Raw genomic sequence first — 72,089 nt, 5'->3', positions numbered from 1 at the left:
ATCTTGATTTTCCATCAACTGCATATCTTACTAAGTTAAAGAGCCTGTGCGTTTTCATTGCAATACTCATGGTTTTATTAATTACACTCTACATTTTGTAAACGGTGTTTTGGAGATTTTCAAATGAGAATGCTCACAACAAAAGCGAGTCTCAATATCAATGGAAATTCTAGAATTATGAAGGTGTTTTTGAACATCACTATGGATCACGAGATGAATCTAACTCAAATGGGTTTCAAAGTTTATTATTTTTTTGATGATAACGTAGTTTAGACACTGATATTCTATTTATTATTTGAGAATGTAGTTGATATTTCACACTTCATGAATGGCTATCTAGTCTATTTTCACATATTTCTCCTGTTTTTTCATTGAGGGGAGCTACAATTTCTTCCAAAACTGCCATTCTGGAAATTGGGTTTTTCCCCGAATTGGGAATTGGAAATGGCATTGAGAAGCCTAAACTTACATGCTCATTCTTCTATGTAGCGATCACTGTCTCCGCTGTGTAGAGATCATATGGAATTGTGTCAATCTCTATGGAGAATGCCACCAGTGGAGAATGGTAGTGGTGCCAATCTCATAACATGACCTGCAAACATGCACAAGGAATCCTAATCTCACATGTGCATTCTTCTATGTAGAGATCACTGTCTCCGTTGTGTAGAGATCATATGGAATTGTGTCAATCTCTGAGTTCATCAAACTCACATGTGGATTGGAATCGGACACCACTCTCCTATGATCATTGGAATACCCCTCCTAGAATAGTAGGGTGAACATTTGTACAAGTGGAGAATGGCAGTGGTGCCAATCTCTTATTAGGCCCTAAGAAATGGCATTGACAAGCCTAAACTCACATGCTCATTCTTCTATGTAGTGATCACTGTCTCCGCTGTGTAGAGATCATATGGAATTGTGTCAATCTCTTATTAGGCCTTGGAATGTCAATCTATAGGTTTAGTTTGTCTAGACAACCACTAGTGGAGAATGGCAGTGATGCCAAACTCATGGTGGCACCTACATAATTATACTGAGATCATCAGACTCACATGTGGATTGGAATCGGACACCACTCGCCTATGATCATTGGAATACCCCTCCTAGAATAGTAGGGTAAACATTTGTACAAGAGAATGGTAGTGGTTCCAATCTCTTATTAGGCCCTAAGAAATGGCATTGAGAAGCCTAAACTCACATGTGCATTCTTCTATGTAGTGGTCACTGTCTCCGCTGTGTAGAGATCATATGGAATTGTGTTAATCTCTGTGGAGAATGCCAACAGTGGAGAATGGTAGTGGTGCCAATCTCATACCATGACCTGAAAACAAGCACAAGGAATCGTAAACTCATGTGGATTGGCAGTTTTGCCATTATAGAATGCCACCAGTGGAGAATGGCAGTGGTGCACAAGGAATCCTAAACTCACATGTGCATTCTTTTATGTAGTGATCATTGTCTCTGTTGTGTAGAGATCATATGGAATTGTGTCAGTCTCTGAGATCGTCAAACTCACATGTCGATTGGAATCGGACACCACTCTCCTATGATCACTGGAATACCCCTCCTAGAATAGTAGGGTAAACATTTGTACAAGTGAAGAATGGCAGTGGTGCCAATCTCTTATTAGGCCCTAAGAAATGTCATTGAGAAGCCTAAACTCCCATGTGCCAATCTCTCTGGAGAATGCCACCAGTGGAGAATGGTAGTGGTGCCAATCTCATATCATGACCTGAAAACATGCACAAGGAATCCTAAACTCACATGTGCATTGGCACTTTTGCCATTATCCTACTGCCATTCTCCGCTAGTGGTTGAGAGTTTCTTTGGAATCATGATTTATTTCAGGGATTTCAATGGTGTATCAACAAGTTGTTATGTTTCCATCCTAAAGTGTACTTTTTTACTTTGCAATGAGTAATCAACATGACATGTAAAGTTATCATTTTACAATAATGATAGTCAGTCCAAACATTGAAAGTGCACAATAAATGATTGTCATTGCCACCTAAATTACATCAAATGCTTGTCATTGCCCATTGATTTTCCATGAACTACATATCTTGCATTCATTCTCCTCAACTACATATCTTGATTTTCCATGAACTGCATATCTTACTAAGTTAAAGAGCCTGTGCATTTTCATTGCAATACTCATGGTTTTATTAATTACACTCTACATTTTGTAAACGGTGTTTTGGAGATTTTCAAATGAGAATGCTCACAACAAAAGCGAGTCTCAATATCAATGGAAATTCCAGAATTATGAAGGTGTTTTTGAACATCACTATGGCTCACGAGATGAATCTAACTCAAATGGGTTTCAAAGTTTATTATTTTTTTGATGATAACGTAGTTTAGACACTGATATTCTATTTATTATTTGAGAAGGTAGTTGATATTTCACACTTCATGAATGGCTATCTAGTCTATTTTCACATATTTCTCCTGTTTTTTCATTGAGGGGAGCTACAATTTCTTCCAAAACTGCCATTCTGGAAATTGGGTTTTTCCCCGAATTGGGAATTGGAAATGGCATTGAGAAGCCTAAACTCACATGCTCATTCTTCTATGTAGCGATCACTGTCTCCGCTGTGTAGAGATCATATGGAATTGTGTCAATCTCTGTGGAGAATGCCACCAGTGGAGAATGGTAGTGGTGCCAATCTCATAACATGACCTGCAAACATGTACAAGGAATCCTAAACTCACATGTGCATTCTTCTATGTAGAGATCACTGTCTCCGTTGTGTAGAGATCATATGGAATTGTGTCAATATCTGAGTTCATCAAACTCACATGTGGATTGGAATCGGACACCACTCTCCTATGATCATTGGAATACCCCTCCTAGAATAGTAGGGTGAACATTTGTACAAGTGGAGAATGGCAGTGGTGCCAATCTCTTATTAGGCCCTAAGAAATGGCATTGACAAGCCTAAACTCACATGCCCATTTCTTCTATGTAGTGATCACTGTCTCCGCTGTGTAGAGATCATATGGAATTGTGTCAATCTCTTATTAGGCCTTGGAATGTCAATCTATAGGTTTAGTTTGTCTAGACAACCACTAGTGGAGAATGGCAGTGATGCCAAACTCATGGTGGCACCTACATAATTATACTGAGATCATCAGACTCACATGTGGATTGGAATCGGACACCACTCGCCTATGATCATTGGAATACCCCTCCTAGAATAGTAGGGTAAACATTTGTACAAGAGAATGGTAGTGGTTCCAATCTCTTATTAGGCCCTAAGAAATGGCATTGAGAAGCCTAAACTCACATGTGCATTCTTCTATGTAGTGGTCACTGTCTCCGCTGTGTAGAGATCATATGGAATTGTGTTAATCTCTGTGGAGAATGCCAACAGTGGAGAATGGTAGTGGTGCCAATCTCATACCATGACCTGAAAACAAGCACAAGGAATCATAAACTCATGTGGATTGGCAGTTTTGCCATTATAGAATGCCACCAGTGGAGAATGGCAGTGGTGCACAAGGAATCCTAAACTCACATGTGCATTCTTTTATGTAGTGATCATTGTCTCCGTTGTGTAGAGATCATATGGAATTGTGTCAGTCTCTGAGATCGTCAAACTCACATGTCGATTGGAATCGGACACCACTCTCCTATGATCACTGGAATACCCCTCCTAGAATAGTAGGGTAAACATTTGTACAAGTGAAGAATGGCAGTGGTGCCAATCTCTTATTAGGCCCTAAGAAATGTCATTGAGAAGCCTAAACTCCCATGTGCCAATCTCTCTGGAGAATGCCACTAGTGGAGAATGGTAGTGGTGCCAATCTCATATCATGACCTGAAAACAGGCACAAGGAATCCTAAACTCACATGTGCATTGGCACTTTTGCCATTATCCTACTACCATTCTCTGCTAGTGGTTGAGAGTTTCTTTGGAATCATGATTTATTTCAGGGATTTCAATGGTGTATCAACAAGTTGTTATGTTTCCATCCTAAAGTGTACTTTTTTACTTTGCAATGAGTAATCAACATGACATGTAAAGTTATCATTTTACAATAATGATAGTCAGCCCAAAAATTGAAAGTGCACAATAAATGATTGTCATTGCCACCTAAATTACATCAAATTCTTGTCATTGCCCATTGATTTTCCATGAACTACATATCTTGCATTCATTCTCCTCAACTACATATCTTGATTTTCCATCAACTACATATCTTACTAAGTTAAAGAGCCTGTGCGTTTTCATTGCAATACTCATGGTTATTAATTACACTCTACATTTTGTAAACGATGTTTTGGAGATTTTCAAATGAGAATGCTCACAACAAAAGCGAGTCTCAATATCAATGGAAATTCCAAAATTATGAAGGTGTTTTTGAACATCACTATGGCTCACGAGATGAATCTAACTCAAATGGGTTTCAAAGTTTATTATTTTGTTGATGATAACGTAGTTTAGACACTGATATTCTATTTATTATTTGAGAATGTAGTTGATATTTCACACTTCATGAATGGCTATCTAGTCTATTTTCACATATTTCTTCTGTTTTTTCATTGAGGGGAGCTATAATTTCTTCCAAAACTGCCATTCTGGGAATTGGGTTTTTCTCGAATTATCTAATACGGTCTTTTCCCATGATTAAAAGGAAAAAGCTTGGGTAATAGTAATTATATCCTTGTTCACATATAAGTGGATTTTGATAGGAGTATATAGGAATCATTCCTGTTTGTAATCTGTATTGCCAAAATTTTTGCGGCCACTTATTGAAAAAATATATTTTTATTTCTATTTATTACATATTCTTGGGAATTAAGTGCCACAATGTGAATTATTGCAAATCAAGTTGCGTGACATGGATAGCAACTATGTGCCAGCATGGAGGCCTATAGTCCCACATTAAAAGGTCCTTGTTCTAACTTGTCCTTGTTGTGGATGGATGCAGGTGAGTTGGCACACTTCTCAACCAGATTTGTAGATGAAGGTTTTTGAGTATTATACTGGCACACTAACTACTACTGGCGAGATGGAAAAATATATCTATGTAAACCTATAGTATTAGTTGTTCTTTTGCATACAACCTTTGGATAGCACTGGGATTTTTGAGGGAAGACCTTCCTAGGTATGGGTATACCATACACATGGATATTTTGAGAAAGCTCAGTGATCCTTGGTTATAACCGTTAGTAAATAGTTTTTTTCGGAGATCATATATATATCCTTGTTCACCTTTTTCTCCCAATTGACTGTATGAGGGACTTGGAGAAAGAGGATTAATGATGACAGATTTGGGGCAGCTTGTACCCCCTTTCCAACTTATGTATGTTTGCTTATACCACCAAATCTTCATATTCAGCAATTCTAACAGATTGATCTGTAACAAACTTTGGTTCCTTTGTGTGGAAATCGAGAAGATTGGAAAGATAAGAGATTTTGGAACGTTTCATATGAGATGGGTGTGATTATTAGATTTATGAAGGGTTGATTTGAGATGAATAAATAGTTTTGACTAAAGTAATATTTGAGGGCTTCTGAAATTAATGAAGTAATACGATTCTGAAATTTTCAATGACATTTCATTGAATTACGTGAAAGGATAGTAGAAATATAGGATGAACACACACACACACACACACACGCACGCACGCACACATGCACACATGCATAGACAGAGAGAGAGAGAGAGAGAGAGAGAGAGAGAGAGAGAGAGAGAGAGAGAGCGAGTTATTGGAGGGAGAGAACAAAATGAAAAATCCTCATTATGGAGGGGAACATTTGATAGGAGATCATAGAATCCTTGATGTGTGGGGAGGGATTCATCATTTTACACAATACTATTTTACTATATAGTACTATATGGCTTCTTAAAGCTTTGCAATTTTTTATTAAAAGGAGTACTTTTTACATACATCGCAGTGTACTTTCACCCATGAATTATGTTCATCTTTATCTCCTTCCTCATTGGGAAGTAACCAAAAAGTGTAAGCAAATTGGCATAAAGTAATGGATGTCATTGGCAAGAGATATCCCATCTAGGAGGGCTTGATGGTTGGAAAAGATTCTCCTAGAAGAAGCTTTAATGTGGTGTGGAGAGGTTCACATGAGTGAGAGGATATGAAGATATTGGTCAAGAGTTGAATAAGAAACTTAGGATTTTTTCTAGGTGGAGACGAAAGAGGGAAAATTGGAAGTGCATTATTCATGTGGGACAGAGATGCTAGGTGAGAGCGTTGAACCGAGGAGTTGGAGATATTAAGGGATGAATGGGCATGAAGAGAGAGAGAGAGAGAGAGAGAGAGAGAGAGAAAGAAGAAAGAAAGAAACTATTATTATCGTCCTCGGGGGGCCTGAAATCGACCCATGGGACCCAATGGAATATTACAAAAAGTCTTCTTCTTTGAAGAAGGGTGGAGAGAGAGAGAGAGAGAGAGAGAGAGAGAGATCACAAAAATTAACAAACTTTGTACAATGAAACTTCACGTTTACAAAGTTACATTAGAGATTTATCTTTGTAATTTGAAAATTCATTTAATTTTTCCTATTTTTTGTATTTTGGCCTTAAAACCTGAAAAGTTCAAGAAAAATTTTGCGAATTGAATTGCAGACAAGTTTTCTATTTGCAGGAACCTCAAACTTCCCACCTAGTAGGTTTTTTCCTTGAAATTTTAAGTCGTTAAGACCAAAAAGGTCCCCCTACCAAACTAGTATTCTAAAATAGACTTAATGAGTTCTCCCACTCCTAGGAAGCTATTTGATTAAGGGAAGGTTAATGCGTCCCACCTCTTCCATGTAATATTCTATGGGCAAGCATAGGGAAGAGTAGTGTCATGGAAGAAGGGTGGGGCAGCGGATGATTGACTAAAATGCATGGGAGGTAGTTTGTATGTATAAGAAGGGCCATGTAATGCCCACTTGGCTGTGAAGAGCTAGACGTTCATTATCGCCTTATCCCCCCTCGCCCGTCCTCCTCTCATCGTCGTCGTTCATCTCCTCCATCAGCTTTCATGGAGTTTCCCAACACTCCATCCTCCACCTCCCCCCTATCCTCCCCAGCTTCCTCCTCCTCCTCCCCCCGCTCTCCCCACACGCTCCGTCATTGCCTTTGCTCCCCCACCTCCCATCCCGGCTCCTTTCGTTGCCGCTTGCATCGATCTTCCTCCACCGAATGGGAGAAGCCTCCCTCCTCCCCCTCCTCCTCCTCCTCCTCCTCCTTCAAGCCCATCGAAGCTCAGTAGTGTTCGCACTGTCGATCCCTTCTCATGGTTGCTCTCGGAGCTCCATCCATTGCCTGTACTATTCGCGGTCTCCTTTCCTTGCTCCGAGATTTCAAGCTCAGCTTCGCATTTTGTGATCTACTCTCTGCGGCTTTTGTCTTAATTATTACTCCCAAGATCTCTTCTTTGTATACAATTGATTTTGGGGCCATGAATGGTCGTTGTGTTATTTGTCTCGTATAGATTTTCAAGATGATCCAAGCTTTCGATGCCGTATTTGACAATTGAATATGTGGGATCATTAGATCTAATGTCGTCCAGATTATCATTGACATGCTCAGAATCATGTCGGCATATATATCCAGTAGTTGGACAGCACCCCTTCATTATGTGTCATGATATTTCTTGAAACGTGATTATTAGAATTTCTCAGTGACCGACTTGTCTCCTCACGGCTCGAAAGTCATGCCAGGAAACCTTTATGGCGTGCTTTGATCCCTTTTTAATGTCGCCAGGTTATACTAGTAAGGTGGTTGCGCTCCATGGGTTGCCTCACAGATCCGTTCGATGCCTCCTGCAGCCTTATATATTCGTAGGGATGATTGTATTCCTCTAATGTTTTTAAGGAAATTCATCCAAGCCTCCTGAGCAATGACTATGTGTTGTGTGGAAATATCTTTTCCAAAGGCCTAGTACTAATTCACAGCTGAATCGAATAGTTCGTTCGGAGCGTGGGTTGGTGTACCCATAGAGTTACATATCTTGTTGTGTTTGAAGCAAGCTGACCTCTTATCTGAGGCTAGTCGATGGACAACATGGATTTTTGCAAGTTGTTGATTCTATCGACCTGGCGTACTCTTGAATCGTTTGCAACTCGCAAAATCCTGACTAGGTTGACGGTTCCGGAGTCTGTCCATCAATTATGTCATTGACTACAATTTTCCTTCGTGTGAAGGTTTCTCCTATTGTGCGGGACGTCAATTGTAAAAAGTTATTGATGAATCATACACCTTACGTCCAAAGTTTCAAATACACATTGAAGGCTGATAACTTAAAAGCCTTCTTGAGATGAACGTTAAGTGCTAGAATCTATCTCACCTCAATGCTGTGTGAAAAACAAGACGTGCGGCGGGGACGTGCAAGGAAAAACTAACCTAAGTACACACAAACTTGAGCTAACTTGACCATACAGCTTAACCAAACCTCTATTATTGACGAATTCCAACTAAAGTAAACACACAACATAATTCACTTTAAACACACAACAAATCCTAATTTAAACACACAACATAACCCACTTTAAACACACAAAATCACGTAATGAAATCACACATAAACACAAAAATATTAAGACAAAACATGCACACACATAAAGGCTTGCCTTGGCCACAACAAAAACTAAGTTCGAGCAAGGGAGCATCACACATAGAGAGAAAAAGAGAGATAGAGAGAGGGGGCCAATCTAAAGGGCAAAAGGAAGGTTCGTAGACCTATTCAGGGGAAACTAAAAAGGGGTTACTTAAATTATTGGGGGATGAGGGGCAAGAGAGGTTGGAAAGGGGGTTGGGTCCATGTGCAAGACATAGAGCTAGGAGGCGAAGGGCAACAACATATATGATATGTATAGAGGAGGAGCAAACTAGCATTGAGAAGTCCTTGATAGCCTTGTATAGGTTTTGTGTAACGTCTACCTCAAAGTAGTTGGGTGAAAACGTTTGCAACTAGAGTAGATCAATTCATCTACCCTAGCTGGGTAAAGCATCCCAGGCTAGAAGGGGGGAAATAGTATGATACCTTGGGGCTCGGGCATGTTGATTTGGGCCTAATCTTAGGCAGTGGCTTGAATGGTTCAAGCAGAAGTTGAAATAGAAGTTATTGGCATTTCATGGTGTACAATGACATTGAAATGCCTAGGCCCTAGTGATAAAACATGTGCTGGATGCGCCCCATGACTTAGTTAGCAACAATATGCAATTTCAAAAAATGTCGTTGGTTGGATTTTGAGAAAATGCTTAGGTCTTTTCTATGGGTAGAGGACGGAGGACGGTTCCAAATGCACTATATTCCTTGGGATGATTTAAATATCCCTAAACTAAGGGGAGGCTTGATTTTGTCAGACATTGGGCTACGAAACCCCTCACTACTAGGTAAATGGTACCTGGGCTCTTTGAATGCCAGAAAATCGTCAAACGGTTCATTATTAATGGTAAAGGTAAAGCAGTTGGTGCTTGGGTAGATATGTCATGGCATGAGTATAGAATGTGCTCTAGTTTTCCTCTAAACATTTTAAGGTTCAAATTTAGTAGGTGGGCTGGTGAATGCATCAAAAGGATTGTTGTTGATTGTTGAGATGGCGAGGTAGAAATAGATTGTGAGATGAGCTATTTGAATTAATGTATTCGGTGTAGTTGGGCGGTCATAGTAGATAAAAAACACTTGGCAATGCTAAGTGTGTCTTGTGCTCTGCTAGCTTGCAAAGGAAGGGCATTTATTGGTGGGTGTAGCTTTGGGATGCTATCAAGGCTTATTGGAAGTCATTGAAAGTAATTCATGATGAATTCGGCCTCACCGCATGTATTTGGTGGAGTTGGGAAATCATAGTAGATCAAAAAGTCTGGGCAATGGTGAGTGTATCTTGTGCTCGTAGCTTTTACAGGAAGGATGTTCTTCGTCGGCGGGTGCAGCTCTAGGATCCTAGCAAGGCTGATTGTAAGTAATTGGAAGTGATCCATGATAAGTTTTGTCGAGCTACCTTGGAAGTTTCTCTTATTGGTGATGTGTGGGATCAAAGCCCTGGTACGTCATGAAACTCAAAGACAGGAATGTTTGTTGTTGCAAAACACACATAGACTTTGACTTGGCCAGGTAAGCTATGAATGACTTGAGATCTGGTCGTGTTGGAGCATTGCTCCATGGGGATTGATGCCCATGCCTTCCCAATGAATGCGTAGTTTGTAGGCCACCTGGATCCTCATCATGTGTTACAAGGGAGGGGAGGTTTTGTAGCCTAAGGTCTCTGTGGGAGCCAGTGGTTTGTCCAAAGGGAGACTGTGAGTGGCACAAGATTGAATGCATTTGTGGCACATGCAAGCATTGCAAGTTAAAGTGAAGAAGAAGACATTCAATGTTTGTCCAAATGAAATGAGGGAAGACAACCACATTGCTCTAAAATGGAGCAGATTTGAAAATGTCAATGTTGAAGGATCTGATAAAAAGAGATGGCTACTATCATATAAGAGCACCCAGCCAAGGGAGCTTGTAGGTCACGTGGTTCAATCCATCCCAAAATATGTACTTCACAATTTCATGGCCAGCTGGCAGGATAAGCAGTTTAGGACATGCCTTGCTAATTTTCCACGTGACACTATTGTATCTATCATAGATTTTTCAAAAAATTATTCTTTTCAAGAACAAGATGAGATACAAAGTTCTCATTGGTACAACAAGCAGATAACAATTCTTGTGCATATCATATATAGTCATTTGCTTGATTCTTCCACACCTGATGCCAATCTGCTTGATGACTCACAGGAGTCCAGGTTAGTGCAATGCAAAAACCATTTCTACATTTGAGATGATAGGAAACATGACAACCTATTTGTGGAGCATGCTTTTCTACTGCATTGGGAATGGTTGAAAAAGGAAAACCCCATGCAAAAAATATAACACAACATTGGGTGTGGTCAAATGGTGCTGCCTCTCAATTTAAATCAACAAATGTGGATTCTACTTCATCTCAAGGTTCAAATCCCACCAGTCTAGACATGATGTGGAATTTCTTTAGGTCTAGCCATGGCAAGGGTGAACATGATGGATGCGGTGCTATTATTAAGCAAGCTCTGTTCCAACTAGCATGCCCTCAAGAAATCTCAATGATGCCCATGATGTTGTAACATGGCTTATAGCCAACCTCTCCACAAGAGTGCATTCAACATACAATAAACAAAGCCTTAAGAATATTGTAGTACGCAGAGTGTTCCATGAAGTAAAAGTGGATGAAGTGCAAAGGAGAAGCCGACTTGATTGCGAGAAATTTAAAGGAGTTCATGGTCTACACAGCATATGGGGATTTTTAGACAACCAATTGATTAAAACGAGAAAACTTTCTTGTTTCTGCAGTGCGTGCATCATAAGGGATCATGATGATTGTGAGAATATTGCAACTACGAAGACATGGGATTGAGTTCAAGTTTTTCCTCTATGTTTAGATGGAGTCATAAACAATGGAGAGACAAACAACTCACCATAGTTTGGGGAGAGTTTCGATGACCTCACTGACTGTCTGGAAGAGGGGGATGACTTTGGAGTTGTTGTAGATTCTGGGGAGAACGAGGAAGATGACCCATACTTTCTATTGCAGTGCACAAAACCTAAGTACAAGGTTGAGGAAACATTTAAGGATAATTGGGGAACAACCAATGAGAAGTGGGATGTAGTAGTTGGAGCTTTTTGGTACAAAGAAACATCCAAGAGAGGATGCAATTGCGAACTGCTGCATAAGAGTCCACAAACATGTGCATACTCTCATCTAGTAAGAGCTATTAGGTTCTAGATGCAACTTGTGTCACAATGAAAGAAGGGCAAGAGTGTCTTCAAATTGGATTTAGACATGCATGGGCACACCCTGGGGTGTCTTGGAGGGGTGGATGAGGACGACTGAGATAGTACTAAGAAAATGTATGTAGTCTCATTGCAGGGAAACAATATGTCCACTTGTCCTACAAAATGGAATTTGTATTGATACTACTTCTTATATCCCAAACAACCGCATTGGTGATCCTAGTGCAAACCAACGGTGCCACGCTGGCGATAACTTATCTTGCACTACTACTGTGCTATCCCTACACTACTACCATGCTATCGTAAAATTTGTTGCACAATGCTATACTAAAACAATGCCCTTTAAACTGTTTATCATTTTGTTAACCGCCAGATTTCATCCCATGCTTGCTTTTAGTATATCCCAACGACCACTATGTTGGTTTCCCATAATGAATCCATTCATCTTGTAATAATAGAAGCAAACCACCGTGCTAATGGCTGTTCATATTCTAGTGTAACCAACCACCATGCTGGGGATAACTTATCCTATGCTAATCTTGCACTACTACTGTGCTATCCTTACACTACTGCTATGCTATCCTAAAATTTTTTGCATAGTGCTAGTGCCCTTTAGACTAGGTATAGTTAACTGTCAGATTCAACCATTGGGCTACTTAAAACATTTAAGTACTAACATGGAAGCAGGTTGATACAAAATCAGGTATTACGAGCACCATGAGAATATCCACAAGTTGAAGAAATGTCTGCAAGATTTTTATTATTTCATGGAAATTCCAGACTCCCAACTATCTTATCAACCTCTCTATAGCAAGCATCTCCTAGCTTTGGAGGCCAGTCTGCTACACTATGGCAGACCTCTTCACACATTCGGATCACACACTGCTTTATTGACTCTGCCGACTTATATGCCCATAGTAACTCCTTTCGGGGGTCACTCATAAACATGTAACATAGCACTTTAGTGCATTGAGGGGTATTTTTTAGTGGGGGGACTTACATGTTGTTTGTGTGCATGAGGGGATTTTTAAAATAGCAACTTAATGTATTTTATATATGTAGATTTTTAAAAATGTAAACACATACATGGGTTCAACCATTTACATGAGAAAATGTAAAATTGCAAGAATAGGGGTAATTTTGAATACATGCTTGCTTGCACATGCTTTATGGGTTTATGAAGAGTGATCCCTAGAGTGCAATTAAAAGGTAGAGGATGTTAAATTTTATTTTTTTTTTGCCAAAATAGACAGTGTCTTCTTGCTCCCCATTATGGAAAACCTTGCTTTAAACTTGGTGCAAAAAATTGGGCAGAATTTCACAAAATTCATATTCTAATGCACACAATTTTTTAAGATGGTGCAAAAAGGCATGATAATTTGTTGCATTGGTTAGATTAGTGGGAGGTAAGAATAAATCATTAGGGAAGGATATTTTTGCAGTAACAAAGAAACATGGGTTTCATTCCAAGAGTGAATAGAGTTAAAAAAGCTAAGAATTTACATATGCATGGAATCTAGACTAATCCATGCAAGGAGTCCTTCAAAACATCCCATTTGTGTGGAAGGTTGCATTGATGATCTTAATTACTCTAGTGGAAAGAGAGAACTTGATTGCAGTTATTGTAGAAGAAAGAGAGAACTTGATTGCAGTTATTGTTTGTCTTTAATACAAAAAATGAATTGGAAATTGAACATACAAAGCACCTAGAGCATCTGCGAAAGTGCTTCCAATGATGCAGGAAGGTCTCCTTCAGCTTGAATCCTATGGAATGTGCATTCGTAGTCTGTAGCGGCCGACTCCTAGGGCATGTGATTGTAGCAAAAGGCATTGTGGTAGAACTACACCTAAGGAGTGCTTGTGCTTTTTGGGTCAAATTTGATGGCATGGTAGACATCTCTGGTTCCTGGCTCACATGGCGATTCCCTTGAGTGCACTTGCTCATGTGGAACCGAAGGCATTTGTGTGGACTGCAGAGTGTGACCAAGCATACTAGCAACTCAAGATCCAGCTTTCTAGAGCACTGGTGTTGATGTCTCCAGATTTGGAGAAGAATTTTCATGTATTTGTGCTTCCCTTTTGCTATCAAGCGATCTTTATTTTTCATATCCTCAACAAAGCATCCATGAGGATTTAATCTGACCTACAAGCCCTGCTCAACCATTTGACCAACAGAAACCAGGTTCTTGGAGATATTCGGGACATGAAATACACAAGTATTTCTTTTTCCCATCCTACATAGACAAAGGAATTTTACCAATCTGTACAATAGGATGTGCAGTATCATCACCAGTCTCCACAAATCCTGGTCTTTCCATTTTCCTTGCATCCTTTATCCATTCTGCATGACCTGTCATGTGGTTTGATGCACCTGAGTCAACATACCACACATCATTGCTTTCTTCTGCACTTGTCATAGAATTGGTCATGTGTTGCACCATAAACAAATGCTCATTTCTATCATCACCCTATCTACTAGAGGATGCATAATTGCCTTGCTGCAATTTTCCAATCATGATGTCATTCTACTTTTTATAGCAGTATTTAACCATATGACCCATTTTACCATAATAAAAAATTAGAAGAGCAATCAACTCCTTAAAATTAGGAAAATTCTCACGAACAGAAAGGGATGTACAAAATTGTGCATAATCCTTTCCTAGACCATTCAAGGTCACAGAAACTAAATCATCATCTTCCAGTGACGACCCAATAGAAGCAAGTGCATCTGTAATCTTCTTCACCTTCATGTGGTAGTCATTGATGCTCATATTTTCTCTCTGCACATTATGCAACTCCTGCTTGAACTGCATTTTCCTGGCTTGCGTATTTGTGTTACACATTTTTGTCAAAGTATCCCATGCCTCCTTCGGTGTGCTTGCATCCTCAATATGCACAATCATAGAATTTGAAATACTGATAGACAGCCAGTACATAACTTTTGTGTCTCTCTCATGCCATCCTTTAAATGCCTGCAACTCCTGTTGATTGGGAACATTAGGAATAACTGGTTCTTGTTCAGCTCTAGTAATGAATTCCCAATAGCCTTTTCCATTAAGGAAATTTGTCATTCTAAACTTCCATGCTTGGAAGTTGTTCCTGTCAAGTTTTTCAGTGACTATCTGTGAAAGAGCATCAGACGCCATTACAGAACACTGCAAAAATATTCTGTCACTGTAAAAACACAACTTCTACCTCATAAGGGCAAATCTACAAAATTGATGAAAGTGGTATTTGACCACACAGTTGCTTCCTAGTGATGATTTTGCATCAACAAGCAATAAAAATGATTCTGTCACTCCCAATATCTCTGCACACAAGCATATGATGCAATTTCTGTGGCAACTTTTCACTGACCTACAGAATAGTGGTCGCACAGCAAAAACATGGCACTTACCCGAGTGCCTGCGGAAGACTTTTGCCACCAAAACGGGCCCTGAAATGGCCTTGAATCAAAGAAATAATGTCACCTAGGGCTTTTCCCTGTCCTGTAGGATATATTGCCTCTCACCACACTACGAAGGGCATCCCAATCTGAGATAGTGCACTCTTGCACTTTTCGGCTATGCTACCTATAGAGATTTGCTCCCAAACTCGAAAAAGGAAAGCAACACTGATCCTCTTACCAAGACACTGCAAACTTGGTTTGCTTTCTTGAGCTCCTTACCATGAACCGAGTTTTGATACCATGTGAAGAGAGTGGGAGAGAAGTAAGGAGTCTCACTTGCAGCTTTCTCACATACACAACAGGGGAATACACACAAAGGTGGAGGCTGAAAATAGTTTTCCTCTTCTTAGTTGTGAAAGCCAAAAAAATTCTCTCTAGGTACAAAAGGAATAGATGAACCCTATATGTGGGTCTCAAACCAAAATCAGCTAACCTGGGTGGCATACTAACTGAGCCACTAACTAGAGTACATAAAGATAGCTGTCATCTAGCTATTATTCATGGGCGGTGTACTAACCGCATCTGCAGCTAACAAGTCGGTGACATAAATGCACAACGGTCACCTTGGCATATCACGAGTGTAGCTCGATATCTCAACACGCTTAACCCCATATTGCCTCTAGAGCCATTTCAAAAGTGGGGTCTGGAATTCATGGGTCCATTCAAGCGTACAACTACCTACATAAGGAACTATTACACTTTCGTAGCCACTGACTACTGTACCAAGTGGGTGGAAGCTTGGGTTTTGCGAGATAATACTGCAAATTTGGTTGCAAAATGCCTGTACCACGATGTGTTCACTCGGTTTGGTTGCCCAATTGAAATTGTCAGTGACAGGAGGACTCACTTTGTCAATAAGGTCATCAAGCGGATGAATTCTTTCTATATGGTGATTCACAAGAAGTCTTCCCCCTACTATCCACAGACTAATGGATTCGTTGAGTCTACAAATCATACCTTCAAGTAGAAAATAATAGACATTCGTGAAGCATCATTGCGCACTGACGGTCACCTATTGCATTGAGGCTTTAGAGAGCCTATCGTCTAAAGCAACGCCATGCCTTGTCTGCCTCTTGAACGATGCTAAGCCCAGCATCGATGACCACCGAGAAGCTCCAAGGGTCTAGCAAAGGCTCACCCACCTCAATGGAGAACAGCTCTTCTACACGGCCAGCGCACCAACGGACCTCTTAGCTCCAAACAAACGTTGCTCCAATGCAGACTCTGATGGCACGATGGACCCTTTCACAGAAGACTCCAATGAACTATGCAAGGTAGACCTCTCCAGTACAACCAGTGTAACCGGACTGCAAACACGATGACTATCTCCTGCAACAAAGACCTCACGACCCTCAACGACCCTTCACTGACCACGCACTAGGCTCAAGCCACGAGCTCCACCGTCGCCAACCCGTCTATAATGCTCAAACAACTCTCGATGCCTCCTACAAGCCTCATACTGCACTGCTACGATAGCACTCTCTAAAAGCGATGCTCAACAACAACAACAAAAAACGGCCTGCAAAAGATCTCAACATCTCCAATGCTCCAGTCTCCCACAAGCAGACCTCCCACAATCACTGACAACGATGAAGAACAATGAGGACTCAGATTGGGATTTGCCATCGCTGTGTCGATGCCACCTCAGGATGCATTTTTGCCACTCGTCCCTTCCTACAATCTTAGCCTACAAAGCTTAAATCCTAGGTTAGATTTTTTAACCAAGGTAGACTAAAATTTAACCACAGTAGATTAAAATCTACCATGATTAAATTTGTTTAGCCTTCAGTTAGCTAAGTTTGGTTAGGTAAAAATGCTATGTCATCATAAGTGCCAACTAAGCATACAGCTTCCTTCTAAGCACAGTTTGGAATGCTGCATGTGAATCCCTCTGCCACATCATCAAGGCCCCCCCTCTTCTTCACAGAACCTTCGACAAGCCATAACTTGTAATCATAGTTACACGAAACGGCCGTTTCGTGGCCGAAAATGGAAACGGCAAAACAAAAATGGCATTTCTTGAAGAAACATTGTTTCGTAAAACTTGTTTGTGCCCTAAACCACAAAAGGCGTGATTTCGCCACCTGGCTCCATCTTTCACTGCCTCCTGCCCATTCCACTCCTCCTATGCATCCTTGCTGCTCTCTCCACCTTCTCTAAGCTCTCTCCATCCCTCCATCCTTTGCTCTTGGATCAATAGTCCTGCTGCTTTTTTTTATATTATCCATGGGTGCTTTTATTTTGAGTCTTACATGACTCATGAGTCATGATCATGAAATTTGTGGATCATGAATCATGATCATCTATGGAGTTTGGACATTGGATACTTTCAAGTTTCAAGTTTCAACTTGTGTGCTAAGTTTAAAGTACTTCAAACTTCTAAATTTCAGATTCTTGTAATGCCAAACTTGTTAGTCATGACTCATGATACATGTTGATTTTAGATTATTGAAGCATCATTCAAGAATTTAGAATCATGGAGGCATGAATGATGCATTGATGCTTGAAGGCTGAAGCTTCAAGTATGGATAATTGTAATTTGTATTATGTATGATTTGCACTCTATTGATAACTATATTATGTATAAAAAATAAATTTTTATACATAAATTGTATCATATTGCCGTTTCTTCCGTTTTCATTTTGGCGGGGCTCGAAAACTCCGTTTCTTCTGTTTCTTCCATTTCCGTTTCGGTTGGTAACTATGCTTGCAATCCAGAAAGAACTTGGACACGCTCCAAAAAGAGAAAGTGATTGTCTTTTCGAGCTCTACGTGCTTGTCAAGTCAAAATCATTGTATGCAATTAGACACTGCCAATATTGAAAGAAATCAATTGGTAAGACCTTTGCAATAAATGACAGATCAAAGCATGAATGTACACATTGCTGTCATAAGCATACCAAAAGCACAAGTGCATGAGATGACCACAGCAAAAAGCATGGCATCCACACATGAAGCATCAAGGCACATATAAGAACAAAGCATCATGCATCAAGCTATGTCAAGCAAAGAGGACAGTGACAAGAACAAGATTTATTGAGCAGCAACATCCTTGCCACCTTCAGTCCATATGTTTGTAAATCAAGCCTGACCACCTGAGAGTAGCTATGAAAGCACCCAGGGGAGGTATTGACATGTAAAAGCCACACTTGACCACCTTAAGTAGCAATGCATGCACTAAGGGGAGGTGATGGAATGTAACTCACATCTAACCACCTTGCAGTAGCCAAAGGATCATGGCACCAAGGGGAGGTGTTGAGAGATATGGTGCCATGAGCACATAGATTAAAGGGCTAAGGTATGGTATAGGAAAGAATTAAAGTAGCCACCCTAGGATGTGGACTACATGATGTAGAGATGTGGATTGAGGATATCCACAAGGAGAGATGTGGATGAGAGGATCCCACATGGTTGACTATTCAAAGGGCACTCTCTATATAAGAGGCCTACCATGTATTGTTGAACACACATTGCAAGAGATATAGATTTGTTATCTCCCTCTCATGTCTTATTTAGTGTGCTTTGAGCCTCCTTAGTTCTTCCGCTAATCTTGTGTACACTAGGCTAGTACGATCCACACTTTCACAAGGTGTAGCCATTTTTTGTAAAGTTCAAGGAATATATTACATGTGGCTAACTTGCATATGCATTTCTCATAGGATTTTCACAAACTTGATGTCTATACTAATCTACACATTCTAAACTTCAATTTGAGATCAAAACAATAAACAATTAGAAAACTATTACAAATTTTATAATGCCTATGAAGCATCCATCTTGTACTGTATATGATATAACCAAAAAAAAACATGAAATAATTGTTGTAAACATATATAGTAGCAATTTTTATTTGAAGGTGCACTACTTAGGCTTCCCACAAACCAAAGGATCCCAAGATTACCATCAATGAAAGCATGATTGAAAATTCTCTAGGAATTTCTGGAGGCTGTTTGCAAGCACACTTTTTCAAGAAGCAGTTGAAGAGATAGGATATTCTAGATGTATACCCCAATGCTCAAATTAGTAATAACGATGGTGGAGTCAAGATTTTGAGCTTGCCAACAGACGTCCAAGATGTGCTAAAAAAGACCATTCAATTCTTTCTTGATACAAGAGGAATCTGCAAGTTCTAGTAGGTTCAAGCAGTAATAGAGCAACTGAAAGGATGTGATGTGTCTTTCTTAAGGGCGATCTACAAGAGCATGTTAACCAACCTGAATAATTACGTGGATAGCAAATTCTAATTGTCATCTTGGTCCACTGGAGTTGCAATGCACCTGATGGCATCTACCCTGAATGGGATTTTTAACCAATACGATAAACAGATGTCTAAGAAGGTGACTTTTCTACAAGAGAAAGCCACCAATGCAGCAAAGGCAGTGCAACTTGAGAAAAGTCTTAGGGAAGGTGCAGAAGCCAAGGTAGAGGAGGCACATGTAGAAACACATCGGATAGAATAGATGCATCTTGGAAGAGGAGTGAGAGCACAAGATGTAACCAAAAATGTTATTCACTATAGATTGTGAGAGAGGTGACTCTCTCTTATAGAAATGGGGAGAAGGTGGCCTAGATCAAAGGCACCTTCCCTACATTAGTGGCAATCAGCCCCTACATCAGTGGGACTGGCCTAAATTAAAGGAACCTTCCATGTGGGGGCCTTTGGCTTACATCATCACTTAGGTCACACATTAGACGCATCATAGCACTAGATGTGCCTCTACAACACACACACACACATGTGACTCCCCTAGGTGCACATATGCACCATAGAGCAAGCCTTTGATCACACTTATCCCAACATACCCCCCCTCAAGGGTTTGCCTCTTGCAATGTCAAGGATACATCTAGTCTCATAGTTTCTCATGCCATCTCATGGTGGCCAAGGATAAATCTATGGCTAGGATCTCATGCTAGCAAGGGCTCCCAAGGGTGTGAGGTTCACAAAAATGGGATAGACAAAACACATATCACATGGCCTACTTCATATGGTGACCAGAGGTGATTTACAAAAGACAAAACATATGACATTCTTTTTGGAGTACTACTCCAGGCAGAGAACCTCAAAATTTGACCAAGTGATGATAAACAAAAATTTAAAAGACAAAGTGCTCAAAAAGTATAGTCTTTATCTTCTACCACCAAGTTTGATTCTTCATTTGCTGATGGAGTTCTTCCTTCATCCAAATTTTCTTTGTTGTTGAAGTAGCCCTTCTTCACAAAAAATGCTTCATTCTCTTTGGAGTTGTTGTTCTTCATGGAATAACACATTCCCTTTTCCAATTGTAGCCAAAGGAACTTAATAAGCAAGATATATTTGAAGCATTTCCCTTGTGCACCAAATACTATGTGAAGATGATCCCAAGCTTCATGTGAAGTTCCAAAGCCATCAATGTGGTGAATGTATGAGTCAATCCCAAAGCAATGATAGCAAGAGCCTTCTTGTCTTTAATCAACCAATTAGCTTCTTCTTTTGTAGGTTTCTTTTCCTTTCCATTCACAACATTCCATATCCCCTTTTTCATAAGCACAAACATAGCTTTTGTTTGCCAAGTATGGAAACTAGTTCCAACAAACTTCTCTACTTGCTTGGGCTTAGTCATGTTTATAATTCATGTACTCATCAATCATGGTCAAAGAGAATCACATAGTCATCATTCTAAATGCAAAGTATAAGGAAACTCGTGAGTTCCATGACTGAGTTCTACTACTCAAGTACAAGCAAAACAATAAAAATTTGCAGTAAATAATAGAAGCCCCAAACTTATGGTGATTGCTCAACACCCTTTGACCAAAATATGAAGAATTCTGCTAGCAGAGACCAAGGTAGATTGGTGAAGATGGTAGAAGCTTGAAAAAGACTAAGAATTCCTACTAGGGAGCATCTAATGCTAGGCTAAGCTAGATCTAGAACCTAAAGCTCTGATACCAAATGTAGAAACATGTGGGATAGAATAGATGCATCTTGGAAGAGGAGTGAGGGCACAAGATGTAACCAAAAATGTTATTCACTATAGATTGTGAGAGAGGTGACTCTCTCTTATAGAAATGGGGAGAAGGTGGCCTAGATCAAAGGCACCTTCCCTACATCAGTGGCAATCAGCCCCTACATCAGTGGGACTAGCCTAAGTCAAAGGAACCTCCCATGTGGGGGCCTTTGGCTTACATCATCACTTAGGTCACACACTAGACACATCATAGCACTAGATGTGCCTCTACAACACACACACACACATGTAACTCCCCTAGATGCACACATGCACCATAGAGCAAGCCCTTGATCACATTTATCCCAACAACATAAGCAAGGGACTTACAGGCACAAGAGCAAGCTGAGGCCACTACAAAAATGGTCGACATGGAAAGGCATAGAAGAGAAGAAGCAGAGAAGTGCATGAAGGAGCTCCGAGATAGGCTCAAAGAAGTGAGAAATGATGGGGACATGGTAGACAAGGAGCTAGAAAAGATGTGAAAGGATCTTAAAGATTAGAGAGCCGAAAAGGAAGGTCTTTACAAATAGCTCTGCAACATGTAGAATGCATTGAACATTGAAAAATACCAGATGATGGAAGAGCTGAAAAGGGAGAATGCAAAAACGAGAAAGGTGATGCAGGAACTATGAGATAGCTTTAAGGCTAGGAAGGATGGGGCAAAGAGAAGTGGGGGTGGAGATGACAACGAGGCAGCTCCCCAGGCCAAGAAGGATGCAAAAGCAACAACGTTGGAGCAAGTTGCAGGCCATGGTGGAGCAATTTGCAGTAGCCACAGTGGAGCAATTTGCAGCAGCCATGGTGAGGTTGTTTTTTCGGAACACTATTGGAAGTCCAAAGAGTAAGCTACAAGACCCTACAAGAAGATCACGATAGATGTGTGCACGAGCTTGCCATGGCTTTCGACAGTTATGAAAAGTAGTCCGTCGTCCTGAGAGATTTCCAAACTAGAGTGGAAGCCTTGGAAATGGTCCATGAAGATGTTTTTCAGTAATTTATGCAACTTCAATGGATACTGAGGGATTCAGAAGAAGCTGTTACATAGAGTAAGCAAAAAGTGGAGGAGATGAAGGATAACATCCGTAGCCTTAGGATGAGGGATGAAGGAATCAAGAAGCAACTTCGTCATGTATAGAGCAAGACTATGGTATTGATGGCAACAATAGTTAAATCGGATGCCTATCCTACTATGCATCAAGGTCCAAAATGCATGGTGTGCCATACCCCCATGTTGTATCCGATGGCCTGCATGCTACCACCTTGTGCACGTTTTTTGCTTTGGGGTGTTTGTGCATACAAAATTGCCATGTAGAGAATGCCATTTGCCATTGCCCAGGTCATGGACAGATCAAATGTGCCTACTTGCTATAGCTATCTCTACGACAAGAAAGTAGATGCTGTAGCTCAATTTGCCATTTGGGCAAAAGATACAAAAGAGAACGATCTCAAATTGAAGAAGGCCAAAAGACCGAGCCTGACTGTGAGAAAAAGGAGCTTGAAGGGAGGATATAGCCCCCTTCAAGAAAGGAGCAAGAAGGGTCAAGCCTGCAACAACCACGAAGCTCAAATCAAGGAAAGAGGAAGCAGCATGAAGGGAGAGACCAGGCCCTTATGGAAGGAACCAGCCCCATTCTAGAAAGGAGCAAGGAGGGCCGAACCTACAATCAAGGATCTCAACAAGGAGTCCTTGAGATGTAATCCAAAGTAAAGGAGTCTTTGAGATGTAATCTATTTAATTTGTGTGTAATCTATTGAATTTTTAATCTTCTCCAGAGTTTACTTGGGCAATGTTTTCTCAACTATGTGACTAGATAGTGTCATTTGATCCATGCCAGCACGGTGATAATAATGAGATAAAATATTTTGATTTGACAAGTAACGTGAGACAAAAAAAATCAATTAGATCACTAATGTGAGACTAAAAGATTTCGATTAGTGAACTAATGTGAGACGAAAGATTTTGATTAGACAACTAATGTGAGATAAAAGATTTTGATTACACAACTAACATGAGACAAAACAATGAGAAGGTCAGGCTCAATGAACTCAAAGATTTTAATTACCAAACTAACATGAGATTGAAGATTGAGAAGGTCGGGCTCAATGAACTCTCTCCCTATTTAAGTGCAGTGCAGACACAACTAAGAACCATTATGAAATCTAGCCCCAAATCTATGTACACCGATCTAAACTCTGTACACCAATCCACCTACTACCGATCCACCTATAGTGAATATATGGCATACCCAAATAACTTTGGAATGCTTTTTTTCTATTTGAAAATGATGTTGGATGGCATCCTCATAGAAACAAACTCAGAGAAGGAGGAAAATAGCTGCAAAAGGAGGACATGCTTTGGTAGTGGGTGTCTTACTTGGAGTTGGCAGAGACGATAAATATTGATTTCCTTGGCTATTGTTTTTCTTGCTCCTTTAAGGTACTTGTCAAGCTCATGATGTAGGTTTCTTTTGGCAGGACATGATAGAGGCACGAAGATGTATAGAGCGTAAAGACCAATATGAAGAGGACCCCCAACAAAAGGAGTTACTATGGGCATGTAAGTCAGTAGAGTTAAGCAAGCAGTGTGTAATCAAGGTGTGTGAAGAGATCTACCATTGTGCATCAGACTAGCCTAAAGAGCTAGGAGATGCTTGCCATAGAGAGGCTAATAAGATAGTTGGGAGTCTAGAATTTCCTTGAGCTACAAAATGTCGTATTTTGAAACAATAAAAATCTTGTAGACATTTCTTGGAATTGTGGACTTTCTCATGGTGCTCATCATACCTGATTTCATATTGACCTGCTTCCATGTTAGTACTTATATGTTTTAAGTAGCCCGGTGGTTGAAATCTGGCAGTTAACAATAACCACTCTAAAGGGCATTGTTTTAGTATAGCACTGTGCAACAAATTTTAGGATAGCACAGTAGTAGTGTAGGGATAGCACAGTAGTAATGTAGGATAAGTTATCACTAGTGCGATGGTTGTTGCACTAGGATATTAACAACCACCAATGCGGTGGTTTGCTTCTATTATTACAAGATAATAGATTTGTAGAATGTGTGGATTTGTTATGGGAAACTAGGGTGATGGTTGTTGGGATATACTAAAAACAAACATGGGATGAAATCTGACAGTTAACGAAATGATAAACAGTTTAAAGGGCACTGCTTTAGTATAGCACTGTGCAACAAATTTTAGGATAGCACGGTAGTAGTGTAGGGATAGCATAGTAGTAGGTGAGTCAGCAAGCAGATTGGGATTAGGCATGGAAGAATCAAGCAAATGACTATACGTGATATGCACAAGAATTGTTATCTGCTTGTTGTACCAGTGAGCACTTTGTATCTCATCTTGTTCTTGAAAAGAATAATTTTTTGAAAAATCTATGATAGATACAATCGTGTACGGGCAAAATTGGCAAGGCATGTCTTGAACTGTTTATCCTACCAGTTGGCTGTGAAATTGTGAATTGAACCATGTGACCTAAAAGCTCGCTTGGTTGGATGCTCTTTATGAGACTGTAACCATCTCTTTTTATCGGATCCTTCAACATTGACATTTTCAAATCTCCTCCATTTTAGAGCAACATGGTTGTCTTCCCACATTTCATTTGTATAGACATTGAATGTCTTCTTCTTCAGCTTCAAATTGCAATGCTTGCATGTGCCATGAATGCATTCAATCCTATGCCACTCAGGGTCTCCCTTTGGACAAACCACTGGCTCCCACAGAGACCTTAGCCTACAAAACCTGCCCTCCCTTTTAATAGATGATGAGGATTCAGGTGGCCTACAGATTGCGCATTCATCAGGGAGGCATGGGCATCAATCCCCATGGAGCAATGCTCCAACACGACCAGAACTCAAGTCATTCATAGCTTTTCGGGCCACATCAAAATCTATGTGTGTTTTGCAACAAAAAACATTTTTGTCTTTGAGTTTGCTCACGTAACAGGGCTTATAATGCTCAAAACTCCTCTTCCCAATTGAAATGTCCGGATTATGATCCATAAACTTGAGATACAACTCCATTTGCTGATCCAACATGCGGGAACAACAGAACAATGAGCCCCCTTTTTGCTACTACTAAAGGAAAACAAAACACAGTCTAATTAAAGTATATAATGAAGCAAAATAATTTTCAACCATCGTGCTGGTTTAGGACAGTCACAATTTCAATCACCGGGTTGGTTTAGGACATGTTTAGGCAGTCAACCACCGAGCTAGTTTAGGACACATCTAGGACAATCATAATTTCAACCACCGGGATGGTTTAGGACACTGTCACAATTTCAACCACCGGGACGGTTTAGCCTGACGGTCTCAACTTTACATATTAGATAGTAACAAATATATTGCTTTTCATTTCTAAATTTCACCATTAGAAAATAACAATATATTTCTTTTCATTTCTGAATTTCACAATTTAACAGTGGTATATGACCCGAATAGTAGGAAATTAAATTTAACGAATTTAAGTACTAAGAAACACAATAATTTCAACCATCGGGCTCATCAATAACTAATGTATGTTCAACCATGTTGGTTCAAGACAATCACATAACTGGTGATTGAGTTGAAGCAACCACGGTTGCATGATGTTCCAACCACTAGGCTGGTTTAGTAATATAACAATATATTGCAAAATATATTGCTATTAATTTCTGCTCAACCATGCCACCGGGCTGGACAACAACTAATGTCTATTCAACCACGCTGATTCTGGACAATCACATAACTAGTGATTGAGCTGAACCAGCCTATGGTTGCATGATGTTCCAACCACCGAGCTGGTTTAGGACAATCACATTAAGTCCAAGCCTGATTTAAGCAATGAATAAGTAAACTATCCCAAAGCTTAATCACAAACAACCACCGACTTGGTTTAAGCACCATTGACCTATGTTGTATCTAGCATGTGTATGATGTGCTCCTTAAACAACTTGTGTCCCATCCGCTTCTTAGAGATGTCCATTCTATTTGGAGAAACTCTCATATTTTTGTGCCAAAACATTGGCACTGTAGCAATGACTTTCGCACTTAGGATATCTCTCATTTTCTTGTGTTCTATTGAAGCCCACAGACTTCTCAGTATGGGATGATCGTGCATTGCTTTTGCTCTACATTCAACCGATGCTAGAGCCAAGTTAGTGCTTCTGATTGACAACATCTTTGACATTGTGTGCCCAAGCCATTTCTCCTTTGTTTTAGGGGACACCAAAATAGCTAATATCACCCTCTTTGCAGCTAGTTGTTCTAAATTCACTTTTTGTAGGCCATTTCTCAGGCTAGAGAGTATCGCCTCTTGGACGTGCATCTCCTAAGGTATTGGTAGGGTTGTTACTCTACGAACTTTAGGGTGTAAGCTAAAGCTTGTGAAGAATCGAGACTAGTAATCACCTGAATGGATTGATGTTGTTGCCTCGAATGCTTCCACCAATTGTGACCCACAACTCATGTTCTTTGCTCCGATGGCAATTATCGAATGTGTACATCTGCAACCACTTCTTTCTGCTGCTTTGCAAGGATTCTTATTTCTTCTCATTGTTTCTCCCTTCGCAGATGTTGCAAAAGTGTCTTTCGTTGCCGATTCAATACCATGCCAGTGCTTTCCTCGACTCGCACTCTGCTCCTTGTGCGCTTTTTAGCTTTCTTGTCTTGCAACCTCTATCGTCTTCTCTTGTGTTGGCTCTTTCCCATGGCTTCCACAGGAAGAGCAAGGTATTCTCAGTATGCAGGATTCCGAGGCTTTTTGTCACCTACACATATATCGGGGTTGTCATTTGTAGTATATGTGTAGCTTAGGACCTAGAGTCATATTTTGGTGAGAGACGTAGGCTTAAGTGTGGTAACCAAACATAGTGCATGCATGTGTAAAAGGAACATGTATCATCATGGTTGAGCTAATGAAGGCTTTCATCTTCATTGGGGGTTGAGGGGTTTAGGAGGAGTTTAAGGGTTAGAGAAAAGTTCAAGGTTTAGAAGGAGGTTCCAAGGTTTAGAAGGAGGTTCCAAGGTTCAAAGAGAGGTTCCAGAGTTTAGAAGAGGTTCCAGGGTTAGAAGGAGAATCCAAGGTTCAGGGTAGAGTACATGGTGGAGAACTCGTCTCCCTCGTAGATCATGGAGGTTAAGGGTTAAGGAACTAAGAGTTTAGGGGGAGCATACGAGTGGGAGAGAAAGAAGGTATAACAGCATGGGGGAAAGAACAGACAGGAGGGAAGAGGAGGGAGGAGGAGGAGGATAAGGGAGGAGGAGGGAGGAGGAGGAGGAGAAGGGAGGAGGAGGAGGGAGGAGAAGAGGCAGAGGATGGGTTGCAAGGTTGGAGGAGAGGGGAGGAGGAGTTGCAAGGTTAGGACATGCTTTTGGACGTGGAGTGTAAGGAAGCATGGATACTTGAGACAATTGCTTAGAATACCAAAGTGGAACTCAACACAATGCCCCAAAGAGTGTGGGTTTCATTCCATTATGGGGTATTTATACAAGTTGGAGAGCTTCTCTCTCTCTCTATGTAGGAATTGTAAGACATTCTCTCTCTACATGTAGAATTTGCATATAGAAGTTGCATGTAGGAGTTGCATGTAGAACTCGCATGTTGCATGTTGCATGTTGCATGTAGGAGTTGCATGTAGAACTCGCATGTAGAACATGCATGTAGGAATCGCATGTAGGACTTGCATGTAGGAGTTGCATGTAGAAGTTGCAAGTAGAACATGCATGTAGGAATTGCATGTAGGACTTGCATGTAGGACTTGCATGTAGGAGTTGCAAGTAGAAGTTGCAAGTAGAACTTGCATGTTGAGGATTCCTAAGAGAGATTATTCCTAGCCTTATGCAAGTACAAGCGGAGCTTTGCTGCTACTCTACACACATTCTGGAGTACCTAAGTCCATGTTGGCATAGAGACAACATACTCTTGGATCCATTTTATTACCCGTCCTTAGGTTATGGCTTATTGCGAGCACGTAGCTGGATTGCCATGCATTTAGTCCAGTGGCTGTGAAACTTGTGTCGTGCCAGTCAATCCTTCTGTAAAGCCTTGGCACCATACAATTTTTGCTCAGTTTCCATGTAACCTGTATCCATCATTTGTTCAAACAGAGATATGTGGTGTGCTTCTAAAAAGATCACTCTTTGATGGAGTCAGATTATAATCTAAGCATCGACCCATTCGTTGGGATTGAAACTGAGTGGAGGCAAATGGGTATCGAGGTAACATGGGACCTCAAGAATGAATTCCAATGTTTTGTGGAGGATAGCACTTAGGTGAAGGAAGCGATTAATGTTTCTGTGCATTATTTGCTCATGTTGTTGAAGTGCTTGGATCATTGTGCCTTGGATATTACATTCTACACCAGGGTATGGTTCAATCATTGGCCAATTAATGGTGCGATCTTCATCCAAAGTGTGTATGTTGGGTTTCCATTTTTTACGTAGTGGAACTGCATAGAACTTGGGATGGGTTCTAAGACATGGAGGTGCACATAGGTACTCTTTCAAGAAGATTACATCAAAGAGCTTGGGATGGTGCCAATCAGGTTGTGGATTCAACTTGCTTATCCAACCTTCACTAATTTGACACTGACGAAGGTTGGTAGGAAAGTTCCATCCACCTCGAGTGTCCATATCAGGATATTTGCTCCAAAATTCCTTGATGGGGTTACTGGGAAGTGGTATATCATCAAAATCATACCCATCATTGGAACTTGGCATGGGAGTATGAATTGGATTATCTGAATCTTGATATTCAAAATCAAATACTATGTCATTTTCTGCTGATGGAAGCACAAGTAGTGTCGAAGGTGATGACAGGGCATGGAGAGAATATGGGGACATGGGGGAGAAATATGGAAGAGTGTGAGTTGTGGAAAGGGGAGCAGAGGGGAGGGAGGGAAGAACTAGGCAAATGGTTTGAGCAGCTTGGTAATCCTTAAGGGTAGGATTAGCAAGGGAAGGGAAGGTTAACAGGGTGGTAGCAGCAAGGGTAAGTGAGGTTATGAGGTTGGCAAAGAGAGTGGTTAGATATGGGAAGTTGGATGTGAGATAGGCCCTATCATCTTCTGATACTTCTTTTAGCTGGCTGTGATGGGATCATTAGCTGCATGGGTGGGATGTCGGTTATGTCATGCCTTGCAAATAATAGTGATGGCCTTTGTAGCAATGGAAACAAACTAGCAATAACCCTGAGGGGAGGACTACCCATGCAATGAAAGCATCCGTCGTCCTGAGTGCTATAAACCTAGCATGTGTAGATAGGGAGAAGATATTTTTCTCATCTTCGAACAAGTCTTGGAAAATTATGCGCAGAGTTTTGGTCCCTATGGAATGTTCCCATTTGATTGTTGGATGAGCAGATATGATCTTGATTTGGAGTTGCTTCCATAGGATAAGCACGTGTGCATTGAGGTGATCTTCCACTTGTAGAGCAGCCACAAGCTCTTGGTACACCACCGTTGTGCATTGTAGTGGGGCTTCATTGTGTTGTCTTCCATTGCCTCATTGTTGTGCACTAGCAATTGGAGTTCAAACTTTGAGATGATTATCTTTTCAAAGTGCATCTCATTCATTTTTTCTTTGTATTTCTGGTAGATGGTTGTATATGCCTCCTTAAGCTTTCTCATTTGCAAGGTGACTTTTGCCTGTTGAGGAATGTCTTCAGTGGTATTGGACCATTGGTCCAAGACTTGTGCTTGTGAAGTGCTGGCCTCTTTAGCGGTAGCAAGTTGGTCCTTTAAGATTTTGCATTCCCTTGTAAGCTTGTCAATGCTGAAGGCATGTACTGCCAAAGATTGTTTCATGTCTTCAAGCTTGTCTTTGCAATCCTGGAGCTCTTCTTCTTTGTAAATTAGAGTGAGTCGAGCTTGTGCCACTACCTCCATCTGTTGAGCATGTGCGGAGGTCAAGGAGTTATAGTAGGTCTGTAGGATTTTCGTTGCTTGTACTGATGCTATCAGCTGTGTTTGACTTTGGTGGAGGTTGGAGGTCCCATCCCTCACTGCCTTCTCTTGAGCTTGGAGAGCTTGGTTCATGTGCACTTCTTCTACCTCCTCATCTGTCTGCACTCGAAGTGCCTTGACCTCAATGGCAATTTCTTGGAATTGGTCTTCGATTTCTATTGCAGTCTGTCTATCCAATTCTCTTGCATATTCTTCCTTGGCCAAGCTAGTGAATAGTTTTGAAATTTGGATCATTTGGCTAGCTTGATGTTGGAGAATGACAGATGGTGATGAGGACTGGTGATACTACTGATACAAGTGGTGCCCATGTAGCCATCCTGATGATTCTATAGTACTTGTGGGAGGTTGTTCCAATGGTATTTCAGTCACTTGTGTACAATAGTCATACTGTTGATCTGGCACTAGCTCCCCTTATGGCTCATCGACTGGCATGGTGTTGATGGGCGGTTCTAGTGCTGATGTAGCCTCAGGTTCTAGTTGCTACTATTGTTGGATATATATTGGTTGCACTTGTGCACCGAGTTGTAGCATCTTGTGGGGCAATTCCTCAATTCCAACTTCCAGAATAGGTATTTCTTCTAAGGCGTCTGCACTTGCCAATGTGACAGTAGGAGAAGTTGGTGACAACTCCCATACTAGTGAGAAGGGAATGTCCAACTTCTCGATTGGTTTTGGTGACTTGGGCAGAGTCATTTCTCGTTCTTATAGCTCTTTTTTTATGATTATAGCCAATAAGTGTGGACTTTTACATTTTTGGCCTGATGAACCATCTAGTTTTTTTGTAAAGAAGATGACTAAGTGTTGGATCTAGTCTTGCTTTAGCTTCCTACTCAAAAAAACATATGTACAGAGTGGAAGGGATTGATTCTTGCTGCACTGAACCCCCAGGATTGTGGATAGGAATTGTGCTGCTTCCCTGAGGCGATGGTTAAGGATAGTGTGAAGTAATATGACGTCCCTATGGATCAGTGTGCCCTTGGTGAGGAGAGGCTATACTTTGAGAAATTTAGCATCGGTAGGCCATGTAGGGTATTTGGCATCTTGTGTTGGGAGTGAGAAAGCCCATTGAATTACTGTACTATCGAGGATAATGTTGAGTAGGCTCTGATGTACAGTAATGGTACCATACTTGCCAACCTATGCATTGCTGGAGTGGTAGGAATGGAGAAAGTCCCTGATGTATGTGGTCACTATAGGACTGCCCTCCAAGGATTTTAGGCTCTCATGCAAACTGCCTAGACCCCTTTGCTCTAAGTAAGATGTTGCTTCCTTAGAAAGAGCATAAGTCGATGTAGGTGGCCAAACAAGTTCCAGTGAGACTAGGCCCTGTCAATGGTTGTGTAGGCCGATGGTGACTGGGGTGGCATTTGTTCTTCTTGGTCATGCACTGAATCCTCCTCAGAGCTATCACTCTAGACCACAAATTCTTATGGTCGCCGTGGTTGAGAGGATGTAAATGGTTGTGAACTCTGGAGGGGATCTTGTGGTTGAGGCGGTGGGCTCTTTCTACGCATTCTCTTTAGTGGCGGCATTTTTTCTGAACCTGCATCCATGTGCATGTGGTGTACCATTGATCAGTAGATTAGTTGGCATGTAGGTATGACCTTTGTGTGTGGTTGTGAGAGATCTTATTTTTATACATGCTTTGAGAGTTTGGAATGAAATTGTGTGGCACAATTATTCATGCAATCATCTATGTGTCTAAGCGAAAGCGTGTGAGTGCACGTGACGTAGTAGCTAGGTAGGGACTAACTATATGATTTTTTTTTGTTGCTAGGATTTCATAGGGCAGCTAGAACTCAGGCATCACTTCTGAGCCCTAGGTTGAAATTGATTAATGCTACCTATATGTGTGAAGACATACATATGCAAGTGAGTGCTCATGATACAATCTAATCCTAACTAAGGAAGACTTGGGTTTCCCAAATCTTCATTTTTGTCGGGGATGGCTTGTGTGTTGAAGTAGTAGCGCTTCAATCGGCTCCCGTTTATCATTGTGTTGAATTAGACTCCATCCGATGGGCTTCATCTTTCTTACTCGGTAGGATCCTTGACCTAGATACTTCAGTCTCCCCTTGTGTACTTTGGCATTGTATAACAAGTCCAAGTCACCTTCCTTGATGTCTTTAGCTTTAAGATTTCTATCAAACCATGCCTTTCTTATGTGTTTTTCTATTGTCATGGCATGGTAGGTGACTAGTCTTGTCTCTGTATGCTTCTCCAACTGATAGAGTCTTTCTTTCAAGGATTCATGGTCTCCCCTATATTCCTATACTGCTATGCATAGGCTTGGTATTACAAATTCTAGTGGGACCACAGCTTCAAGGCCATACACCAATTGAAAAGGTGTGTTCCCTGTACTGACCTTGAGTGTGGTTTTGTATGCCCACAAGGCTGCATTCAATTTCTCTGCCCAATCAGAACACTGTGGTTCTACTACCTTGGTGAGGATAATGCATAATATTTTGTTGGTGGATTTCGCCTGTCCATTCCCTTGGGGGTAGTAGGGTGTGCTTTTTCTATGGATTACCATAAATCCAAACAAGAGTTCTTGGATAACCTCATGGACAAAATGTGTGCCTCTATCCGACACAATTTCAATGGGGCATCTGAATTGAGTGATCACATTTTTGTATAAGAATCTTGTTATGCTTCTAGCATCTACCTTTCTGACTGCTTTAGCTTCAGCCCATTTTGTAAAGTAATTAGTGGCCCCAATGATGTAGCGTGCCTATGTTCCCTTTGCTACTGGATGGATGGGACCCACATAGTCAATCCCCCATTTTTCAAATGGTTTTTGTGCAACAACTATTGTTAGGGGATGGAAGTCTTTGTGTTGTGGTTTAGTAGTCTATTGGCACACATCACAGCCTTTTACATATTCATAGGCATATGCCCAAAGTGTTAGCCACCAGTAGCCTACGAGGAGGACTTTTCTTCCTGTGGCTTCCCCTTGGAAGTGTCCTCCTGCAATGCCTTCATGGACTTCACTCATGATTGGCATGATCTCATGAGGACCATGATAAGATAAATTCCCGTATAGATGGTGTTTCATAGCCAATCCTTTAAGGGATGGTAGTAAATGATGACAAAATGGCACATATTGATGTATTATTTATATATAGAAAGTTATTTTATAAAGGAAATTACACCTTATGTGTAGATCTGAACTCTCATAATCCGCTCGATTTTGCTTTGCATGCAAATTTCCTTCACTCCGTGCTCCTAATAGTGAGGATGCAAGCACTGATAATTGTCCATCCACGAAATGAAGCTTGTAAGCTAGTGCACTACCTTCCATGATCTATGTCACAATCATACGGAGCGAGTGATGTCTCAATAGCTACTATCTAGTTTAGTCTTGTACTTAGCCAAAGAAAGAGAAAAATAGCTATGAAAGTCAGTATATAATTATGGTGTAAGGTCTTACCCTTCAAAATCCCAGTAATCAGTTGTATTCCTTGCTAGCCAAATCCCTTGTTTGTACTAGCATATGATGACTCAGTAGTCTCTAAAGGCATCTCGCCCTTCTACATGTTGCAGAATTGTTAGATACGTAAACACACAGCCTTTCTTATTGGCTCCTTGTGCCGAGGTGGTACTCGATCACACTGGCTCTACCTCATCATCTGAAAGCATGGGATCTCCAAGAAATGTAACTACTACCAATTATCATCACGATGGTGACCACAATGAAAAAAAATATGGAGCTCATATGCGACGTGTAGGATAAACGATACAACATATGTCTTACCACACGTAGTTAGTGATCTTTAATCGACAGAAAAAATGCTTGTGAGCCTGATGACAAGTGTTTAGTCTGAGAGGTATCCGTGGCTTGGAAGATGGTCGTTGGCTAGGCTACCATCTCATACAATCAGTTTTTCATCTACCAGGTTGCCCAAGCTTGAGTAGCTATGTTGGTTATATTAGCCAGTTTTGGTGATCCTTGTGTGCAACTTTAGATCACGGGCGACACCTCCACAAAACTATGAGCAGTTGTCAAGCTTAGGAAGTAGACATGAAAACCAACACATAGTCCATCTTGTAGGTAGCGAGATGAGTTTACTGCTCCGTGAAGGATGTGTTGAGATATCGAGCTCCACTCGTGATCTCCACTCGTGATATGCCAGGGTGACCGTTGTGCATTTATGTCATCGACTTGTTAGCTGCAGATGCGGTTGGTACACCGCCCATGAATAATAGCTAGATGACAGCTATCCTTATGTACTCTAGTTCGTGCCTCAATTAGTATGCCACCTTAATTAGCTGAGTTTGGTTTGAGACCCACATATAGGGTTCTTCTATTTCTTTGTACTTGAGTTCTTTTGGCTTTCACAACTAAGAAGAGAAAAACTATTATCAGCCTCCACCTTTGTGTGTATTCCCCCATTGTGTATGTGAGAAAGCTGCAAGTGAGACTCCTTCCTTCTCTCCCACTATCTTCACATGGTATCAGAGCCTGGTTCGTGGTAAGGAGCTCAAGAAAGCAAACCAAGTTCGCAGTGTCCTGTAAGAGGACCAGTGTTGCTTTCCTTTTTCGAGTTTGGGAGCAAATCTCTGCAGGTAGCACAGCCGAAAAGTGTAAGAGTGCATTGTCTCAGATTGAGACACCCTTTGCGGTGTGGCGAGATGGCAGTATATGCTATGGGACTTGGCGAAGCCCTCAGTGACTTTATTTTTTTGATTCGAGGACATTTCGGGGCCCGTTTTGGAGGCGGAAGTTCTCCACAAGCACTGAGAAAAAGGCCCTGTTTTTTGCTATGCGATAAGTGCTCTGTAGGTCGGTGAAAAGTTGCCGCAGAAATTGCATCGTATGCCTGTGCGCAGAGATATTGGGAGTTACAGAATCATCCTTATTGCCTGTTGATGCAAAATTATCACTAGGAAGTGAATGTGTGGTCAAATACCACTTTTGTCAGTTTTGCAGATTTGCCCTTGTAGGCAGAAGCTGTGTTTTTTGCAGTGACAGAATATTTTGCAGTGTTCTGTAATGGCGTCTGATTCTCTTTCACAAATTGTCACTGAAAAGCTTGACAAGAACAACTTCCAAGCATGGAAGTTTAGAATGACGAATTTCCTTATGGGAAAAGGCTATTGGGAGTTCATTACAGGAAATAAAGAAGAACCAGTTCCTCCCAATATTCCCAATCAACAGGAAATGCAGGCATTTAAAGGATGGCATGAGAGAGCCAAAAAAGTTATGTACTGGCTGTCTATCAGTATTTCAGATTCTATGATTTTGCATATTCAGGATGCAAGTACGCCAAAGGAGGCATGAGATACTTTGGCAAAAAAGTACAGCACAAATACGCAAGCCACGAAAATGTAGCTCAAGCAGGGGTTGCACAATGTGCAGAGAGAAAATATGAGCATCAATGACTACCACATGAAGATGAAGAAAATTGCAGATGCACTTGCTTCCATCGGGTCACCAGTGGAAGATGATGATTTAGTTTCTGTGACCTTGGTCTAGGAAAGGATTATGCACAGTTTCGGACATCCATTGCCGTCCGTGAAAAATTCCCTGATTTTGAGGAGTTGTTTGCTCTTTTAATTTCTGAAGAGCAGAGAAATGATGGTACATCTTCTTCAGCAGGAACTTCAAAAGAAACTATCTTCTACTCAAATGCTGGAAGAGGTAGAGGCAGAGGTAGAGCAGGCCGATCTGGAGGCCATGGTAGAAATTAGAATATGTAGCAAACTCAAGGAAACCAGTCCTATGGAGGAGGACGTGGTTACTCTAGAGGCAGCGGGAGCCAAAGAGGTCGTGGTGGATGGCAAAGAGGCCAAAATGCAAACAGCAATGTTGAAATCTACTACTGTGGTAAAATGGGTCATATGGCTAAAGACTGCTATAAAAAGCAGAATGACATCATGAATGGAAAATTGCAGCAAGGAAATTATGCATCTTCTAGTAGACAGGGTGATGACAGAAATGAGCATCTGTTTTTGATACAGCATATGACCAATTCTGTGACAAGTGCAAAAGAAAGCAATGATGTGGGGTATGTTGACTCAGGTGCCTCAAACCACATGACAGGTCATGCAGAATGGATGCAGGATGCAAGGAAAATGGAAAGACCAGGATTTGTGCAGACTGGTGATGATACTGCACATTCTATTGTGCAGATTGGTAAAATTCCTTTGTCTATGTAGGATGGAAAAAAGAAATAAATGTCTGATGTATTTCATGTTCCGAATATCACCAAGAACATGGTTTCTGTTGGTCAAATGGTTGAGCAGGGCTTGCAGGTCAGATTTAATCCTCATGGATGCTTTGTTGAGGATATGAAAAATAACGGTCGCTTGATAGCAAAAGGAAAGAAGAAGGGCAGGATGTTTATGTTGGATGCGGACATGCCTGAATTGAGTGCAGCAATGTTTGCACATGGGACCGGTGTAGTTGCAGATATTGATATCTGGCATAAACACATTGGTCATGTTAATGTACAGCGACTTAAATCAATGCAGGCCCAAAATATTATTGCACGATTGACTAAATTCAAGGTTGCAGAAATGCATAAGGTATGTGAAGCCTGTCAATTTGGAAAACAGGCAAGTCTCCTTGGGGATACGATAAATCTACTTGAGAGAAAATCACCGTGATGATTATTACCACACACCCCCTCTCTCCACAATTTTGAAAGTGGCATAAGCTCATGAGATCAAGGCAACAAAGAGCTTTGCAGGAAGGAATGTTCAAGAGATTGCTTGTCTAGTGAAGTTGTGAGCATATTAGAGACCAGTCACGTACTTGAGACGGTGGGGCTGCCAGGCATTTAATCACTAGAGTCAAGAATTTAATAACCCGAATCACTTTGTGTCAACGCACTTCCTCTGCTTTGCTGTATTTAAAGCAGGCAGCCCACCAAAATTCCTCCCTCTCATTGGACAGACGATTCCGTTCAGCTGTAAATTTCTTGTAATGTGTTCCTGCTCCTCAGAAGATTTGCTAGCCTGCGTTGCTGACCTTGTTTCTCGTGACTGTGATAGCCCCTCCTTTTGCAATCGTCAGCTTGAATTGCTTTGGCAGGTTTTGGGCTGGCGTGACTATTCTCTTACATATGAAGAGATGCACGAAGTAAACGATTTGGTTGCTATAGACAGAACTAATATCAGCATGTCTAAATCGCGTCTCTGCTTGGGAGGGTGTTGTATATACCCCCAATTCAATCCAAAAAAGCTTCGCCTGGAAGGCTCGACCTCGTTTTGCCTAACGGGTGGAGTCTGTTCGTTGAGGCTAAATTTGGGGACCGGGGTCTTCCCTGATGCCTGCTACTTGTGTAAAACATCGTCATTTTGCAAGAGACTGTGGCTGCTCTTGAGGAAGCATGCATGCACGGAAAACAGTTTCCTAATGGCATGCAAGCTTAGAAGATTGAAGAAAGGAGGACTGGTCAACATGGAAAAATAAAGAACCATCGACGAAGACTAATGAATCAGGAAGCTGCTCCAAAGTGATGAGATGCAAAAACATACAGATGAACAGTTTAGCATGGGTAGAGAAGCCAAGGATAGTTCCAAAAGCGAGAAGATTCTCAGCAAGAAGGGTAAGAAAGAAGCTAGTATTTTTTAGGAAAGCACAAAGAAAGAGGCACAAAATCGAAAGCAAAGTAAGGAGCCTGAGATGGCTTCGGATGAAGGTGTCAAAGAAAGTCTGCCTAAACGTGAATCGCTTAGGGCGACAAAGGGTAAGGCAAGAAAAGGTAATTTCGTTAATGTTTTTTCTCCTTTGACAGAGGAAATGGATCGCAACACTAATTTGCAGCATGAATAAGCCAGGCAGTAAGAGATTGTATGTGGTCTTGATGACATGGAATGCTAGTCTGCTTAGAAGAAGGCTGCAGTTAAACGATTGGTGAATGAGAATAAGCCTATCCTTTTGGCTCTGAAAGAGCTTAAGGCAGGAAACAATGTGATTGACGGGCTGCAAATGCCGAGATTTCAAGTTTTTTGTAATTGCCCTTTTGTTGGGAGAGGAGGAACGGCAATTCTGGTTAGTTCATGTTGCATTGTGGATTTGGTGGTAGATTACAGGGTACGAGCTTCTATGTTGTATTCTTTTACGCTCCCAATATATCTTTGTAGAGGGCATTACTATGGCAGAGATTAGGGATCAACTGGCTAGCAAACAGGTAGTATTCCTGCGTGATTGGAATAATGTTTATGATACTAATCTCAGTCCCATGAGGGAACCCGAATGCTAAGTCAGGAACTCTCTAATTGGGACAATCTGATAAGTTCTTGTGATTTTGTGGATTGGGCAGATTAAGAGATGCTTAATTTTTGTAAGGTTTTTACATGGCATAATCGACATAGTGATCTAAGTTGGAGGGCAGCATGATTGGATAGATTCTACTGATGGTGGATGGTGGTTGTAACCTGGGACTAGTGGGAGAGTGTTGTCAGAGAGAGCTTCATCTAACTTTACATCAGTTTTGATCTAGCAACAATTGCCAGAATTGGAAGGGGTCCTTGCATCATTTATCAAGTATTGCGGGGTCGGGACCGATTTTAAGGTAAGGTTGGTTGCTTTTCTGAGTATTCTGCAACATTGTGGTGTTACCCTATGAGGGTATGTAGTTGTAAAGGCCTTTTCCCAGTTCAGAGATAAAGTATATAGCTTTTCTTCTTTAAGGCTATAAGAGACAAGAAGCTTAGAGAAAATATCTCAGTGGTAAAGAATTGAGAGGGTACTCTGGTGCAGGAGGAATCCAAGGTCACAGAAGCGTTTATGCATATTTATCAAGTATTGTGGGGTCGAGACTTCTTGATTATAAGGTAAGGTTGGAGTAATCTGCAACGTTGGGCCTATGAGGCTATGTAGGTGCAGAGGCCTTTTTCTAGTTCAGAGATTAAGTATACAGTTTTTACTATGGCTGAAGATAAGGCACCTGGCGCAGATGGAATTCCTAAAGAATTCTACGAGCACAACTGGGAAACTTGTAGAAATGATATGTTAGAGTCGATTAACTGGTGCTTCATGATAGGCATGATGCCTCGGAGTCTTAATACTGGCATTGTAAAGCTTATTTCAAAGAATCAAAATAGATGTATGCTTGGGCATTGGAGACTGTTAACGTTGCTTAATTGCATTTATAAGATTATAGCCAGGGCAATAACGAAGAGGGTGAACTTTATTTTTAGTGGACTTAACACATTTCGGTGAAAGTCTAGCCCAAGCGTTAAGAGAGTCTACCAGAGTTGTGCAAGAGCAATATTAGTGAGATGCTCGGGCAGCACATACCAAGCATCAAGGGTAAGCAGTTTATAAGGAGGAGGAATCTATTGTAGAGGTGTTTATAGTAGTCATTCCTAGCTCTTAGGATCTTTATAGTGGCTTGTGCCAATTGGTACAAAATAAGCATTGCAAAGTGAATTTGCGTCATCTTGAACACAAGGCAATAGTCATATGCTTCAGAGTCTATCTTCACTACAATCTTTCTCCCCAAGAATGATATTATAGTATATGCAAAATACACAATTATCTATCACAAAACATGTAACTTTCATTCAAAAATATGTTTCAAAATATGCTAAGCATCAATATAAAATTTCCTCTAAGCATTTCGCATTGATATAATTGTTGAAATAGAACAAGCAGCAATATAGCAATCAAAAGTAAATCCCATGGATATATGCATAGATATTTGATATATATGTTTTATGCTTTTAGATATACAATTCCCTAAAATGGATCCTGTCACTTGATTTGGCTCTCAAGTTTTGAGTTTGTATTGAAGACATGTTCTTTATAATATTCATGACCCTCATGAGTTGTGTAACCCTTGGAACACCAATGCATTCATACCTTACCCTTGTCATCAAGTCCTTAACCTTAATGTAGTTATAGAGCTCCACTTTGACTAACAGTCAAGACATTCTTTGTCCACTCACTTAGTCATCATAAATAGTTCTTGATGTCCCACATATCGAAACCCCATGGTGATCAGAATTCCTAAACCTACAACTTTTCTGCACATGCATGCATAGATAACACTTTTCACCAAATCAAACCAATAATGCTAACATAGCACACAAACAAACAATAGGAAAGCAAAATAAGAAAATTTCTTAGAGCAAGCAATGGTTGAGCTAAGTTTAGCAACCATAAAATACTGAGGAGCAAGAAAAGTGCACATGCGCGTGCGCATGCGTGTGCGTTTGTGTGTGTGTGTGTGTGTGTGTGTGGACACAGAGAGAGAGAGAGAGAGAGAGAGAGAGAGAGAGAGAGAGCTAAGGAATGATGTGTCTATGAGGCTGATAGAAAACCTGATACAATGAGCAAAAGGGAGGACCTACTAAATGAGCATCCTAACTCATGCTAGAAAAAACTGTGTAGGACATAGTTAATGCCATCATCGTCAATGTCACCATAGTCATAGTCCTCACTGGCATCATCATCATCATAACAAACATAGTCTAATCAGATACAATACAATGCAACATACACATGAAACGTCAAGGTACACCCAAGGACAGATTAGGCAGTGTAGGCAAAAAGCTCGTGATAGATCGTTGTTTACTGTTTGGAAGTGTAGTCTATCGTGACGACCTAGCAGTTGCTCTATGCCTAACAAGTGCCACAGTAACCTTTGTCTGCTATATCCCAAGTCTGAACATAGATGAGATGTCAGCTAGTGTGATCTATGCGTCTATCCTCTATCGAATGTCTCGCATCTCGATCTTGGGGTCTCGCCTGTTATCTATGATCAGGGGGACAGTATGCTCTGGCTAGAAGAACTTTGTGATCACATATGAGGCCTCCTGCCCTTGTCTCTGTGATCTTATGAGCCGCTCTCTATGTCGGATTGTCTCATGAATGAAAGTGGCGAGGCACCTCTAGTCTGGGTATGAGAGAAGTTTGGAAAGAAGCCCGAAGCCGTCTCTGAAAAGGCAGTGATATCGTCCATGCATCTCGTAGTACATTGGGCAATGGAAGGCGAAGCGCTCCTCTGACACGGCCTCATGCCACTCACATAATGTGCAGATACGACTCTCTCTAAGGATCCCCTTTGCTCGGCTAGTCTCAATATGGAGTGCGTGCGGTGAAACACAAAACTACCCAATGGCAATCCTAAGCGAGTGTGGTAGAAGAATCTGAGTGTACCCTGGTGGTGTAATGAAACCCTCATCGGAGATGTGTAGGCAGTAGTCCCTATAGAAGCTAAGCTCTGTCAATGCCAACCAGGTCCTGAATGTGTGTAACTGTAAAAGGCTTAAGCAACATGGAAGAAAGGAGTTGGGGGGAAGATTATGGAAGAGGACGAAGACGTCAAAGAGGACAAAGGAGACAGGTGAGGAGAGAGTGGTTTCACTCCATCAATAGCAACAAGCTTGAAAAAAGAAAGTGGACAGAAGGAAGGTTTCCATGGGAAGGAAGCTGCCATGGAGAGACCTCTAGCTAGGAAGAAGTCACTATAAGAGAGGAGAAAGTGAGGGGGGAGGCAATGCCTCTGACTAAGAAGGATCAATGTTGATTGACACTAACGTGAACCAATCGACTAACCATAGAACATTAACCAAAGTATCCAAAAAGTGAACATCTCGACAAAATGCAGAGCCTCATCACAACCGGTCCTCCAACCCAAATCAACTATCAAGACACTTCTGATGTGATGTAACCCCTCATCGAAACTTCAGATCACAAAGCTCCAAATGGAAAAAATCACCACCTTGACTAGGTTGACAATCTCGTTAACTCAAAATCCACAACATCATCATCATCATTATGGTCCTCATCTTCTCACTAAGCAACATCAAACCCATAAACGAATCATCATTTGAGATACATCTATAAACATAATTCCCTCACAAAATGTGCATGGCATCTCTCATTGCATGAATGCATCTCTCGTTGACATGAGATGACCATGCATGGCTCCATCTCATTAGTAAATGTACAAAGGAATGTACGAGCGATGTTGGTATGCACGGACTCACATATGGTGAGTGAGACTGGCGTTTCATATCGATAGGATACCTCCTTTTCAATACAGTTTAGATGCCCCTCCGGTACTCCCAGGTCATTCGAGAGGATCTCCTGCAGCTACACACCTTTAGGACCTAGTTGGAGTTGAGGGAGCTTCCAGTGAAGCTAAGTTTCTATAAAGATTATTATCTTCGTATTTCGGAGAAGAGATACATCACACCGCCGGGGTACACTGAGCTTCATATGCCTCACTCAGTACGGATCCGAGGTACACTGAGCTTCATATGCCTCACTCATATACCTCCGGTACTCCCACCCACCATCCCGATTGGGCCACACACCAAGTCATTCGAGAGGATCTCTTGCAGCTACACACCTTTAGGACCTAGTTGGAGCCGAGGGAGCTTCAAGTGAAGCTGAGTTTCTACAAAGATTATTATCTTCGTATTTCGAAGGAGGGATATATCACACCACCGAGGTACACTGAGCTTCATATGCCTCACTACGGATCTCCATCGGACAATTTCGAGTATCATCACACCACCTCCACATAGAGAGCAGCAGAGCAAAGGGGATTCCTAGGGAGCATCACTTATGCATATTGTGCGACTATCAGGAGGTTGAGTCGGAGGAGCATTTTATTTTCAGGTACCCAATGTACTACGAGATCCGAGGTCGCTACCACTGCCTCTTCAGAGACGCGACTCCGAGCTCCTTTCCAGATTCCTCACCTACCCAGATCAAAGATGCCTCGCGACCTTCATTCAAGAGGGGGTACGACACAGAGAGTACTTACTTAGGCGACGAGGCTTGGCCACATCATCAAACACCTCTTAGAGCAAGATCACAGAGTTCTTCCCATATCGAGTGACATTGATCATCCAATCTCTAGCTGTAGACGTGACAGAGACTCTGACCCGACGACCGCAGCACGACACACAAGACATCGAGGGGACACACAGATCACTCCGAGGGATCTCCCGTCATTGTTTAGACCCGAGATACGTCCCACGAGATCACGGTGGCTCTGGTCTTGCGTCAGGAGATTGAGACGCACGGCACCCCTTGACGAGCACCACCGTTCCATCACTAGCTATGCACCAGCCCGGGCGACATGACATACGGAGGATTCCGCTCCGCTCCAGTCTTTTTCTTCAATTGTTACACCCAAATGTATTTGATTATGTATGATCAGACTTGGGTGATGATGCTTACTGTGATTTGTATCAAGTTTTCTTCCAGTCTCATAGACCCATCAGTCTTCCGAAGACTCTAATAAAATTTCTTTCTTTCTTTCTTTCTCATGTGAGTTCACAATCATTAGTAATCCAAGAAGGCAAATTCGGATCCCATGGGTATAAATTCCCATGCAAACATACCAACATCACAACGAAAGCTCGAATCACTCTAATCCATTCTCCATCACATCGATAATAGACTCAACACAATGCAGCCTCATCTTCACTCTGGCAATCTCAAATCGATAATAGACTCTACAGAATGCTGCCTCATCTTCACTCTGGCAATCCCATAGTTAGCGAAAACCTTGGTTAGGCCCAGAAGATTGCCACGCCATTCTACCAAATTCAAGAATACAGCAATTATAAGATTTGGAAATGCCTAGTCAAAAACTTATTTTTGGCAGGAAAACACAGTGTCTGAGTTCACAGTCTGACTTATAAGGCAAATCAACATACCATATTAGAAAACAGCCACAAGTATCGCATCAGACCAGGAGAATTCCAAAGAAATTGATATTCTCACCACTTCTGTCAAAGACATCTTATTGCTTACATAGAAAACCTGACGTCAACAACAGCAGTATGGGATAAGCTTGCATCAATGTATGAACGCCAGATTCCTGTGAAGGAAATTTCTGAAAGCAACACCTTGGTCCATGGGAAAATTCTAAGTCAATGCCAGCTTCCAACCCAAACAGCAATCTTCACAATTCACAAGTGACCTTTTGATCACAATCCTCCACTTCCATTCTTTTTTAGCAGTTATGAGCCCATCCTTCAGGACAAAAAATTGGAGCCATCCTCAATAATAGTTAAGCAACAGGGCAGCATAAATGAGCTGCATATTAGAAATAATACAGTGCTACACAATGCACTTTAGTAGCTGTTGGGATGAATAATTAAAATCTAAAGGCCAATACCAACTGCTGGCCTTAATCCAACTCCAGAATGTTTTTTTCGAACAAGGTTTTAAAATAGCTTCCATTGTGCCATCAACGCTCTAGTCCTTGCAGCAGGTTTCAACTTCATTAGCTAGAATATTAACGCTTCCATTGTGCCATCAACACTCCAGTCCTTGCAGCAGGTTTCGAACTTCATTAGCTAAAATATCAAGCTCCTCTTCTCCGCAACCTGCCATACAAGTTTATAAACTCCAGTCATATCTCTGAAGTTTGAACTTCTACAACTTGACTCAATGCTATATGACGCAAAGAAGATTCAAGGCCTCTTTACTTTTCCCAAAAACTTAACGTCAACATATAGTGATGTCTTTTTATTCCATCTTGTAACCTTATCCTTTAAAATTCTTGAGCTTTTAGACCATGTGAAGATCCTAAGCCAACATCAAATGTTCGCACTGCCAGGCTGTATTTCTTATTACATTTGGGCCATCAATTTCACACTGAGCTACAGAGGACTTGCCTATTTCATGAAGGGATTTTTGAAGCATGAAAATATAGTCTGCATTTGGTCCAGATGGACCTACAGCCCTTGCTATTTGCCTGACAAACAAAAGTATGTTTTCATCTTCTTTCCCCAAAATATTACATAAGCAAAAAAACAAAAGCATAGTAAACTTCAGAGCACCTACCAGGCCATATCTTTCAAAGGTGCCACACCCAAATAATACTTGTTTCTGTTTATGTCATTTGAAGCAATATACCTGTAATCCACTGTAAGCATTGAGATATCTACAGGTAAGGAGAATGGAACTACAGCATGGAAATGACACAATCTCTGTAACGTACACCAGAACTCCAGATATTGCTGGTTCAGTTGACAAAGGATCCTGCACAAATTACCTCCTTTGAAATGGAACACTACACAAAAACCACTTTGCAAAGAAGTATACTATCCATTGTTTTTTGAAATTTCTTAGATGTCCCTTACCCATTATAATTTCAATTGATGCTTTCAGTTCCTGTGTCATGTCTTGATGGAGAAATAAGTGGTGAGGGATCAGCCAGAGACAGAATTGTCCATAAGTGCATATGCAGAAGTGAGCATTTTGATTACTATAAGTATTAATTCATATCTGACTTCATTTCTCCAGGGTCAGATGAGAGCCTAGTAAAATTCTCCCAACATCTTTGTGAATACAACATTCTTTTATGCATGCATAGACATCAGTCAGTGTGCATTTCAAAAATTACAAAGACCACCTCAAATTGTCAGTCCTGAATAGCATCAGAATTTTGTATCATGTCTGGAATAAATGACAAAGATTTATTCTAGAACCAAGTAAAGAACCTTCACAAAAGTAGTAAAGCTTCATACATGAGATATAATGCATTGGTCACTTCAGCAAGGACATTGTCAGGATCGTCCTGGAAAATCTGTCCTCTGACATGTCATAGATAGGCCTACCCCACATAATTATCAGCAAGTAAACCTACTCCCAGAGGTAGAAAGACCAAAACATGTCATTTTCTCGAATAAATTCTAATCACAGATGGAAAAGCGGAGTGATGCAGATAACATGGAAACATGTTCTGAAAATGAGTGCTAGATCTTTGCAAGAGCTTCAATGCTAATAGAGATATATAATTTATTATTTTAATGATACTCATATCAGGTTTGCACAACCCCGCAATATGACCACCTACCCTTACTGCCAAGAAAACCATCTGATTCAAAAGCTACACGATATCCACTGTGCTCCAAGTGAAATGGCAGTATTCATGATGGAAGTGGCAGCATTAAGGGTGGCTGCCTCAATGCCAGGGTGGGACTATGAGAAGTACTTCAGGTCAGAATTATCAGTAAGATCGTAATAGCAAACTGGAAATAGAAAAGGGTAATTTCATTATTTGATTGCAATAACTTACATTGTTGAAGCCAGTGCCACATTTCTTTATGTGCACGTGATGATCCTTCATCCATACAGTCCTAATGATGCATGACCAAGCACCATGTCGGTAAGGAAGCCAGAACCTACCTTGCCTATCACAATAAACATTTCCATGTATGGGGAATGCGAATCTCTTTTCGTCAGACTCTAACATGCAAATTGCGGGTGGAAAGGCATATGTGTGCGGGTAATATTCAGAATGTATTTTGTTGGAGGTAATAGCTCTCTTGTACGTATGGGGACTATGATAGAAATTTAAAATAAAAGATGTAATAGGCCCCTTATATCCCTCTTTCCTTCAAGAATACTTTGAAGGCATATGACATCTAAAACTGATGGTTTTTCACTAACCCTAAGGGAAGTGTGGCCTATTGATCCAATGGGCAAGAGGAATGGAATGAATAAGTAGGCACTAGGCAAACAAGGTATGTCTATGCATGTGCGTGCCTCTTACACATGAAGCACATGTTGGCCATACGTGTGTCGCACATGGCCATGTGCAGTCTTATAGTGAACAGTGATCCCAAGGTCATTCAGAAAACTAAATAGTATCTAAGAAAAGTACACCTTCATCAACAGGGTTCACTATATAGAAAAAATTAGACTATCATGTGTGTTTGAACAGGGTTCACTATATAGAAACCTAGACTGTCATGTGTGTTTGAGGGGTATATTCGAAATCCCTTGTCTGTGAATTTTTGGGGAAAAAAAATGGCCAGCTTTTCTATATTAACTTAGAACTTTTTCCCAAAATCCATTAAGGAAACCCCTTATATAATCATATTAATATAAAGTTGCATCCAAAAAGTCAATTTAATAATATCTTTCTTCTCACAATTACCATCTCCAATGAGCTCTTTCCATGCAAGTTGAATGGGTGTGACTAGGCTCTCATCTGGCCGCCCGTGCGATCCATGCATGGCTTGATTAAATGTGGTTGATTGAATGTAAGGGGCCTCTGATGCCAATTGATTATGATGATGGCGGGCGACCATACCGCAGCCACAGCCCGTGAACCCCTCTAGGCGCTCATTCGCGTACTCAGCCCCAGCGTAGGTGGCTTGGGCAGGGGGGCGTTAGAGCAGTTCACAGGTAGAGGCTGCTGTGTATTTAAAACTGGCAGAGCATTTCCTTGCAGCAGCCCCTCGCTTGATCAAGTTGGGCTGAGCCCCCAGCCAAACCCAGGGGGTGTGATCAGAACCATGGCCAATATGGAGCACAAATTCCCCTCAAAATCTCCTCGAACCTCATCTCCAACAAAGAAAGCCTATACTCTACAGGATATACCAACGTGGGGGCCTTAACCAGCCCATCGTTGGCCCTCGAGCAGATTTTCTATATACAGCAAGAAATACAAGAGCTAAGGTTACAGATGACAGCTTTGGTAGCCCAAATCCAGGACCTCAAAGGGCTCAGGAGCTGTAATCGCCTAGGTAATCAGACCTGCAAGGCCTCTCCTCCTACCCCTCAATTAGTCCCTACAGTCAAGGATAGTGTCAAAAGAAGAAGGAAATGATTGTAGAGGTGGACACAAAGGCAAATAAAACTGACATTCAGGCTGAGATTAAGAAGCACAAAGCCAATAGCAGCAATGCACTGAAGATCAAGATAGGTGGCCTTCCTGAAGGCTGCTTCAACGAGGAGTATATATACAATGAGACTCAAGCACACATCAAAGCAGCCACACTAGCATTGAATGGCCAAAGAAGACGAAGAGGGACAGATTCCAGAAGTAATATTTGCCACTCTAGAGGGCATGCCATAATTACACTTAGCACACTGAATATACGAATTATGCTTCTTTGCCAATCTTACGAGCTGGAAGGGACCAAAATATGGACAGTAGAAGAACTCACTTGACTGAACCAAAAGGCAATGGAATTAGCCAAGGTCAAGGCTGCTAGGAAGGATGAAAAATGTGCAGTATATCGAGAGGGCATGGCTCTAATCAAGGAGTTTAAATCCAAACCAAAGACCCTCAGCCTTAAACTAATGTGGAGCCATTTATTGTCTTAATTTTAGACTACAGTATAGGTACCTTGAAATAATTCAGAGCCTAGAGGCGCTTTATGCACGCCTTGGAGTTGCCTTGTGCCCTCCTTGAACGGATGTATTAGCTGGTTTTTTGTTGTGCCAACTTGTTGGTCTCTTGTGAACATTAATAGAATTTCTTTATTTTTCTCTTTCTCACTCTCTCTTTGTCTCTAACAAGACTAACGAAGGCCTAACTATTATTGGATAATCTAGGTTAAAGGTCAAGGTAGCTTAAGATCTGGATTGGATCCACGGTCGATGTAAGTCTAACACAATGTTGGCTGTGGCCAGGGCTAGGACTCTATATCTGATGGACAGAGTCGACCAATAACTAAAAGAAAAGCAAAGTTATTCCATTAAAAACTTGGCATGGAAAAGCAAGGGCCTTTGTGGAAAGTGAGAAACTTTAGGCATGGCTTCTAAAAGTTAGTGCCAAATGCTAAAGATAGCCAAGACTAGGCTTATCAATTCAAATTAGGGATCAATCTCTAGGGCACCCTAGAAGCGAGTGTTTCCTTCGGACATGGACCTCTTAGCAAGCAAATACAAACCTAGCGAAAGGAACATAGTGGAATAGAGGTCTAGAAGTCAGGTCGGGGATGGTCCAAAACAATGGACCCATGGCTGGCTGAGCTCACTAGCTCCACCCTTATGGGTTTGGTTTCTTTGTGTTGCTTGCACTTATTTATAGTTTGATTCTAACTCAAGGTGATTAGCCTGGGGTACGACTTAAAATTTGGAATTTAAAATAATGGACAGTTTAACAAAAATCTATTTTCCAACCTCTTTTTGGGGCAGTTCTCCTTTCTAACTTTTGACTAGCATGACCTTAGTTTTGTCAATGTTGACCTGCAATTTGTGCTTCAGCTTGTTTGCAAAGAGTACCACATCATCGACTAGAGTAACAAAGAGAGGATCGATCTCCCATTGTTGGTCTGATAAGGCCTTTGTGGATACAAATTCAAGCACTAGCTCATCAATACATATTCTGAAAAGAGGGGGAGAAATATGCATGAAGACCAGCCTAGCATGAGCTAGATACATGAAGCTAATAACATATACCTAGATGAATCCAGGAACATTCCCAAACTCATCCTCTAAAAACACAACAAAGTGCAGTTTCAATCTCGCGATAGTCACTCATAAGATTGAAAACCATAAACTCCATCACGCATAGCAGGGACTAGCTACTATGACATCCCCACTGACGTCATCAGTACCCAACAGTGGGTGTAGACCATAGTATAAAAGTATGCTCTCACACATACAAATCCACACACCCACACATACTTGAGCATCCATTAATACAAAGTCTTCGTACTGAGTTTCTGTCGGCACTCCGGAGGTGAAGGGCAAACTCAGCCATGACAAAGGCTAGCACTAAAGGAGAAGGCTAATCAAAAAGTAGTCCAAATCTCTTCATTCAAGCTACAACTGCTTGTTAAGTCTAAACGATTTAGTCTCTCCCAAACGAGCATCTAAATCTAAATCTAGCTGATAGGGCAACGCACCATTTAAGATAGAAAGAATTATCGCAATACCAGCAGGCCGCAACTTGGACAAAAACTTCACAAGGTGAAATTTGCATGTCCGCTATTACGGCAGAAGCATATACCTAGATGAATCCAGGAACATTCCCAAACTCATCCTCTAAAAACACAACAAAGTGCAGTTTCAATCTCACGATAGTCACTCATAAGATTGAAAACCATAAACTCCATCACGCATAGCAGAGACTAGCTACTATGACATATTGACATGAAAATTACTTAATTTATATCTAACTTTAGAACACAGGGAAATCAATTATGTTTTCCAACAAAACATTAATACATTATTCACAATAACTTACAGTGTAAAGGTCCACATGAGCTCGAATATCATACTCTCTCTCTCTAAGCTCCAAATACTGCAAAAGGGATGCATAATATCAATCCCCCTTCCACGACAAATCAAAAGGAGCTAAAGTGTGTATTCTATACATTAGAGCAAAAAGCTGATGTTTACTTTAAACCATGCCATATTGCAAAAACACAAAAACCCGTCTGAACAAGTAAAGAATTTATTGCTTAAAATGATGCTCAGAATGTTCACATAGATGTTTATGTTCCTCACTTCAAAATAATCTAGGTGGTGATTACTTGTCGATTTGAGCACAAGCCTGCAAAGCCACAAGTAATCATCCATAGCATGGATTATCTGTTATGCCAACAAAGTCATTCAAAGTATATATCCAAGATGAGAACCAAAGATATCTTCATATTTATATTTTTGACAGAGAAAACAGATGTGACACTGCTCTGTAAGGAGACAAACAACTCTCAAGTTGAGAAACACTATCAATTATGCTCCTAGTGAGATGACATGTCATCCTATATGGTTCACCCTCCCGTTTGCTCTCCTCATATGGGGGTTTAAGGATGGGGAGGTGACCAACCCTATTCCAACAAAACGTTGGCATTGAATCTCCTAGGAATTTAAAGGTACAACCTTGAATTACAAGGGGGCTGAATCGTTCTCTGAATGAGTGACTTGAAAAGGAGTTTCATACATTTCCAAAGGATCAAGGAGCATTCCCAACTTTCACTTTTGATAGTCACCAGAAGGACAAAAACCATGATCTCCATCATGCATAGCAAGGACTAGCTCCTATGCCATCTTCACTGACTTCACGAGCAATCACTAGTAAAGCAAAACTTTGTAAGAACATAAGCACAGGCAATATACATTTATAGAATGGTCTTCATACTGAGCTTTAGTGACAGCTCCATACATGAAGGGCACACTCAGTTGAAAATGAGGCTAGCATATAAGGAGAATGTTAGTTCATACCAAATCTAAAGTTCCCAACGCTTTAACTAAAAAACATAAATCATAAACTGTGTACGTCAGTGTCTTGAGATCTATGGTTACCATGCTCTCTTACCTATTGTCAGCATGCACCTCACACCTTCCTTTCACCCACTCCTCTGCATTCATTTCTCCACACATTCAAGATGTGGGTTGACTAAAGACTTAAAAGTAACATCACCATCAAAAACCATTTTCTCATACATCATTGAAGGGTGTCACGTAGATGCAGCCAACTTGCTGCCACATAGAAGATATATTTTTGGGCCCGTGTGACACTGTGAAGTTCTTTAAAAGTATATTGGTTTTTCATCCAGAGAAGGCTTTCGAGTAGCTCCTAAAGGGTAACAAATAATAAATTATTTTGATGGATATCAAAATAAATTGTGTCAAAGTTAAAGCAAAACAAGAATGGCCAAAGCTTACCGATGCATGACAATTATCATTCTCGGCCTATGCTCCTATTCTCAGAGAATCACTGTATATCTTGCTCAATAACTGGCTCCACCAGGCATGAATCTTAAATGGAACTAGGTTGAGCAACCTGGTTTTAAAAGCTCAAGAAGCGATTTAGAAAGCGAAAGTAGCCTTTAGTCTTGGAATGTATTCCGGATCTTACAAACCCTTACCTTGTCTCAGCAGATGCTAGTGGAACACTGCACGTATAGCATGTTCACTTGCATCACATTGTAGCTCAATTTCCATGTCACAATCTAGTAGCCTGAGTATAGGAGCCTTTGAAACTTTTGAGATGCTCAAATGCTTGTTGTTGATCTTCATTCCATACAAATGGCATAGCCTCTTTTGTAAGGGTAAGAAAAGGAATAAAAGCAAACACGTATTCACAAAATGGTGTCATTCATTTGAGAAGACTCGAATCAAGATACATGCAATAATGTTTGAGAGGAAAAGGTTGCTACCTTATGAGCAGAAATATGACATATGTAATTTTAAAGATGCTAGCAGCATCCCGTCAAAGTGTGAAAACATAGCCTCGTCCTTATAAAAGGTGGCCACCAAACTGTTCAATACTATTCAGACAATATTTTGGACAAAGATAGGCCTCACAACAAGGTTTCCTAAAATCTTTCCCTTTTCAAATCCAACATATCAGGAAAAGAAGATATAGTAACGGTTGCTTTATCTCGAGGCCCAATTGTAAATACCATCTACTATGAAGAGCTTCTCTGACGTGTGGAAACTGTGGCTGTGATGATACCATATGCTCTGATTTACAGCCAAACAAGAACTTTAGCATAATGAATGCCCAGAAAGAGAAACTTATGCCAGAAAGGATCTTGGTGGAATATATGGTATAGAACATTGCACGAATTGAATACATATAGCAGGCATTATCACCACATCAGGATGGACACACCCATTCAAGAATAGTATTCCCATGTCTACACATTGTTTATTGCTGATTCAGAGGTTGGCATCAATAGTATTCAGAGGTTGGCATCACTTTATTCTAACAACCCCCTCTCCCTAAGAATTTCTAAGAGAAAGATCTTGAGGGTTTTCTGTCTTTTAACTCACCCCCATATTCGGAGAACTCCATAAGGTAGTAAGTCTACTTCGATCTGAATCTGGATAATTGTCACATGGCGACATAGTTGCCCTCCAAACAGCTTCATTTCTCCACACAGCCAGCAATAATGGGTCAGGTTCACTGCATTCTAAGAATTTGCTTCAGTTTACTTTTCCTCCTCTACACATCAGTCTCGCATACAATGACCAGTCTCTCAGCAATAGAAACATTATCTGGGCCTTCTTCTTTCTTCACTTGAAGAGCCGTGTGTTGCCATTTCCTTTAAGAGTCACATGTAGTTCTCTTTCAAATTTTTAGAGATAAGGATTCATAAAGTCAGATTCTCGACACTGCTTCAAGTTGTTACAAAAAAAGGCCTCCATGACAAAGGTAGACACACAACAAGTATTGTCTCTTGTCGGCATTTTATAATCTGTAAGCCTGCCGTGGCTGCTTAATCAAGCAAGCCTTGCTAATGTAAAAGTGATTTGCTAACGAAAACCTTTTTGGCAATTGTGAGTTGAAGCATTAATTGAATTCGGCGACTTCCAAGGTTGAATATAATTTCTGCACGTGTTTCATTATCTTGTTGCTTCCACCATTCAATATCAGCTGCATTCGTTGCAGAAGAAAATGTCACTTTGAACCCCTGCACTTGGGTGCAAGGTGACAACTGGCAATATCGACAAGTGCTAATAGATCCCTAATCTAGGTGATTTTGCCATATGCCGTGACCCAATTGTGAGCCCTAGTCTAGGGATAGTCAGGCACGAGCTAAGTAGGTCAGTCTCTCAAGCCTTAGGACAAGTCTTTGTGCACTGGTTACCCACTGGAGAACTAGTTAGATTAGTTAGGTCCAGCCTAGGTTAGTAGATAGAGGCAGCCGTAAGGGCCAGCTCTAGGCAAGCCACAAGGGCCAGCTTTGGGATTGGCCACAAAGGCCGACCAGTCAAGGTTGATTGGTCAAAGGCTAACCAATCAACATTTGACTAGTCAAAGGCAGACCAGTCAAAGGTTGACTGGTCAACCTAACCAGCCTTATATAAACGGCTCCTTGGTGCACCTTCCAGGCATTCAGTCCCAGCCTTCCTTGGCTTCTTTCCAGCCTTCTTGTGCAGCCCCTGTGCACCCTGAGAGCCCATGTACCGCAGTAGCAAATCAGTACAATTCAGCCTCTCCAAGAGGGTGTACACGAAGCATTACAGCAGGGTTTGGACCAGCAAATGGAGGGAGGTTTGGTGTCTGTTTCAGCAGCTTTTCCTTTCAGTTTTACAGCTCGATTATAGCTCTTTCCCAGCTCACCTTTCAGCTCTCATCTGTCAGCTTTCACTCAGTTCATCTCTCAGTTTCTCAGCTCCATATCTCAGATCTTTCCGTCCTCCATTTCATCTCTATGCCTGTGGACAACACCAGCCTCTTCGATAGCCTCGCACAGTCGTCTACATTGTCAGGGTGGGCAGCACAGGCCTTAGTCGAGATTGGGTTGTTTCTCAGGCATTCGATGGGTCAGCTCTCAGTGTCGAAGGGTCATCCTCGGAATTGCATTCCGTTCTCGCTGAAGGCGTGTCGTTTGTATTTCACAGTTCTCCAGTATAAAACAAATTCTTCCCTATTTGGGGAAGGGGCCCTCAATGGGTACAAGGACCCAATCTTCTATATTTCTCTAACCCTCATCAAATCAGGCTAATAGCATTCACACAGATCACAAAGGCTTTGTTGCTTCAAACAATACATACATCAGAACCTTGCTAAAGAATTTCTTGCCAATGCCCATTGAGAGCATTGCTGGCTAGGTTCATGGCCGAAAGACTAGATCAGTGACTGACAGATGCGCACGTAGACTCCATCCTGGAATATCGAAGGCCCAAACACACAATTTCTTGCAGGTGTAGGATTTGCTGCTTGCAATTGCTAATGCCTTCTATTGCTACTGCGCTCCTCTACCCAGGATCAAGTCAGACAGAAATCTGATACAATGATAGAATCATAGAATTGCACGCATATTGATCAAGTAGACAAGCATTGAAGTAAAGAGACACAATAGTGGAATAGTGAAAACGATAAAAATAGCATCCACAGATTATCGTTAAAATTTATATCACAGGAAAAAAGTTTACATGAATGTGGAAGCGATTGTCAAACAACCAACTAAAACATAGAAATAGTCCGTCATTGCACGTGTGCCATTCCATAAAACAGCACGTCGTAATGCAATTACAGTTCCCTTGTAAGAACAACCTAGTTAGTAATCAAATGGCAACAACTGCCTCACATGAAGATCATCTTTTCTCTACATTCCTTAAAAAATAGTAAAGAGAGGACAATTCAGATAACTCAATGGAATACCACGAGATCAAGAGGACTTACAGATAGGGCTATTTGCTCCTTTTCACTGCCTGACACACAATAGGCAACTCCCCACTGAAATTCTGGGAAGCAAGTACATCAGAGCCGTCTCACGAAATCGTCCAAACAAAAGAACAGGACCACGGAGAGGGAACATACGCAAGTTGCTCCATCATCTTGCTCTAGAGTGACGGTTCTCCCTGGAAGTTCAGGTGTCCCTCTATGGTCCGTATTCCCTGTAATTGATCACGTTGAAAGGCCTGCTCTAAAGTGGGTCTGAAAGTTGTCGCGAGGACATACACCATAACGAAGCGCAATCCATGCAAAAAAAAAGGATTGAATGGGAATCGCTATCAGGACATAAGGGGAATTACAGAGAGAGATCCTGGCCTTGATGGAAAACTCGCTTGTAACCTTTGATGTAGCCCACGAGTTTATCATCGTACTGAAATCCGGCTCTCCACAAAAGCGAACCGTAGCCGAAAACCCAGAGGACCATCCTCTCAAGTTCTCCTACAAGATCTGTTTTCTGAATCGATTCGTAGATTCCAACGACAAAAGTATCTTTCTTAGCAGGAGCACGTGCTCCGTGCTGTAAGATTCTGTCGTGTAACTAGTGTCTGTACTATGTTGTTAGAAACTTCACATGGGGTTGGAACTTGGTTGATGGGTTCGTTGACTGTCTTTGGGTTAGTGTGAAAGAGGACCAACTTTGATTGAAATACATCGCGCAGTTTTGGTGTTATGGTTAAAAGCACGAGTGTGGTTGGGTTACATCGATAATTGTGATCTGTTTCGAATCTGTGTATAGTTTGCATGATGGAAGTGCATGGGTCAATAGGCGAGTTGGTGAGATTGAAGTGAACAATGGGCGTTCGTCGCTCGTGCAATGGTTGGTATTTGTGGTGATCCATTGGTGTTGAGTCTCTACTATTTCGTCTCTTGGTATGCTTTTCAATTGAAGTCTTTGTTATGGTGAGGGATTGCAAGCGGATCGATTCCATGCAGTACGTGCTTGAGGACACTTCACAAACGAGTTGCGTCAACTTGTTCGAAGGAAGTGTTGGGATATCTCAAGGTGTATGCCTCAGGCACACCTTATGTTTCTATGTGTGAGTGCTAGAGGCACAGTTAGGTGCCCACAAGCACAGTTAGGTGGTGGAAAAGCCACATAGGATGATTGAGTGAATCTAGGAGGAGATTGAGGAGATGATTGTGGAGCTTTGAGGTCATCAGTGATGTCAGTGACCTTGTATGAGGTGCCTACTTAAGGACCTCTTTCTTCTTCATTCTATATGCAAGTATTCTGATTTTGTGTCAACTCTACTCTTTCCTTTCAGTGTTCCAACATGGTATCAGAGCCATTTGATCCTCCTTGAGCCCATTTCTGCCACATCATCATCTTCTTCTTCTTCTTCTTCTTCACCATCTCTCCCTCTTCTCCCAAAATTTTGCTTGAGCTTGTTCTCCTTCAATCCTCAACCATTTCCCACGCCCTTTCTGTTGGAGATCCCTCTGGTTGGGGCGAACTTTGGGCTGGAAGGAATCGACGAAATTCACGCGCTGCTCGTCGCCATTGCAGAAAAGTCATCGAAATCCTCTACTGCAAGTTCTCTGCACCTGCTCTGTCTTTTCCTAATTCCTTCCAGGGCAAGCTTCTCCATACATAGAGCTACCTTGTGCTGAAATCTGAGCAGCAATGGCTGCATATTGAAGGAGAAAACAGAGAAAAACCAGTCGACTTTGTTCATGAAGGTGAAGGCGACCTGACGCATATTTTCGCCTCTTCTTTCCAGAGGATCTACTGTGGTATACCAGCTTTCTTTTGCCTCAGAAAGCCCTCTTTCTTTTGCTTTGAAGAGTGTGATATGAGCCCTCCAAGTTCAGCTCTTTAGTTTTGACAGTTTTGACATACTTTTGAAAATGATGCTACATAAAATGCTACTCTAGCATTTCTGGTCTTTTGAAGTTTTTAATAACTTCACTACAAGTGTTGCTTCAGCTTTGTTTTGACTTGCTAGACTTGGATGTGATTGGAAAGTGTTTATTTCATTCACTCCTATGAAGCATGCAAAAGTAGCATCATTGTTTGAAAACTAGTCACTACTATTTGCTACATCAAGTGGCTATACTTTGGAAGTATTTCAGTTCTTTTTGCCTTGTAAGAGAGATAGACACTGCCCAATATCTGGGTTAGACCCTCTCATGGCTACTTTATATAATCTTGAGAAGTTCAATGGAAAGGGATTCCATACATGGCAAATGAAGGTAAAATTTGCATTAATGCGGGAGAACTTATGGGGACTTGTCAAACCTACTCCTACCGCTTCTTCTACGGCCTCAAATGCTGGGGAATCTTCAGCTCTGACACGACCGGCAAGGGATCCAGCAAGAGAAGAAAAAGCATATGGTATAATTGCTTTAGCTTTGGGTGATGATTACATACATCATATATCTGACTTGGAGTCTCCATCGGAAGCATGGCAGAAGCTAGATTTGATTTTTGGTGCAAGCTCTCATATTTCTAAACTATCACTTAAAATCTCTTTCTTTGAATTAAAGATGGCAAGTGATACTACTTTAGCTGCCCATGTCAACTATATGCAGAGTCTTATGACTCAGTTAGCTTCTATCAACTCTCCTATCACCCCTGATGATGCTATGGCAGTACTACTTAAGAGTATGCCTGAAAGCTTTGATCACATTGTAAGCACTTTGAAGAATCTTCCCAATCCAAACCTTGAAGGCATTATCTCAGCTCTCCAAGAAGAAGAAAGACATATGGAGTTAAGGAAAGGCAATGACACTGCTTATGTTATGAAATTCCAGAAGGGCAAGTATTCTCCTTGCAATCACTGTGGAAAGACAAATCACCTTTCAAAGGACTGCTTCAAAGTTAATCCATGTAAGCACTGTGGCAAAAACAACCATAGTGAGAAGTTCTGCAGAGACAAAGCAAAGACAGAAAATGCAAGTCTACTTACAGTGAATTTGCCTCCACAAGATGAGGCATCCCATGAAGATTATGCATTTTAAATCATCTCTATGTATGCTCCAGATCACTCTTTTTATGTCAAGGTACTCAGCCTGGATAGTCCTTCAAAATGAATGAAAATAAATTATTGTGTGTTGTGTTTTGTGTGTTTTGTAAACACCTCTGGTCACCTTATGATGTAGGCCATGTGTATGTTTGTTCCATGGTACCTCCTACAGACATTGTGTGCATGTACATGTAGGAGAGATAACCATTGGAAGGTCTGTTTGAATCCCTTTCTGTTTACCTTACACCCAAGGAAACCCTTGCTAGCATGAGAACCTAGCCATAGATTTATCCTTGACCACCATGAGATGGCATGAGAAACTATGAGACTAGATGTATCGTTGACATAGCCTGAGGCATCTCCTTGAGGGGGGGTTTGTTGGGATATCTCAAGGTGTATGCCTCAGGCACACCTTATGTTTCTATGTGTGAGTGCTAGAGGCACAGTTAGGTGCCCACAAGCACAGTTAGGTGGTGGAAAAGCCACATAGGATGATTGAGTAAATCTAGGAGGAGATTGAGGAGATGATTGTGGAGCTTTGAGGTCATCAGTGATGTCAGTGACCTTGTATGAGGTCTACTTAAGGACCTCTTTCTTCTTCATTCTATATGCAAGTATTCTGATTTTGTGTCAACTCTACTCTTTCCTTTCAGTGTTCCAACAGGAAGTCCATCATTCTGAGAAAGGGTGCTTTGCCAAGGAGGCACATTGTCTTCTGAATTCATGTGTGAGGTACAATACTGATTCAATATTGAAGTTACATCTTGAGAAGATGCTAAAAGAAGAGGAACCTACATCTACTCAAGTTGTTGCTCTGTTGGACAAAACGGAAGCTCTCTTTTTCATAAGTTTTGTAAATATTTTTGTCGATTGTTGAATTGATATTTTCTTTTTATATAATAATAACATGTGGGATTAATAACATTAAATTTTCTACGAAGTGGAATTTCATTTTGAACACGATTTTTCTATGCTAATCGATATGGGTTTTCATTTGGATAAAAGTTTGTACAATTTTTATTGTTGTAGTTTATGTCTGGAAGTCTTACGTGTAGATGTCTATGAGACATTGGGACCTAGATTGTGTGTGTTTCGATAGGTGGAAATGGTTGAGAACAAAAAGTACATTGGTAGCGGTGGTGATTATCTTGTTATAGCGAACCAAAGACAATTTGGTTGGCAACATAAGCGAAATGTCAATTTGATTTTATACTGATGGAATGTAGACATGAAAGAGAAGTTATTGAATTCGATGGCCACACCTTATAGGCCAATACCTAATATAAACGTACCTATGCCAAGGCCCATATCTGTGAGGCTAGTAAACCCAAGCCCACCACGTGTGTCGGATCCACGTCCCACGAGGCTAGGACTAGTGAACCCAAGTCGAAGAATTTCTATAATTCACCCCAAGGACCACCTAACTATGGTACCATGCCAACCCCTCAAGCACCACCACCAACATTTCAGACATCACTTACCGATGAGGCCATGAGGATCCTAGTGCAAGCACTAAGGAGGGGGGCCACACAGTAAGTGGTTATGGGAAGAGACACTAATGCTTCACGACGTCATTCAATTATGATCTCTAAGGTAACTGCCAAAGTTTTAAGGGAAAGGAGACACTGTCTCCCACGTTGAAAGATTTGAGCAAATTTGTGAGACCTATGGAAATTGGTGACTTGGATAAAGTGAACACATTCGGGCTGAGCCTTGATGGTAAGGTAGGCCAATGGTACATTGCCTTAGGAGTAGACGAAAGTTGGGAAACATTAAAGGAAGGCCTTTATAGGGACTTGGAGTCCGATCAGCCAGTTGTATGAGGCTAAGCAAAAGGAGCACAAAAAACTACAGAGCGTACAACATCACTAGGATTAAACATCTAAATATTCATTGTGGACCACATGAGAGGATGAGCAACAAATGGCTCCTGCCTCGATTCCTCATTGGATTAAGGGATGCCAAGTTGCCTGATCATTTGTTCACCCTGAATCCCACATTCTTCAAGCTATGCATCAAGACTGCCCTGCTCTTGGACAACAATATGAAGGATAAAGCACAACCAGAAAAATCACATATTGCTTATTCCTGAAGTGTCTCATACATGCAAGACAATTAGCACAGTTGAGGGATGAAACTCTTCTAGCTAAGGGCACGAACATAGATGAGGTAGCCACGAATTTGTTAAACGAAGTGGCTCAACAACTCAAGGGTATGTTGGGCAGAGAAGGCTCTTAGTAATCCACACTTGTTTTGACGACGAGACAATGTGTAGTGTGGGATATGCACAGGTAACCATCTTGCAAATGAGTGCCCTCGCCTATGGGCAATGCCAGTGCTTTACTGTGCCCATTGTGCTAGACAGGGAAACCATGAGACTTCATAGTGTAGATACCCCAAGTTAATGCCCCCACCTATGTACCAACAAAGCAACCGTTGTCTCTACTTGCACCACCAAATCAATATAACTAGCCATACAAGGAGCCCCTCCAGTGAACCAAGGGCCACTATGGGCTCAAAACCTTCCATTGCCACCATTGGTTCTAGGTCCACAACCCCACCACCACAGATTACTCCCATAAACCAAGCTATCATTGAAGAGCCACCAAGCAAGTGGGAGGACCCTGACTATGCCCTATCAGAACTCGATTCTTCTCTTTATGAAAGTCTTGCATACCAGACAAGTCAGATAAGTCATTTAGTTATGCAGGATGAACAATACATTCCAGTGTATTAGACGGCTCCCACAACGCAACGAGCTAGGGACATGAATATCGTGAATCACAAACCAACTATCTTATGCTACACTTGCCAAGGTCCACACCGTGCATTGCCCTTGTAAGGCACTTGCAAATTAGACCATAGCTTGTTATAAATGCTAAGGACCTCACTTTCTTAAGGATTGCCCATACACGGATGATCAACCGGTACTTGGGACAACCGTAACCAATTCGAACACTCCCTTATGCTCTAGTTGTGGGGTGGACCATCTTTACAAGGATTGCCCCATGAGGAGAACTCTCAAAATGGCTCCTAACCCTAAAACCAGCATTAACATGCTGAGTATCAAGAGAGGCCAGCTATCCTCAGTATCATTGAATGTGATCATGAGGGCCCAAGCCAAGGCCATGAGTAAGGAGCTCCATAAACAGGCTAATAGGAAAAGAGCAGCCACCTCTCAATGAAAGGGTAAAGGCCGTGCAGGTGCAATTAAGGTGGAAAAGGGCTCGGATCGACGAGTCATAATCCAAAGCAGCTTAGATGAAGAGATGACAACAGTAATCCCATTAGGCCAAAATACCTCGATCCGGCCACTGAGAAACAATGCCTTGCAGAGGCACAACAGTTAGTCCAAGAATGTCAAGAAAGATTCGAGCGTCGGCTCAAGATGATCAAAACCATGGACACCATCCATCCCAACCATAGCTCCAAGAAGAGCCCCAAAGCCCTTGCCTACCCTGGATAAGGTGGATGAGATAGTTGCAAATAGCACATCCTTGGGAAAGTCCCCCTTACATCATAAGATGCTTGATGAAGACCCCAATTGGCTTAAGGAGGACCCTGTGTCCTTTTACAGGTTTAAAGAACCATAGTCTAAAGGCTAAGAATCGATTGGCTAGCCTAGGGATGTGGCTAGACTTGCTACATTCTTGTCCATAGAGGTGAAAATGTCCATAGCAACCTTGTTAAGAGGGAACCCCATCCCTTGGAGAGACCTCTCTGATTGGATGAACGGACAAATGGTCACCCCAGAAGAAGTGACCACCGAGGTAGTCGAAGCCCCATCGAAGAGCCGAGTTTGTTGAAGATACCAGTCAACAAGCTGGGCTAGTACTTCAAGAGTGACAAAACAAATGCTATGATTCCAATCTTTTGCCCAAATAAGAAGGCCATGGAAATATTGGATGGTGGAACCAGGTGATGGTGCAACAGCTCAGCCAATGGGAGTCTTAAAGGACATCAAAATCAAGATCTTTGGTCTCACCTATTGGGTTTGGTTTGTGGTGATGGACTTCCACGTGCAGCGAGTTGGTTTGATGTCATCCTAGGGAGACCCTTTATGTGCAATGTAGATCTAGTCCATGACTAGGCCGCCTCTAATAAATTTTGCGCAAGAATGAGTAGATTGTGAGGGTCAACTTACGAACCTAGAAATCCCACCCCATGATCGACAATTTGTTTGTGGTTGAGTCAAACGCCACTCAAAGAACTACACCCATCAATGTGTTCCAAGCCTATAATGAGAAGGACATGGCAGAGGACTGGGATGAGCATTGGCATGCTCCACTACAAGAGCTTGAATTCTCTCAAAACTGGATGCATGTCCTAGCGACCATAGATGCGGTTGAGAAGGCAAGAACCAAAATGGTAGCTTACGATCCCAAGGTGCCAAGAATTGTAGTTCCCCTAAATATGATAAATGTCTTGAGGGCACCAAGGGATGATCAAGGAGTGTGGAAGGTGAAGACGGATCTTCACTAGCTGAGATATGTGGGTGCTGTTATAGCACACCATGAGTTCTCATCCAATTGGGGAGCTAGGACAAAATTAAGGCCCGCTTTGGATCTCTTAAAACAGAGGAAGCTCCTCTTGCTGAGGTTATAATCCTGTAGAAGAAAAACAAACCTAATAAGACAAGGCCTCAAGAGCCAAGGATACTAAGACTTCCCCTAAAGAGAAGCGACCCACCACAAAAGTTGAATAGGACGAGGAGGAGGAACAAACTGATCTGTGACAAGTCCCTAAGCATTTCAAATCTTACACTGTATAGGACTACGCAAGATACTCTTAGAGCAGGCTAAGCAGTTAGTTGAGAAAAGAGACCAATACGGGTATGATGGTCTCGCTAAGGCCAAGGAGGTGGACCTTGCTAATGAAAGTGAAGATCCTAAACCGGTCTACATAGCCAATGACTTGACCCCCAAGCAAGAATAGGCCTTGCTTTCCTTTTTGCATGAATTTCAAGACTGTTTTGCCTGAAAATATAAGGACATGAAGGACTTGCCACCAGGAAGTTGTACAACATACCATCCCTATGATGGATGATTTCAAACTGGTGCAATAGAGACCTTCTTCGATGAACCCGAATATATGCGATGATCGTTCGAGAAGACATACAAAGCAAATCGACTCAGGGTTCATTTATGAGATTGAGAATATAGATTGGGTGTCTCCCATTGTCATAGTGCTAAAAAAGAATGGCTAGGTTACATATGCATTGATCTCAAGAATGTGAATTCCACAACTTGCAAAGAGCATTACCTGTTGCTCTTTATGGAGCACAGCTTTGAAAGGGTCACAGGCAAACATGCTTATGATGGGCTCTCAGGATACAACCAGGTGTTGATAGCACCACAAGATCACCATAAAACTACATCCGCCACCACGGAATGGGGAGTCTATGCATCAAAGGTAATGCTCTTCATACTCACTAACGCTCCTACAACATTCCAAAGGTTGATGATCACGGCCTTCAAAGAATACATGAGAGATTTTCTAGATTACGTGTGCATCCATTCGAAGTGGGATGATCATCTCATATTCGAGAGATGCCATCTCTACCAAATGTCCCCCAACCCTTTGAAGTGCCCATTTTGGGTGAAACATGGAGTTATACTTGGTCACATAAAGTCCAAGTATGAAATCTCCACAGATTATAATAAGATTAAGATTATTCTAGAACTACCCCCACCCACTAATGCAAAGGGTGTACAACGGTTCATTTGGCACACTAGATATTATCGCAGGTTTATCTACAATTATGCTGAGATTGCCTGCCCTTTGTACAAGCTGTTGTTGATTTTATTTCATTGGATGAAAGAATGCCAAATAACTGTGGGGGTTAAAGGTCACTGTGCCTTTACCCCGGTTATGTACAATACTCAAACACATATATAAATGAATGAAAAAGAAGATTCGAGTGGTTCTGCACCCACCAAAACTTGTGTGGCTCTTTGTTTCTCTCTCTCCCTCTTCCGTTCTTGCTTCCATTGAGAGCACTCTCAACTAGTATCAGAGCTCAAGATCTAGCTGAGCGTGCATGAATGCCTAGAAGCTCAGCAGCTCTGTGGGAAGCTTTGTGGGCAACTTTACTTGCATCCGATTGTGTAGAGAATGTGGAGGAACCTTTGGAAAAGTCACTTTGGCTTTGTGAAGTGTTTTTGAGAGCCTGTTAAGTGTTTTCAAAGAAAAAGTCGTTTTTTGAGCTTTTCCCTGTTTCGTTTGATGACATAGATTCCGTATTGACTTGTAGAGGCAACTATTGCTTGCTTTTGGTATCCACTTCACTTCACGAGCTTGGAAACACCTTCATTATTGAATCTGGGATCATTTCATTGGATTTCTGACTCACTGCGTCAGTTTTTGCGTTTTTCTGCCTAGGTGTTGGAACTCAAGTTTGGAGCAACCATTTGCAGATCTGTCAGTTCCAGTGGACTCAAAAGGTCCTAAAACTTCTATGTTGCTCCATCATTCGCACTCTAGTGGAGTTTACAAACACTTATGTTTCCAAAAACGTTTTTCAGTCCGTGTGTTGAACCCAGTGATTGAGACCACGGTTTCCAAAACCATCTGTCCCATTGTGTTCTCTGGATGCCCAAAAACCCCTACCTGTTAGTTCTTGCGTGATTTGGTGGAGTATTTTTAGAGTTATAGATCTTTGTGTATTCAATTTCGTCTCTCTGTCATGCATTTTTCATTCTAAGGTTTTGAAACCTTAGATTTATGCCACATGGCAGTGGATAAGTGTTGACTCCCATTTCTCACTCATCGGTTGGGATTTTGGAGTTCTGGCAGAAGAGAGATATTTGCAGATTTTCTTGTTGAGTCCGATTATGCAATGGTGCCCATGTTTTGAGGCATCTCAGGTTCTATTTTCAGTAGCGGTCTTTTCCGTAGGACCATGATTTCTTGAGCATACCTTATGCAAATCACTCTGGTTGCAATTTGAGCCATGTGTGCTCATTCGTGGTGTGCATTGGGTTGTAGTGGATGATTTATAGGCCATTTGGATGATTGCGATCCTTATTGGATGCGCTGATAGGCCCAGATTGCCTAGTGGGATGCTTTTTTTATGGACGCTTTGCACATGGATGCTATATTATGCTGAGGGACAACTTTGACACATTGCAGGTGATGCACTGATAGTGTTATGCTCTCTTGGATGAGATATTATTGATGCATATGCCCATGGACGGTGTTTTTGCTTGAGCCCTTTGGCACTTATTGGCATTTTTGATTGCCATTGCAGTTGACATTTTCTTTTGGGCCAGATTTGCTCATATGGATGCATAGTACATGCACATGAGTTAGTTGCATCTTTTGATGCTTTGAGCTTTGAGTTTTGGTGATATTTCAGTCTATTGTGGCATACACATTTGGGTGCACCTAGTATTTGGTGTGATTCTCTCTTACAGGCACTAGCATTTGGGATTTTGCTTTATTTGCATCATGGCATCCTCTTCCATGTCTGAAAAGGAGTTTTTCAACATTAAAAAGTTTGATGGGACAAACTTTTCTTTGTGGAAAGAACAGATAAGGGATGTGCTTATTCAAAAGAAGCAGATTAAACCCTTGGCAGGGATTGAAGCTAAGTCTGCAAATATGTCTGAGGATGATTGGAATGAGTTGGATGCATTAGCAAAGTCTACTATTAGACTTCATCTTGCAGAGTTGGTTTATTTCACAGTAGTAAATGAGTAGACTACGAAAGATTTGTGGAAGAAACTATGTGCCACTTATGAGAAGGAAACTGCCTCTAATAAAGTTTACCTCATGAAGAGGTTGTTTGAGCTGCAGATGAAGGAAGGGGTCTCCATTGCTTCTCACTTGAATGAATTCAATATTATTTTCAGCCAGCTTCAAGCTCAAAAGATGAATTTTGATGCGGAGACTAAGGCAATATTTCTCTTATGTTCATTGCCATCCTCAGGGATACCTTTCGTACAGCTGTTAGTAACTCTGCACCCGGTGGAGTACTGAAATTTGATGATGTTGTGGGTAGCTTGTTGGCCGAGGAGATTAGACGGAAGTCTATGGATGGCAACAAGCAGGATGCAGCCTTAAATGTGCAAAGGGGCAGATCACAGCTCAGGGGGAAGTCCCAAGAAAGAGGGAAGTCTCGTAGCAAATCCAAGGCATGGAACATTGAGTGTTCCACTGTGGCAAGAAGGGCCATATGAAAAAGGATTGCTACAAGCTGAAAAGAGAGCAAAAGGATAAGAAAAAGAATGAAAATTGGGGTGCGAATCAAAAGGAAGAAAGTCCAAGGGAGGACAAAGGAAAAGTGAAGATCGAGGAGATCAATGCAGTCACACATGATAGTGACAATGACATTCTCTTCATGTCTACTTTATCTGTAGAGTTGCTTACCACTTCAGATGGTGCATATTCCCATGATTGGATTTTGGATTCTAGTGCTTCATTCCATGTTACTCCCCATAGGGAATGGTTCTCCACTTATGACAGAGTGGAAAGACAACAGGTTGTGTGCATCTTGGAAATGACTATGCATGTGACATAGTGGGAGTAGGTGGCATAAAGTTTTCTTTTGCAAATGGGTCTGCATTTATTTTGAAACATTTGAGACATGTGCCTAAGTTGACCAAGAGTCTTATTTCAGTGGGTCAGCTAGATGATGCTGGTTTTCACACCACTTTTGGCTTTCAGAGTTGGAAAATTCAGAAGGGCTCTATGCTTTTGGCCAAGGGTGCCAAGTGTGGGACTTTGCATCCTTTACATGTATCACGGGTATTTGATCATGTTGTTGCAATAACTGAGCAGCCAAGCACTTCTTTGTGGCATTGCAGGTTGGGGCACATGAGCCAGAATGGAATGAAACTCTTATGCTATTTGGATTATGTATCGCATTTGAGTTTCTCTGATTTGAATTTTGTGAGCACTGTCTCTATGGGAAGTAGACTAAATCAGGGCCCCATAAAAGAAGGGGAAAGAAAGAGTTTGAAAATCTTGATTTGGTGCATTCAGACGTATGTGGTCCCATGCCTATACGGTCATTAGGCGGGGCTGAATACTATGTGACATTCATTGATGATGCAACTAGGAAAGTGTGGGCTTATGCTATAGCTCGAAAGAGTGATGTGTTCCAGGTATTTCAGAAATGGCTGGCCTTGGTTGAGAATTAGTCAGGTAGAATGCTTAAATGCCTACGGACTGACAATGGTGGAGAGTATCTCTCTCATGACTTTCAGCATTTCTGTGATACACGTGGGATTAAGACGGAGCTCACATCCCCTCGTACTCCAGAGAAAAATCCAGTTGCAAAAAAGATGAACCGTACCATTCAAGAAAGGTTGCAATGCATGCTTTCCAATGTAAGTCTTTCTGGTGGTTTTTGGGTTGAGGCAATGAAGACTGCAGTGCATGTGATCAATAGATCACCTAGTAAGAGTTTGGATGGTGGTATTCTTGAAGAGGCATGGAGTGGCAAGAAGCCCTCTTACTCTCATTTGCGTATATTTGGGTGTGAGGCATATGCACATGTGCCAAAAGAGCTTCGAAAGAAGCTAGATCCTAAGTCTAGGAAATGCATCTTTCTGGGTTATGGTGAAAGTGGAGAGATGGACTATCGTCTCTGGGATCCAGAAGCAAAGAAGATCATATGCAGCCATGATGTAGTCTTCAATGAGAAGAAGATGCATAAGGCACCCATGAGGGATGTTGAAATGAGGAGAATCACTTTCCAGGATGTGAATCCACCTGCATATGTTGATAGACAGCAAGTTGTCCATGCACCAAATGTGCAAGAAATGGTACCACCAACTACTCCCATAGGTATGCAATCAAGGGTAGATGATGGATCATCTATTGGTGGAAATGATGATCCAAATGTGGCTGATATGCAGGTGGGACAGCAAGCTGAAATGCCCTCGAGAAGATCATCTAAAGTGTCTAGACCGCCTGATAGGTTTGTTCCAGGGGTAGACTATGTGATGCTTATTGATTGGGGGGAGCCTTCTTGCTATAGAGAGGCTATGATGCACGAGGATCAATGCAAGTGGGAGTATGCTATGCAATCAGAGATGAGTTCACTTATGAAGAATAAGACTTGGGACTTGGTTTCTTTGCCACATGGAAAGAAATCATTGCCATGTAAATGGGCCTACAAGATGAAGGTCACAGGTGATGATGTGCCTAGGTACAAGGCCCATTTGGTCACTAAAGGGTTCAAGCAAGAGAAGGGTATGGACTTTGATGAGATATTCTCTCCGGTTGTGAACATGACCACACCTAGATGCATGCTTGGACTAGTGGCAGCACAGGATATGGAGCTTATGCAGATGGATGTCAAGATAGCTTTCTTGCATGGGGATTTGCATGAGGAAATTTACATGGTGCAGCCGGAAGGATTTGAAGAAAAGGGCAAAGAACATTTAGTTTGCAAGCTGAAGAAGAATCTCTATGGTCTTAAGCAAGCGCCTAGAGAATGGTATCAGAAGTTTGATGCTTTCATTGGGTCCCAGGGTTTTAGAAGGAGTGAAATTGATCACTGCCTCTACACTAAAAGGGCTAAGGATAATAGCCTATAATCCTGGCACTATATGTGGATGATATGCTATTGGCTAGCAAGAATACTTATGAGCTAGATGCATTAAAGGCCAAGTTGCATGAGGCCTTTGATATGAAGGATTTGGGACTTGCAAGTCATATTCTTGGTATGTGCATCACGCGTGATAGGAGTAGGAAACTCCTTTGGCTTTCACAAAAGGAGTATGTTACAAAAGTATTGCAGCATTTCAATATGGAGGGGGGGAAGGCAGTGAGTACTCCATTGTCTCCATATGTGAAACTGAGTCATACAGATAGTCCCAAATCTGATGAGAAGAGGGCCATGATGGCCAAGGTTCCTTATGCATCAGCAGTTGGGAGTCTTATGCATGCTATGATAACTACTAGACTAGACATTGCATTTGCAGTGGGAGTTGTTAGCCAGTATATGGCTAATCCAGGAAAGAGCCATTGGGAGGCAGTTAAGTGCATCATGAGGTACATGAAGGGTACCAAGGAGATGTGCATCTACTTTGGTAAAGGAGACATGAGTGTATTTCGGTACACAGATTCAAACTATGCAAGGTATGTGGATAGTAGGAGATCCACTTCTGGTTATGTGTTCATCTTTGCAGGTCGTGCAGTGTCATGGATGTCTTGCGCACAGAAGTGTGTTGCTTTGTCTACCACAGAGGCTGAGTATGTTGCAGCCACAGAGGGTTGCAAAGAGGCTATATGGCTTGATCGGCTAGTAGGAGATTTGGAGATTCATACAGGTGTACCAAGATTGCATAGTGATTCCATGAGTGCTATTAAGCTAGCATGGAATTCGGTCTTTCATGCAAAGACCAAACACATTGAGGTCAGGTACCATTTCATCAGGGAGGTACTTGAGGACAAGCGCATAGAGCTTGTCAAGGTTCATACAGATGATAACCCTGCATATATGCTGACAAAGAGTCTACCTAGTCAATAGTTTGAGTATTGTCGTGTATTGATGGGCATTGGATAGTATGCTCATTGGTTGTTTTCCCTTAAAGGCACATTGTCCTTTAAGTGGGAGGTTGTGGGGGTTAAAGGTCACTGTGCCTTTACCCTGGTTATGTACAATACTCAAACACATATATAAATGAATGAAAAAGAAGATTAGGGTGGTTATGCACCCACCAAAACTTGTGTGGCTCTCTGTTTCTCTCTCCCCCTCTTCCATTTTTGCTTTTGTTGAGAGCACTCTCAATAACCTATGAGACCCTTAAACTAATCTTGACATCAGCCTCGATTCTGTGAGCACCCAATCGGGACTTAATCTTCCATGTCCATATTGATGCTTCAAAATTTACGATAGGGTGCATATTGGCATAGCCGGGTGAGTTCAACTTGGATTATTCGATATAGTTTGCAAGTCCCGAACTAAATGATGCCGAGATAAATTATACTACAACTGAACATGAAGGACTTGCCATGGTGTATGCAGTTAAGAAGTTTAGGCATTACTTGTTAGCAAACAAGTTTTTCTTCTTCATGGATCACCAGGCTCTCCTTTATCTTGTTGACAAGTTGTGCATGACTGGACGCATCACGCGGTGGATGCTTATTCCTTTAGAATTCGATTTCACCATTGCTATAAGTAAGGGACCTACACATTTCATGGCTGACTGTATGTCCCAAATTCCCAATGGAGAACCAGTGATAGGAGTGGAAGATGATCTTTAAGATACCTCTTATTCTTGGTTGTTTTATTTTTGCAATGGGCATAGGATATCGGGCACTTCTTAGCTTCTGGATTCCCTCTAAACAAGGCACTCAACAAAGATAGGGCCAAAAAATTGATCAAGGATGCAGCGCCATATTAATTAATAGCTAGACAACTTTACAGGATGGGGAAAGATGGCATTGTGCACCATTGTGTCCAAGAAGATGAATGTGTGGAGATTGCTCTTCATAGATGCAACCAAATTTGTCAAGCACTGTGATCCTTGCCACAATGAGTCTCCATAGCTCACAACCAGGATTATATGCCTTTAACCAGAGTTCTCATGGACCAGCCCTTTGAGAAGTGGGGCATCAATTTTGTAGGTCCAATTAGTCCAGCCGTAAAAGGGACCCAAGCCCATTACATTATAGTGGCCACAAATTGTTTCATCAAGTGGGCAGAGGCCAAAGCCATGGGTGCGAGGACAACTGCTAATTTCCTATATGAAAATGTAATATCTCACTTTGGCCTTTCCCTAGAAATCATGAGTGATAGAGGGACGCACTTTGTAAATGACAAAATTCATATAAGGATGAGTGAGTTCTCATTGTGCATCAAAAGTCCACACCCTATTACCCCAAGCGAATGGTCAAGCCAAAAGCTAGAACAAGATCTTGTGCCACACAATGACGTGCACGGTCGAATGGCATACAAGGTCTCCATAAACTGAACACCCTTTAGCCTAGCGTTTGGGATAGAGGCAGTTATGATGATGGAGTTTATTGTCCCAAGCTTGAAAGTCACTATAAGAGATCGGATGTCAGATGAGGTAATCCTAAAAATGTTAATTGAGCGTGAAAATCTTGATGAAATGAGATAGAGGGCAGCCTATAGCATAAAAATCAAGAAGTTACACCACAAGAAATGGTTCTACCGCAACCTTCAAAACAAGGACCCAAAGAAAGGTGATCTCACACTGCTATATAGCATAATAAACACCATGCTTAAGCTGAAATATCAAGGAATGGGTCTGTATCGCATCATCAAAATCACACCCAAGGGTCATGCAAGATTGCGACCCTTGACAGTATTGAAATGGATGGTTACATTAGTGGTAGCAAGCTTAAGTGCTACTATGGCCCATTAACATTTCAAACATTACAAGCCGTCCACCGTGAAAAAGAACTTAAAAAATAAGTCACCCAAATGAAGTGGCAAGTGATAGAAGAAGCTAGGGTGCATCAAGATAAAGCAAAAAATTTAGGGCTCATAACTATTTGCAAAGTGTTCATGGAAGAGTCAAACCCCATGGATGATCTTACCATTGCCCCTGCAAGGGTGCAAGTGGATTTTCAATTGTGTAGGGAAAGCATATGCTCAACCAAAGCCTTCATTGATCTTGATGCCAGTCATAACTTGATTTTATATGAGATGTGTGCCCGACTCCTGATGTTCAAGGTAACTCTTGAATCTACGCCTGTCATGGTATGTGTAGTAAATGGTAAAATCCTACTTGCTATAGGTTGTAGCAAAATTCCCTTTTCAGATTTAATAACCATTGCGTGCCTAGTAGATTCTATGGTACTATGCCAACATGTGCTATGGATGAACATGTTATCCTTGGAAGGACATGGTGTTTGGCGGTTAACTACCAAATTGATTTGTGGGAATGCACTGCAACTCTAACCCATGATGGCTACACCTCAAGCATCACAATCGATGATGGGAGTGCTAGTCCAACATTCCATGTAGTACAACAAGCCAACAAATAGCTGACTTCAACGGCTCCAACAAATGCCTCCTCATCCACTACAATCACTAGCCCAAAAGCAATTGTCACTATAGCTATGATGGGCAACAGATCTACAACCATAACAACCCCTCCAACACTTCTGACATCGCATTAC

General features: G+C 41.5%; 1 protein-coding gene across 4 annotated transcripts; it reads right to left on the bottom strand.

Moving 5' to 3' along the window:
* Positions 1-43,854: 43,854 nt before the first annotated feature.
* Positions 43,855-55,616, bottom strand: LOC147887677 (gamma-glutamylcyclotransferase 2-3-like). 4 transcript variants are annotated; one of them, XM_087393506.1, is made up of 9 exons: positions 55,333-55,616; positions 55,102-55,178; positions 54,964-55,017; positions 50,068-50,124; positions 45,079-45,119; positions 44,922-44,993; positions 44,753-44,832; positions 44,398-44,461; positions 43,855-44,328 (listed from the first exon to the last, which is right to left on the bottom strand). In XM_087393506.1, exons 1-9 carry the CDS (start codon positions 55,439-55,441, stop codon positions 44,193-44,195), a joined length of 690 nt encoding a protein of 229 aa, XP_087249632.1. In that variant the 5' UTR covers positions 55,442-55,616; the 3' UTR covers positions 43,855-44,192. The 4 variants fall into 4 exon arrangements, with proteins under 4 accessions (XP_087249632.1, XP_087249633.1, XP_087249634.1 ...); XM_087393507.1 differs by having other exon boundaries at positions 44,922-44,966; XM_087393508.1 differs by lacking the exon at positions 50,068-50,124.
* Between the last annotated feature and the right edge of the window lie 16,473 nt (positions 55,617-72,089).

The sequence above is a fragment of the Dipteris shenzhenensis genome, chromosome 22, assembly GCF_047967505.1.
Source record: "Dipteris shenzhenensis isolate YYH24624 ecotype China chromosome 22, Dip_SZ_1.0, whole genome shotgun sequence".
Lineage (NCBI taxonomy): Eukaryota > Viridiplantae > Streptophyta > Polypodiopsida > Gleicheniales > Dipteridaceae > Dipteris > Dipteris shenzhenensis.
The sequence above is the reverse complement of the archived record's forward strand: the minus strand, read 5'-3'. Positions and strand labels throughout refer to the sequence as shown.

Coding starts and splice junctions, on each gene's coding strand:
- LOC147887677 (XM_087393506.1), bottom strand. CDS start 55,441: ATGGTCCTCTGGGTTTTCGGCTACGGTTCGCTTTTGTGGAGAGCCGGA. Junction 55,179..55,332: donor CAAGCGAGTTTTCCATCAAG/GCCAGGATCTCT, acceptor GATCAATTACAG/GGAATACGGACCATAGAGGG. Junction 44,329..44,397: donor AACCTGCTGCAAGGACTGGA/GTGTTGATGGCA, acceptor CAAGGACTAGAG/CGTTGATGGCACAATGGAAG.